At 44.1% G+C, this 72,089-nt stretch overlaps 1 protein-coding gene across 1 annotated transcript; it reads right to left on the bottom strand.

The window, feature by feature from the left end:
* Positions 1-30,142: 30,142 nt before the first annotated feature.
* Positions 30,143-40,164, bottom strand: ATM2 (myosin 2). The gene is made up of 24 exons (XM_048699890.2): positions 38,814-40,164; positions 38,153-38,254; positions 37,930-38,073; positions 37,701-37,851; positions 37,591-37,618; positions 37,323-37,488; positions 37,180-37,243; positions 37,048-37,061; positions 36,883-36,967; positions 36,686-36,789; positions 36,461-36,599; positions 36,139-36,257; positions 35,883-36,035; positions 35,714-35,803; positions 34,319-34,396; positions 33,568-33,726; positions 33,252-33,452; positions 32,865-33,070; positions 32,594-32,729; positions 32,296-32,425; positions 32,023-32,169; positions 31,808-31,932; positions 31,322-31,528; positions 30,143-31,027 (listed from the first exon to the last, which is right to left on the bottom strand). Exons 1-24 carry the CDS (start codon positions 39,381-39,383, stop codon positions 30,554-30,556), a joined length of 3,792 nt encoding a protein of 1,263 aa, XP_048555847.2. The 5' UTR covers positions 39,384-40,164; the 3' UTR covers positions 30,143-30,553.
* Positions 40,165-72,089: the final 31,925 nt, after the last annotated feature.

The raw sequence follows: 72,089 nt of genomic DNA, 5'->3' as shown, positions 1-72,089 counted from the left end.
ATAAAATAAACCGTAACTCGGATGGAAAAACTTTGCACATGAAAGTTGCTCAGAACGATGAGACGAATCCGACTATGCAGTCTGTTCGTCCGTCACGCATCCCTAGCATAGTGAACACGCAACTTTCCCCCTCCGGTTCATCTGTCCGAAAACGCGAAATCTCGGGGAAACTTTCCCGGATGTTATCCCCCTTCGCCAGTATCGTGTAGCACCGCATTAGAACACCCCTAGTACCGCTTGTTGTCTTGGCATGCATCTGTTTGCATTGTATTAATTGTTTCTTCCCCCTCTTCTCTCCGGTAGACTACGAGACTGACGCCGTTGCTACCCAGTACGACTACGGTGTTGACGACCCCTCTCTCTCGCCAGGGCAACCAGGCAAGCCCCCCCCCCCTTGATCACCAGATATCGCCTACTCTTCTCTCTACTTCTTGCATTAGAGTAGTGTAGCATGTTACTGCTTTCCGTTAATCCTATCCTGATGCATAGCCTGTCCTTGTTACTACCATTGTTACCTTTACCTGCAATCCTAATGCTTAGTATAGGATGCTAGTTTATCATCAGTGGCCCTACATTCTTGTCCGTCTGCCATGCTATACTATCGGGCCGTGATCACTCGAGAGGTGATCACGGGTATATACTATATACTTTATACATGATACATGTGATGACTAAAGTCGGGTTGGCTCGAGGAGTACCCGCGGTTGATTCACGAATTGGGGGTTGGAAGGACATACTTTCCCGACGGCCCTCTGTGTTGATCTTTGTGGCGAAGCGACAGGGCAGGTTGAGACCACCTAGGAGAGAGGTGGGCCTGGCCCTGGTCGGCGTTCGCGGTTATTTCAAGATAACACGTTTAACGAGATCTTGGTATTTGATCTGAGTCTGGCCACTGGTCTATACGCACTAACCATCTAGGCGGGGACAGTTATGGGCACTCGACGTCGTGGTATCAGCCGAAGCCTTCGTGACGTCAGCGACTGAGCAGCGCGCGCCGGATTGGACCGTAAGCTTGCTCTTGTATTAAGGGGGCTAGTTCTGCTTCCGGCCGCGTATGCAACGTGCAGGTGTGCAATGGGCGATGGGCCTTGACCCCTGCACCATAGGATTTAGACCGACGTGCTGACCTCTCTGTTGTGCCTAGGTAGGGCTGCGATGTGTTGATCTTCCGAGGCCGGGCATGACCCAGAAAAGTGTGTCCGGACAAAGGGGATCGAGCGTGTTGGGAAATGTGGTGCACCCCTGCAGGGAAGTTGATCTATTCGAATAGCCGTGTCCCTCGGTAAAAGGACGACCCGGAGTTGTACCTTGACCTTATGACAACTAGAACCGGATACTTAATAAAACACACCCTTCCAAGTGCCAGATACAACCGGTGATCGCTCTCTCACAGGGCGACGAGGGGAGGATCATCGGTTAGGATTATGCTATGCGATGCTACTTGGTGAACTTGCCATCTACTCTCTTCTTCTGTTGCAAGATGGAGGTTACCAGAAGCTTAGTCTTCGAAAGGATTAGCTATCCCCCCCTTATTCCGGCATTCTGCAGTTCAGTCCATATATGATACCCTTATTCCATTTGATACCAATGCATACATATGTAGTGTAGCTCCTTGCTTGCGAGTACTTTGGATGAGTACTCACGGTTGCTTTTCTCCCCCCCTTTTCTCCTTTGCTATACCCGATTGCTCCGACCAGTCGATGGAGTCTAGGAGCCAGACGCCACTGTTGATGACGACTACTACTACTCGGGAGGTGCCTACTACTACGTGCAGCCCGCTGACGACGACCAGGAATAGTTTAGGAGGATCCCAGGCAGGAGGTCTGCGCCTCTTTCGATCTGTATCCCAGTTTGTGCTAGCCTTCTTAAGGCAAACTTGTTTAACTTATGTCTGTACTCAGATATTGTTGCTTCCGCTGACTCGTCTATGACCGAGCTCTTGTATTCGAGCCCTCGAGGCCCCTGGCTTGTAATATGATGCTTGTATGACTTATTTTTACTTGTAGAGTTGTGTTGTGGTATCTTCCCGTGAGTCCGTGATCTTGATCGTACACGTTTGCGTGTATGATTAGTGTACGATTGAATCGGGGGCGTCACAAGTTGGTATCAGAGCCAACTGCCTGTAGGAATACCCCTTCCACACTCCTTGGCCGAAGTTGAGTCTAGTCGATGAAAACTGTTTTACTAACATGGTTGTGCGGCCCATGGGCCCACGTCGCCATTGGGTGGTATTAGGATCTTTTATTCCTCGTCTATACTCTGGGACTCTGATCTCTCTTCTATTCGGGTTAAATGATTTGATAAACTCTAACATTAGGATCTCGTAACAACTTTCTCCCGGAGAGCCCCTTATTACAGATGATCGTCTGCTGCACCAGAAGATTCCGAAGATAATATCTGATGTTCTCTCGAGACACTTGTGCCCACCTCCTTTGCAAATTCCCTCTCATCGATATACCCCTACGGATAATTCCTCGCACTTGCCGAGTATCCGCTCATCCCTAGCTATTCATGTGTTTCATAAAAGTACTTGCAATACCATTCAATTTTCTGAAGATCCCTTGATTTCCTTGCCTTCCTGCATTATGGTTAATTCCATACTTCTAGTAATCTCTGTTGACATCCTCTGTCACTATCATTTCAAGTCACTTGATTTGATATGTTGCGAATGCTCGCAATCCTTAATCAAATCCTAGAATTCATCCTTCCGGCTCAGACGTCATTTTAAACATGAGCTGGATCTCGACCAATCAAATTGCCATCGATTGTAACCCTAAGGCTATTCAACTTATCCATCCCTAATTAGAGCATTGCTTCTAATCCCTTGTCTTGGAATTCATAATTCCTTTTGCATTTGAGCCTTGAGTTAGTCAGTTGTTTCTATAATCTGATCTCCTTGCATTCTTTCTTCCTCGGGTTGAATACCGATGCTCAAATTGGATCCCTTGTGGACCACCAGATCCTTTGTCAGATTTTATCCAACAACATCCTTCATATTGAATAACCTTGTGAGCCTTTCCATGGGTATGTAATGCCTTTGGTACATTGTATCCTCTGCTTTGTGAACCATGCCCTACTTTCGAGCTTGTATTATTTACTCCGAAGTTTGTGGTATATGTTCCTAATATGCCCTGATGGGTTGAACCTATGCCTTCCCTAATCCGTGTGAACCCGAAAGATTTCACGGGTCATACTTATCTGGTATTGCACCAGGTAAAAATTTCAACAACTAATGTCATTTTTGAAATATGAGAGGTGAATGAATGGTTATGTGTTGAACAAGTGGGAGTCGACCTTGAACCCTGTGTTCATGCCCATGGACACGATGTATACCTTATCATGGAAGCTGCTCGTAAATATAATTACCCCCTTGTTATAAGTTCATCTTGTATATGTGGTTCAATCATTTATGATCGTGGTTTCTGACCATATTGTTCTTCTTTGATCCCATTTCTCGGACAAGTTTAAGCACTTGTCTTCTGTAGGGCAATACCCTAGTCCAACCTCTACTTTGATCTGTCGTCGAGTATTACCCTCCTGGTATCTCGGGATTATCATAGAATTGTATACTTCTTATGAGTTCTTCATCAAGTGCTACATTCTCACTGATTCCAATTTTTCACGGGCTCTGACTTATTAAACACTCAAAGACACCAATAACTGACTGAAGTCCGCACCGCGATTAAACAAATCTTGGTAACCTTCATGACTTACGAGTTTGAACTCGATCGCGTCATTCCTAGCCTACTTGGCTATATCCTTGTCATGCCAATTTTAACTGTGCTACCTGGTCCTTCTTTCTAGAGCAAAAATTTCGAGGTGAGCTAATCTTACGTCGATCTTCCTCGTCATAACAATTGTCCTTGAATGACAAGCTTGATTTCAAGTTTGTGTCGTACATATGGTTTCAATAACTTCTCGCTTCATCATTCCGTTGACTTGATGTCATCGCCGATCGGTTACATCTTCTTGAAACCTCTCGACAAATGTGTCGTGATCAACATCAACATTTTGAGCCCTTCCAAGATATCAATTGAATTCATGATGAGAAGTACCCTCCTTGCCCTCGATGATTTGTGTTATCATCGACCACTTTATTGCCTTCCGTTCAACACAAACTTGTTCGTGTCTCTAGCAACCCTATTGCTTTCGAGTTAATGGTCGATGTTTCATTCTTAGACTATTGGTTGTTGAATCACCTTTCTAACATTGATCATGCTACCTAAGACCATATTTTGGGTGCACTTTTCAACCAATGCTTAATTGTGTATGTTTTCCTCGAGCGTACATCCTTATATCATTTGATCCGACAAATGTTATCTCCTTGTTCACATAAGTGTGGAAATCCATCTTTTGAAAATCTCAATGAATTGTCGCTGAGTTCATCAGCCACCTCTTCATCCTATCCTTGGTTTTAATGATGAACTCTTGTTTTGGAACTCGCTTCCATAGTACATTTCCTGAGAATCTTACAATGTCGTCTCGTCAATTGTGTTGCACCTTTTCTTCTCAGGCATCCTGAGTCTGAGGCATCCTAGCACCAATCAGATCTGAATCTCGGTCAGATATGATGGTTGGAACATATTTCCAAGAGTTATTACATTGGTCCTTATATATCGGTAAGGTGAGGTCATGCCTATAACACTTGGCCGGAGGACTTGTTATAGATTCCTTTTCAGCAAGGTTATCCCTTCTTCCATGAGGGAATTGTAAGACCTATTCTTCAAGTTAGTCCTGATGGATCCTTTGTGTCTCCAGAGTCTGATCTTCACCTGTTGACCATGTCAATGCTATCTCGAAGCATGTCTATGGTATTTCGATTTTCAACAAGAACATTGAAGCTAATGCTAAATGTTTCCTGCTCAATTATCCAAACACCGTTGTATGGGTAATATCATGAGCTTCCTCTCCCTTACTTAAGTGGTTTTCTACCTTCTATCCGGTCTTGGATATCATACTCTGCTTGTTCTTGGGAACGATATACCCCTCAAATATGTGTTTAAACACATTTTCCTTTCTATTGTTCTGTTTAATCTGATAATCACATTTTCCTTTCCATTGTTCTGTTTAACCTTCTTGAGGTTTATATGATCTAAGCAGTAATACGTCACTGCTTTTATAAGCACCTCGGTGTACAACTCTGTTAGTAAGACCCTGTTACTATTGTTGTTGACATTCTGGTAACCACCGATGGACGAGAACTTTGCCTATTGGCTCGCCTCGTTCAACGAGCAGGAAGATGGTTCTGTTTGTCCCTCACCCTTGGTACTGACGTTGTTGCCGACATAACTGACAGGCTACCCTCTGACATGCCTTCCTATCCTGACCGTGCAAGATGTCACCGTTCCTCCTACTTTTAACCCACATGGTGGGCCCATAACCCACAGGTCCCAGGATCGAAACCTGACTCTCTTGTACACCCTGATGACAAAGTTATTCTCGCACTTGACTTCTTATGTAATTCACGGGCCACCTGCCAAGTGATCTATTCTGGTATCAGACGCAATACTTATTCTCGTTGCTCTGGGCCCCCTTTCACACTTTGTTTAGGCATCGAACGATTGCCTACCCGCTCGAAACTTCTCATGGTACCTCCTTACCTTGCTCTCGGCAATTTCTTAAGTTTCAATTCGAGAGTTACTTTCCGCCACCTTCCCTGATGTTATCTACCCGATAAGCAACCTTGTAGCGCTCAGTTCTTCCCAAGATACCCCTTAACCTTTTCGTAAGTACGAGGGATCTTCCGAAGAAAAGATGACGACTTCATCATGATGGCCTGAAACAGAGGAATGAAGACATCAACGTAATGGATCGAACTCTTCGAGAAGAGCAACCAAGACTGAGAAGATCCGTTAGAATTTCATAACTACAAATTCCCCCTTACACCACTTCTTAAATCTCGGGACGAGATTTCTTGTAGTGGAGGAGAATTGTGACGTCCGGATAATTAAGCTACAGTAAACCTCTGCTAATGATGCCATGTCACCGCGGTTACTGTTCCTAATCTCGCGTTAGTTCGAAACCGATTCAAATTCAAAATCAAGCCAAACCTAAAAGTTTTCAAACATTAAAACTAAAATGTTTGGGTTGTGCCGAATAATGCATAGGTATTTATGGTGGAGAAATCACACTTTTATAAAATGTTTAAAACTCTAAGATGAACAAAACATCAACAAAACAATTCTTTAAACGCTTTGAAAATATTAAAAAAACAAATGAAAACTACTTTATTTAAAGTTCCCAATTTAATGCGGTTGAGGTATAATTAGAACTACCAATTTATGATATAATGCACTAATTAATAAAACTAATTAAACTTAAGAGATAAGTGAAAACAGAAAAGAAATAAATTAAAAGAAAATTAATAGAAAAGTAAAAGAGGAGAAAGACCCCCCAAATGGGCCTCGGCCCAGCAAGCCCACCCCCAGCACTTAACCCAACCACACCCCAAAACCCTAGCCCATCGCCCCCACCCCCTCCACTCGCTCGCTCCCCCACTCCCCCCGGTTTCTGGATCGGGGCAAACCGCCCCGACCCCATCTTCCATGGCGCCGCCGCCCATCGCCCCGCCTCTACCTCGCCGACCGCCGCTGCCCCGACCGCGTCGGGGCCGCCTCCTCGTCCCCTCCCACAACGGCCTACAGCAGGCCTCGCCGCCCCGAACCCAGCATCACTCGTGAGTCGCGCCCCTCTCTTCTTCCCTCTCCTTGCGGTCACCGCGCCGACCCGCCTCGCTCGCGTCGTCGCGCACCGCCGGCCCCGCCCATGTTTCGTTGCTGCTGCTACCTGTGCCGGCCACACCCCCTGCATCCATGGCACGCCTCGTCGATGCGCGCCTGCGCGCCGGCCATGGCCTTGGTCGCCCACCGTGGCCAGCTCCTACTACTACGGCGCGCTGGCCTCGCCCACCCCGTCCCCTCATGCTCCTCGCGCCGCTGCGCCCCACGTCTGGCCGCTCCTGCTGCTGATCTGTGGCCGCTGCCTACCACTGCTGCAGGTACGCACGCATGCCCCGCTAGCTCGTTCGCATCCGTGCTCCATGCCACTGCCTCCTAGTCCAAGCTCAGGCCGCCGCAAACCTCGACGTCGGCGCGCGCTAGAGGTCTCCCCTGCACATACAGCCCCCACCATCCAATGCGCGACAACTCGAGCTGTCCAACGCGCCCTACCGCTTGTCGAACCGTCGCCGGAAGCGGCTGGACGACCAACTCCAGCGCACTCGGCCTCGCCCGCGTTAACCTGCTGGTGTGGCATCGCTAAACCATTAATGAAGCCACTAATTCCACTAACATCGGACCCCACCATCCTAATTAACCTCACTGGAATTAACTAAAGTCTGTTAAAAATAATCACTCAATGACACCTGGGCCCCATTGGGCCCATTGACTAGTCAAACAGCTGACTGGGACTAGCCTAGTCAATGACAGGCGGGTCCTATTGACCTAGTTGACTAGTTAATGGTCAATGGTAGACCAGCTGACTCAGCAGGCTGTCCCCACATGTTAGCCACAATTGCACATCTCTGGGTACATTTTCTGTGTACCCATAGCAATTTGATATTGATTTAAATTCGAATTAATTAATTCCAGGAATTCAAAGAATCATTTAAAACTTTGAAAATTCATATAAAATAAACCGTAACTCGGATGGAAAAACTTTGTACATGAAAGTTGCTCAGAACGATGAGACGAATCCGACTATGCAGCCCGTTCGTCCGCCAAGCATCCCTAACATAGTGAACACGCAACTTTCCCCCTCCGGTTCATCTGTCCGAAAACGTGAAACCCTGGGGAAACTTTCCCGGATGTTATCACCCTTCGCCAGTATCGTGTAGCACCGCATTAGAACACCCCTAGTACCGCTTGTTGTCTTGTCATGCATCTGTTTACATTGTATTAATTGTTTCTTCCCCCTCTTCTCTCCAGTAGACTACGAGACTGACGCCGTTGCTACCCAGTACGACTACGGTGTTGACGACCCCTCTCTCTCGCCAGGGCAACCAGGCAAGCCCCCCTTTGATCACCAGATATCGCCTACTCTTCTCTCTACTTCTTGCATTAGAGTAGTGTAGCATGTTACTGCTTTCCGTTAATCCTATCCTGATGCATAGCCTGTCCTTGTTACTACTATTGTTACCTTTACCTGCAATCCTAATGCTTAGTATAGGATGCTAGTTTATCATCAGTGGCCCTACATTCTTGTCCGTTTGCCATGCTATACTATCGGGCCGTGATCACTCGAGAGGTGATCACGGGTATATACTATATACTTTATACATGATACATGTGATGACTAAAGTCGGGTTGGCTCGAGGAGTACCCGCGGTTGATTCACGAATTGGGGGTTGGAAGGACATACTTTCCCGACGGCCCTCTGTGTTGATCTTTGTGGCGAAGCGACAGGGCAGGTTGAGACCACCTAGGAGAGAGGTGGGCCTGGCCCTGGTCGGCGTTCGCGGTTATTTCAAGATAACACGTTTAACGAGATCTTGGTATTTGATCTGAGTCTGGCCACTGGTCTATACGCACTAACCATCTAGGCGGGGACAGTTATGGGCACTCGACGTCGTGGTATCAGCCGAAGCCTTCGTGACGTCAGCGACTGAGCAGCGCGCGCCGGATTGGACCGTAAGCCTGCTCTTGTATTAAGGGGGCTAGTTCTGCTTCCGGCCGCGTATGCAACGTGCAGGTGTGCAATGGGCGATGGGCCTTGACCCCTGCACCATAGGATTTAGACCGACGTGCTGACCTCTCTGTTGTGCCTAGGTAGGGCTGTGATGTGTTGATCTTCCGAGGCCGGGCATGACCCAGAAAAGTGTGTCCGGACAAAGGGGATCGAGCGTGTTGGGAAATGTGGTGCACCCCTGCAGGGAAGTTGATCTATTCGAATAGCCGTGTCCCTCGGTAAAAGGACGACCCGGAGTTGTACCTTGACCTTATGACAACTAGAACCGGATACTTAATAAAACACACCCTTCCAAGTGCCAGATACAATCGGTGATCGCTCTCTCACAGGGCGACGAGGGGAGGATCATCGGTTAGGATTATGCTATGCGATGCTACTTGGTGAACTTGCCATCTACTCTCTTCTTCTGTTGCAAGATGGAGGTTACCAGAAGCGTAGTCTTCGAAAGGATTAGCTATCCCCCCCCCCCCCCGTATTCCGGCATTCTGCAGTTCAGTCCACATATGATACCCGTATTCCATTTGATACCAATGCATACATATGTAGTGTAGCTCCTTGCTTGCGAGTACTTTGGATGAGTACCGATACGTCTCCAACGTATCTATAATTTTTGATTGCTCCATGCTATATTATCTACTATTTTGGACTATATTGGGCTTTATTTTCCACTTTTATATTATTTTTGGGACTATCCTATTAACCGGAGGCCCAGGCCAGAATTATTGTTTTTTTGCCTATTTCAGTGTTTCGGATAAACAGAATATCAAATGGAGTCCAAACGGAATAAAATCTTCGGGAGCGTGATTTTCTCACCAACGTGATCCAGGAGACTTGGACCCTACTGCAAGGGATCAAAGAGAAGGTCACGAGGGTGGCCCCCCTAGGCGCGCCCCCTGCCTCGTGGGCCCCTCGGTGCTCCACCGACGTACTCCTTCCTCCTATATATACACGTACCCCCAAATGATCAGAACAAGAGCCAAAAACCTAATTCCACCGCCACAACTTTCTGTATCCACGAGATCCCATCTTGGGGCCTGTTCCGGAGCTCCGTCGTAAGAGGGCCGTCATCACGGAGGGCTTCTACATCATCATAGCCCCTCCGATGAAGTGTGAGTAGTTTACCTCAGACCTTCGGGTCCATAGTTAGTAGCTAGATGGCTTCTTCTCTCTCTTTGAATCTCAATACAAAGTTCTCCCCCTCTCTTGTGGAGATCTATTCGATGTAATCTTCTTTTTGCGGTGTGTTTGTTGAGATCGATGAATTGTGGGTTTATGATCAAGTCTATCTATGAATAATATTTGAATCTTCTCTGAATTTTATGTATGATTGGTTATCTTTGCAAGTCTCTTCGAATTATCCGTTTGGTTTGGCCAACTAGATTGGTAGTTCTTGCCATGGGAGAAGTGCTTAGCTTTGGGTTTGATCTTGTGGTGTCCTTACCCAGTGACAGAAGGGGCAGCAAGGCACGTATTGTATCATTGCCATCGAGGATAACAAGATGGGGTTTATTTCATATTGCATGAATTTATCTCTCTACATCATGCCATCTTGCTTAAAGCGTTACTCTGTTTCTAACTTAATACTCTAGATGCATGCTAGATAGCGGTCGATGAGTGGAGTAATAGTAGTAGATGCAGAATTGTTTCGATCTACTTGTCACGGACGTGATGCCTATATACATGATCATGCCTAGATATTCTCATAATTATGCTCAATTCTATCAATTGCTCAACAGTAATTTGTTCACCCACCGTAGAATACTTATGCTCTTGAGAGAAGCCACTAGTGAAACCTATGGCCCCGGCGTCTATTCTCATCATATCAATCTCCATCACTTTAATATTGTTTTGCTTTTTTACTTTGTCTTTACTTTTTACTTTGCATCTTTATATCAAAAATACCAAAAATATTATATCTATCAGATCTCACTCTCGTAAGTGACCATGAAGGGCTTGACAACCCCTAATCGCGTTGGTTGCGAGTAGCTATCGCTTTGTGCAGGTACGAGGGACTTGAGTGTGGGCTCCTACTGGATTGATACCTTGGTTCTCAAAAACTGAGGGAAATACTTACGCTACTCTGCTGAAGGAAATATGCCCTAGAGGCAATAATAAAGTTATTATTTATTTCCTTATATCATGATAAATGTTTATTATTCATGCTAGAATTGTATTAACCGGAAACATAATACATGTGTGAATACATAGACAAACAGAGTGTCACTAGTATGCCTCTACTTGACTAGCTCGTTAATCAAAGATGGTTATGTTTCCTAACCATGAACAAAGAGTTGTTATTTGATTAACGGGATCACATCATTAGGTGAATGATCTGATTGACATGACCCATTCCATTAGCTTAGCACCCGATCATTTAGTATGTTGCTATTGCTTTCTTCATGACTTATACATGTTCCTATGACTATGAGATTATGCAACTCCCGTTTGCTGGAGGAACACTTTGTGTGCTACCAAACGTCACAACGTAAATGGGTGATTATAAAGGTGCTCTACAGGTGTCTCCAAAGGTACATGTTGGGTTGGCGTATTTCGAGATTAGGATTTGTCACTCCGATTGTCGGAGAGGTATCTCTGGGCCCTCTCGGTAATGCACATCACATAAGCCTTGCAAGCATTGCAACTAAAGAGTTAGTTGCGAAATGATGTATTACGGAACGAGTAAAGAGACTTGCTGGTAACGAGATTGAACTAGGTATTGAGATACCGACGATCGAATCTCGGGCAAGTAACATACCGATGACAAAGGGAACAACGTATGTTGTTATGCGGTCTGACCGATAAAGATCTTCGTAGAATATGTAGGAACCAATATGAGCATCCAGGTTCCGCTATTGGTTATTGACCGGAGACGTGTTTCGGTCATGTCTACATTGTTCTCGAACCGTAGGGTCTGCACGCTTAACGTTACGATGATAGTTTCATTATGAGTTTATGTATTTTGATGTACCGAAGGTTGTTCGGAGTCCCGGATGTGATCATGGACATGACAAGGAGTCTCGAAATGGTCGAGACATAAAGATCGATATATTGGAAGCCTATATTTGGATATCGGAATCGTTCCGGGTGAAATCGGGATTTTACCGGAGTACCGGGGGGGTTACCGGAACCCCCCGGGGGGTTATTGGGCCTACATGGGCCTTAAGGGAGAAGAGGAAAGGAGGCAAGAGGTGGCCGCGCACCCCTCCCCTTCCTAGTCCGAATAGGACAAGGGAAGGGGGGCGGCGCCCCCCCTTTCCTTTCCCTCTTCCTCCTCTTTCCCCTTCTCCTTCTCCAACTAGGAAAGAAGGGAGTCCTACTCCCGGTGGGAGTAGGACTCCCCCTTGGCGCGCCCTCCTTGGCCGGCCGCCCCCTCCCCTTGGCTCCTTTATATACGGGGGCAGGGGGCACCCTAGTACACACAAGTTGATCTTCGTGGTCGTTCCTTAGCCGTGTGCGGTGCCCCCCTCCACGATATTACACCTCGGTCATATTGTAGCGGTGCTTAGGCGAAGCCCTACGACGGTTGAACATCAAGATTGTCACCACGCCGTCGTGCTGACGGAACTCTTCCCCGAAGCTTTGCTGGATTAGAGCCCGGGGAGCGTCATCGAGCTAAACGTGTGCCAAGAACTCGGAGGTGCCGGAGTAACGGTGCTTGGATCGGTTGAACCGGGAAGACGTACGACTACTTCCTCTACGTTGCGTCAACGCTTCCGCTTCGGTCTACGAGGGTACGTAGACAACACTCTCCCCTCTTGTTGCTATGCATCACCATGATCTTGCGTGTGCGTAGGAAATTTTTTGAAATTACTACGTTTCCCAACAGTGGCATCCGAGCCTAGGTTTTATGTGTTGATGTTATATGCACGAGTAGAACACAAGTGAGTTGTGGGCAATATAAGTCATACAGCTTACCAACATGTCATACTTTGGTTCGGCGGTATTGTTGGACGAAGCGGCCCAGACCGACATTACGCGTACGCTTACGCGAGACCGGTTCTCCCGACGTGCTTTGCACAAAGGTGGCTAGCGGGTGACAGTTTCTCCAACTTTAGTTGAACCGAGTGTGGCTACGCCCGGTCCTTGAGAAGGTTAAAACAGCACCAACTTGACAAACTATCGTTGTGGTTTTTGATGCGTAGGTAAGATTGGTTCTTACTTAAGCCCGTAGCAGCCACGTAAAACTTGCAACAACAAAGTAGAGGACGTCTAACTTGTTTTTGCAGGGCATGTTGTGATGTGATATGGTCAAGACATGATGCTAAATTTTATTGTATGAGATGATCATGTTTTGTAATCGAGTTATCGGCAACTGGCAGGAGCCATATGGTTGTCGCTTTATTGTATGCAATGCAATCGCGCTGTAATGCTTTACTTTATCACTAAGCGGTAGCGATAGTCGTGGAAGCATAAGATTGGCGAGACGACAACGATGCTATGATGGAGATCAAGGTGTCGCGCCGGTGACGATGGTGATCACGACGGTGCTTCGAAGATGGAGATCACAAGCACAAGATGATGATGGCCATATCATATCACTTATATTGATTGCATGTGATGTTTATCTTTTATGCATCTTATCTTGCTTTGATTGACGGTAGCATTATAAGATGATCTCTCACTAATTATCAAGAAGCGTTCTCCCTGAGTATGCACCGTTGCGAAAGTTCTTCGTGCTGAGACACCACGTGATGATCGGGTGTGATAGGCTCTACGTTCAAATACAATGGGTGCAAAACAGTTGCACATGCGGAATACTCAGGTTATACTTGACGAGCCAAGCATATACAGATATGGCCTCGGAACACGGAGACCGAAAGGTCGAGCGTGAATCATATAGTAGATATGATCAACATAGTGATGTTCACCAATGAAACTACTCCATCTCACGTGATGATCGGACATGGTTTAGTTGATTTGGATCACGTAATCACTTAGAGGATTAGAGGGATGTCTATCTAAGTGGGAGTTCTTTAAGTAAATTAATTGAACCTAAATTTATCATGAAACTTAGTACCTGATAGTATCTTGCTTGTTTATGCTTGATTGTAGATAGATGGCTCGTGCTGTTGTTCCGTTGAATTTTAATGCGTTCCTTGAGAAAGCAAAGTTGAAAGATGATGGTAGCAATTACACGGACTGGGTCCGTAACTTGAGGATTATCCTCATTGCTGCACAAAAAAATTACGTCCTGGAAGCACCGCTGGGTGCCAGGCCTGCTGCTGGAGCAACACCAGATGTTATGAACGTCTGGCAGAGCAAAGCTGATGACTACTCAATAGTTTAGTGTGCCATGCTTTACGGCTTAGAATCGGGACTTCAACGATGTTTTGAACGTCATGGAGCATATGAGATGTTCCAGGAGTTGAAGTTAATATTTCAAGCAAATGCCCGAATTGAGAGATATGAAGTCTCCAATAAGTTCTATAGATGCAAGATGGAGGAGAACAGTTCTGTCAGTGAGCATATACTCAAAATGTCTGGGTATAATAATCACTTGATTCAATTGGGAGTTAATCTTCCAGATGATTGCGTCATTGACAGAATTCTCCAATCACTGCCACCAAGCTACAAGAGCTTCGTGATGAACTATAATATGCAAGGGATGAATAAGACTATTCCTGAGCTCTTCGCAATGCTAAAAGCTGCGGAGGTAGAAATCAAGAAGGAGCATCAAGTGTTGATGGTCAACAAGACCACTAGTTTCAAGAAAAAGGGCAAAGGGAAGAAGAAGGGGAACTTCAAAAAGAACAGCAAGCAAGTTGTTGCTCAAGAGAAGAAACCCAAACCTGGACCTAAGCCTGAAACTGAGTGCTTCTACTGCAAGCAGACTGGTCACTGGAAGCGGAACTGCCCCAAGTATTTGGCGGATAAGAAGGATGGCAAGGTGAACAAAGGTATATGTTATATACATGCTATTGATGTGTACCTTACTAATGCTCGCAGTAGCACCTGGGTATTTGATACTGGTTCTGTTGCTAATATTTGCAACTCGAAACAGGGACTACGGATTAAGCGAAGATTGACTAAGGACGAGGTGACGATGCGCGTGGGAAACAGTTCCAAAGTCGATGTGATCACAGTCGGCACGCTACCTCTACATCTACCTTCGGGATTAATATTAGACCTAAATAATTGTTATTTGGTGCCAGCGTTAAGCATGAACATTATATCTGGATCTTGTTTGATGCGAGACGGTTATTCATTTAAATCTGAGAATAATGGTTGTTCTATTTATATGAGTAATATCTTTTATGGTCATGCACCCTTAAAGAGTGGTCTATTTTTATTGAATCTCGATAGTAGTGACACACATATTCATAGCGTTGAAGCCAAAAGATGCAGAGTTGATAATGATAGTGCAAATTATTTGTGGCACTGCCGTTTAGGTCATATCGGTGTAAAGCGCATGAAGAAACTCCATACTGATGGACTTTTGGAACCACTTGATTATGAATCACTTGGTACTTGCGAACCGTGCCTCATGGGCAAGATGACTAAAACACTGTTCTCTGATACTATGAAGAGAGCAACAGATTTGTTGGAAATCATACATACAGATGTATGTGGTCCGATGAATATTGAGGCTCGTGGCAGATATCGTTATTTTCTCACCTTCACAAATGACTTAAGCAGATATGGGTATATCTACTTAATAAAACATAAGTCTGAAACGTTTGAAAAGTTCAAAGAATTTCAGAGTGAAGTTGAAAATCATCGTAACAAGAAAATAAAGTTTCTACGATCTGATCGTGGAGGAGAATATTTGAGCTACGAGTTTGGTGTACATTTGAAACAATGCGGAATAGTTTCACAACTCACGCCACCCGGAACACCACATCGTAATGGTGTGTCCGAACGTCGTAATCATGCTTTACTAGATATGGTGCGATCTATGATGTCTCTTACTGATTTACCGCTATCGTTTTGGGGTTATGCTTTGGAGACGGCTGCATTCACGTTAAATAGCGCACCATCAAAATCCATTGAGACGACGCCTTATGAACTATGGTTTGGCAAGAAACCAAAGTTGTCGTTTCTGAAAGTTTGGGGTTGCGATGCTTACGTGAAAAAGCTTCAACCTGATAAGCTCGAACCCAAATCGGAGAAATGTGTCTTCATAGGATATCCAAAGGAGACTATTGGATACACCTTCTATCACAGATCCGAAGGCAAGACTTTTGTTGCTAAGATCGGAAACTTTCTGGAGAAGGAGTTTCTCTCGAAAGAAGTGAGTGGGAGGAAAGTAGAACTTGACGAGGTAACTGTACCTGCTCCCTTATTGGAAAGTAGTGCATCACAGAAAACTGTTTCTGTGACACCTATACCAGTTAGTGAGGAAGCTAATGATGATGATCATGAAACTTCAGAACAAGATACTACTGAACCTCGTAGATCAACCAGAGTGAGATCCGCGCCAGAGTGGTACGGTAATCCTGTTCTGGAAGTCATGCTATTAGATCATGATGAACCTACGAACTATGAAGAAGCGATGGTGAGCCCAGATTCCGCAAAATGGCTTGAAGCCATGAAATCTGAGATGGGATCCATGTATGAGAACAAAGTATGGACTTTGGTTGACTTGCCCGATGATCGGCAAGCAATTGATAATAAATGGATCTTCAAGAAGAAGACTGACGCTGACGGTAATATTACTGTCTACAAAGCTCGACTTGTCGCAAAAGGTTTTCGGCAAGTTCAAGGGATTGACTACGATGAGACCTTCTCACCCGTAGCGATGCTTAAGTCTGTCCGAATCATGTTAGCAATTGCCGCATTTTATGATTATGAAATTTTGCAGATGGATGTCAAAACTGCATTCCTGAATGGATTTCTGGAAGAAGAGTTGTATATGATGCAACCAGAAGGTTTTGTCGATCCAAAGGGAGCTAACAAAGTGTGCAAGCTCCAGTGATCCATTTATGGACTGGTGCAAGCCTCTCGGAGTTGGAATAAACGCTTTGATAGTGTGATAAAAGCATTTGGTTTTATACAGACTTTTGGAGAAGCCTGTATTTACAAGAAAGTGAGTGGGAGCTCTGTAGCATTTCTGATATTATATGTGGATGACATATTGCTAATTGGAAATGATATAGAATTTCTGGATAGCATAAAGGGATACTTGAATAAGAGTTTTTCAATGAAAGACCTCGGTGAAGCTGCTTACATATTAGGCATTAAGATCTATAGAGATAGATCAAGACGCTTAATTGGACTTTCACAAAGCACATACCTTGACAAAGTTTTTAAGAAGTTCAAAATGGATCAAGCAAAGAAAGGGTTCTTGCCTGTGTTACAAGGTGTGAAGTTGAGTAAGACTCAATGCCCGACCACTGCAGAAGATAGAGAGAAAATGAAAGATGTTCCCTATGCTTCAGCCATAGGCTCTATCATGTATGCAATGCTGTGTACCAGACCTGATGTGTGCCTTGCTATAAGTCTAGCAGGGAGGTACCAAAGTGATCCAGGAGTGGATCACTGGACAGCGGTCAAGAACATCCTGAAATACCTGAAAAGGACTAAGGATATGTTTCTCATATATGGAGGTGACAAAGAGCTCATCGTAAAAGGATACATTGATGCAAGCTTTGACACTGATCCGGACGATTCTAAATCGCAAACCGGATACGAGTTTACATTAAACGGTGGAGCTCTCAGTTGGTGCAGTTCTAAACAAAGCATTGTGGCGGGATCTACATGTGAAGTGGAGTACATAGCTGCTTCGAAAGCAGCAAATGAAGGAGTCTGGATGAAGGAGTTCATATCCGATCTAGGTGTCATACCTAGTGCATCGGGTCCAATGAAAATCTTTTGTGACAATACTGGTGCAATTGCCTTGGCAAAGGAATCCAGATTTCACAAGAGAACCAAGCACATCAGGAGACGCTTCAATTCCATCCGGGATCTAGTCCAGGTGGGAGACATAGAGATTTGCAAGATACATATGGATCTGAATGTTGCAGACCCGTTGACTAAGCCTCTTCCACGAGCAAAACATGATCAGCACCAAGGCTCCATGGGTGTTAGAATCATTGCTGTGTAATCTAGATTATTGACTCTGGTGCAAGTGGGAGACTGAAGGAAATATGCCCTAGAGGCAATAATAAAGTTATTATTTATTTCCTTATATCATGATAAATGTTTATTATTCATGCTAGAATTGTATTAACCGGAAACATAATACATGTGTGAATACATAGACAAACAGAGTGTCACTAGTATGCCTCTACTTGACTAGCTCGTTAATCAAAGATGGTTATGTTTCCTAACCATGAACAAAGAGTTGTTATTTGATTAACGGGATCACATCATTAGGTGAATGATCTGATTGACATGACCCATTCCATTAGCTTAGCACCCGATCGTTTAGTATGTTGCTATTGCTTTCTTCATGACTTATACATGTTCCTATGACTATGAGATTATGCAACTCCCGTTTGCCGGAGGAACACTTTGTGTGCTACCAAATGTCACAACGTAAATGGGTGATTATAAAGGTGCTCTACAGGTGTCTCCAAAGGTACATGTTGGGTTGGCGTATTTCGAGATTAGGATTTGTCACTCCGATTGTCGGAGAGGTATCTCTGGGCCCTCTCGGTAATGCACATCACATAAGCCTTGCAAGCATTGCAACTAAAGAGTTAGTTGCGAAATGATGTATTACGGAATGAGTAAAGAGACTTGCCGGTAACGAGATTGAACTAGGTATTGAGATACCGACGATCAAATCTCGGGCAAGTAACATACCGATGACAAAGGGAACAACGTATGTTGTTATGCAGTCTGACCGTTAAAGATCTTCGTAGAATATATAGGAACCAATATGAGCATCCAGGTTCCGCTATTGGTTATTGACCAGAGACGTGTCTCGGTCATGTCTACATTGTTCTCGAACCGTAGGGTCCGCACGCTTAACGTTACGATGACAGTTTCATTATGAGTTTATGTATTTTGATGTACCGAAGGTTGTTCGGAGTCCCGGATGTGATCATGGACATGACGAGGAGTCTCGAAATGGTCGAGACATAAAGATCGATATATTGGAAGCCTATATTTGGATATCGGAATCGTTCCGGGTGAAATCGGGATTTTACCGGAGTACCGGGGGGGTTACCGGAACCCCCCGGGGGGTTATTGGGCCTACATGGGCCTTAAGGGAGAAGAGGAAAGGAGGCAAGAGGTGGCCACGCGCCCCTCCCCTTCCTAAGCCGAATAGGACAAGGGAAGGGGGGTGGCGCCCCCCCTTTCCTTTCCCTCTTCCTCCTCTTTCCCCTTCTCCTTCTCCTCCTCTTTCCCCCTTGGCGCGCCCTCCTTGGCCGGCCGCCCCCTCCCCTTGGCTCCTTTATATACGGGGGCAGGGGGAGCCCTAGTACACACAAGTTGATCTTCGTGATCATTCCTTAGCCGTGTGCGGTGCCCCCCTCCACGATATTACACCTCGGTCATATTGTAGCGGTGCTTAGGCGAAGCCCTGCGACGGTTGAACATCAAGATCGTCACCACGCCGTCGTGCTGACGGAACTCTTCCCCGAAGCTTTGCTGGATCAGAGCCCGGGGAGCATCATCGAGCTGAACGTGTGCCAAGAACTCGGAGGTGCCGGAGTAAGGGTGCTTGGATCGGTTGAACCGGGAAGACGTACGACTACTTCCTCTACGTTGCGTCAACGCTTCCGCTTCGGTCTACGAGGGTACGTAGACAACACTCTCCCCTCTCGTTGCTATGCATAACCATGATCTTGCGTGTGCATAGGAATTTTTTTGAAATTACTACGTTTCCCAACATCTGCTACATCATCCCTTCCTCTTCCGGAAAAACCAACGCAAGCTCAAGACGTAGCAAGAAGGATTTTTGGCGCCGTTGCCGGGGAGTCTACCCAAAAAGTCAACATACCAAGTACCCATCACAATCCCTATCTCTCGCATTACATTATTTTCCATTTGCCTCTCATTTTCCTCTCCCCCCCAATTCACCCTTGCCGTTTTATTCTCCCTCTCTCTCTCTCTATCCTTCCTCTCTATTTGCCTCTTTTGCCCGTTTCTTGTTTGCTCGTATGGTTGGAATAGTTGTTTATTTATTACTAAACAGAGAACTTAAGATCTATGGATCCTCATCCGTTGCCAATCTTTTTAAGGGATCCAATTATGATGAACCAATTCCTAGTGATTTGGATGCACTAGATTATCTTTATAAGCTTTTGCCTAAAATCCGTAAATCTAAAAATCGTGATGAAGTATGTTATGAAGTGATTCATGATAGATCTTTGAATAAAAAGCATGATTGCAATGATGTTATTATAAATTCTATTAATTACAATTGTGCTAATAATATGCAAAACCCTAAGCTTGGGGATGCTAGTTTTGTTATGTTCTCTACTTGTTGCAATGATCATGATTGGGGTGATTCTTCTTTTGATCTTGAAAATTTATTTAAACCCCATGATGAATATGAGATTGATTATAATGTTTGCAACAATATTGAAAGTGGTTTTGGAATAATGTCAACTTTAGATCCCACATATTTAGACAATGTTCAATCTTATGAAGTTTTTGATAAAAGTGCGTTTGGGAAGGTCATGACTTTAGTTAATGTTAATCCCACTATTTCGGAAAAGTGCCAACTTTGCATGCATGTGGATCATGTTGAGAATATTTTATGTGATAGCTATATTGTTGAAGTTTCTTATGATCCTACATGTAATTACTATGGGATATGAAAATATGGTTGTAGAAATTTTCATGTTACTAAATTACCTCTCGTTATGTTGAGATTGCTATTGTTTCTTTCCTCTTCCTTGCATATGCTAGTTTTTGCTTGCCTTGATAATTTGTTTGCCTATAAGATGCCTATGCATAGGAAGTATGTTAGACTTAGATGTGTTTGTCACATGTTTTGTGATGCTCTCTTTGTGCTTCAATTCTTGTCTTTCATGTGAGCATCATTGAAATATTATGCCTAGCTATAAGGCTTTAAAGAAAAGCGCTTGTTGGGAGACAACCCAATGTTTATCCTAGCTGTTATTTAATAAATAAATTATTTAGCCTCTGTTTTGGTTGTGTTTTTTGTGTTTAATTAGTGTTTGTGCCAAGTAGAACCGTTGGGAAGACTTGGGGAAAGTCTTGTTGAACTTGCTGTAAAAAACAGAAACTTTAGCGCACACGAAAACTGCTGTCATTTTTATTTGAAGAGTGATATTTAGTTAATTATTTTTGAAGATGATTAATATATAAATTCCTCACGTCCAGAAATTTATTTTAGAATTTTTGACGTTCCAGATTTTGCGCTAGCTACAGATTACTACAGACTGTTCGGTTTTTAACAGATTCTGTTTTTCCTGTGTTGTTTGCTTATTTTGATGAATCTATGGCTAGTAAAATAGTTTATAATCCATAGAGAAGTTGGAATACAGTAGGTTTAACACCAGTATAAATAAATAATGAGTTCATTATAGTACCTTGAAGTGGTCTTTTGTTTTCTTTCGCTAACGGAGCTCACGAGTTTTCTATTTTGAGTTTTGTGTTGTGAAGTTTTCAAGTTTTGGGTGAATTCTTTTGATGGATCATGGAACAAGGAGTGGCAAGAGCCTAAGCTTGGGTATTCCCATGGCACCCCCAAGATAATCCAAGGACACCAAAAAGTCAAAGCTTGGGGATGCCCCGGAAGGCATCCCCTCTTTTCGTCCACTTCCATCGGTAATTTACTTGGAGCTATATTTTTATTCACCATCATGATATGTGTTTTTCTTGGAGCGTCTTGTATTATTTGTGTCTTTGTGTCTTAGTATGACACAATCATCCTTGCTGTACACACCTTTTGAGATAGCCATACATGAATTAAAATTTGATAGAATACTCTATGTGCTTCACTTATATCTTTTGAGCTAGATAATTTTGCTCTATGTGCTTCACTTAGATCTTTTAGAGCATGGTGGTGGATTCGTTTTAAAGAAAATACTGATCTCTCATGCTTCACTTAAATTAATTTGAGAGTCTCTTAATAGCATGGTAATTCGCCTAATAATAATATGCTTGGTATTCAAGATTTGTGAAACTTTCTTTTGAGTGTGTTGAATACTAAGAAAAGATTGAAGCATGATAATTGTTTTAAGATATGGAGGTGATAATATTAAAGTCATGCTGGTTGAGTAGTTGTGAATTTAAAGAATACTTTTGTTGAAGTTTGTGATTCCCGTAGCATGCACGTATGGTGAACCGTTATGTGATGAAGTCGGGGCATGATTTATTTATTGATTGTCTTCCTTATGAGTGGCGGTCGGGGACGAGCGATGGTCTTTTCCTACCAATCTATCCCCCTAGGAGCATGCGCGTAATACTTTGCTTTGATAACTTCTAGATTTTTGCAATAAGTATATGAGTTCTTTATGACTAATGTTGAGTCCATGGATTATACGCACTCCCACCCTTCCACCCTTGCTAGCCTCTCTAATACCGTGCAACTTTTGCCGGTATCATACACCTACCATATACCTTCCTCAAAACAGCCACCATACCTACCTATTATGGCATTTCCATAGCCATTCCGAGATATATTGTCATGCAACTTTCCACCATCTAGTTCATCATGACACATCCATCATTGTCATATTGCTTAGCATGATCATGTAGTTGACATAGTATTTGTGGCAAAGCCACCGTTCATAATTCTTTCATACTTGTCACTCTTGATTCATTGCATATCCCGGTACACCGCCGGAGGCATTCATATATAGTCATACTTTGTTTTAGTATCGAGTTGTAATCATTGAGTTGTAAATAAATAGAAAAGTGATGATCATCATTCAATAGAGCATTGTCCCAAATAAAAAAAAGAGAAAGGCCAAAGAAAAAAAGAAAGGCCCAAAAAAATAAAAAAATAAAAAAGGGGCAATGCTACTATCCTTTTTTCCACACTTGTGCTTCAAAGTAGCACCATGATATAGCGAGTCTCATATATTGTGCTTTAAAGTAGCACCATGTTCTTCATATAGAGAATCTCATATGTTGTCACTTTCATATACTAGTGGGAATTTTACGTTATAGAACTTGGCTTGTATATTCCAATGATGGGCTTCCTCAAATTGCCCTAGGTCTTCGTGAGCAAGCAAGTTGGATGCACACCCACTAGTTTCTTTTGTTGAGCTTTCATATATTTATAGCTCTAGTGCATCCGTTGCATGGCAATCCCTACTCACTTACATTGATATCTATTGATGGGCATCTCCATAGCCCGTTGATACGCCTAGTTGATGTGAGACTATCTTCTCCTTTTTGTCTTCTCCACAACCACCATTCTATTCCACCTATAGTGCTATATCCATGGCTCACGCTCATGTATTGCGTGAAAATTGAAAAGGTTTTGAAAAAGTTAGAGTATGAAACAATTGCTTGGCTTGTCATCAGGGTTGTGCATGATTTAAATACTTTGTGTGGGGAAGATGGAGCATAGCCAGACTATATGATTTTGTAGGGATAACTTTCTTTGGCCATGTTATTTGAGAAGACATAATTGCTTCGTTAGTATGCTTGAAGTATTATTATTTTTCTATGTCAATATAAACTTTTGTCTTGAATCTTTCTAATCTAAATATTCATACCACAATTAAGAAGATTTGGATTGAAATTATGCCAGGTAGCACTCCGCATCAAAAATTCTCTTTTTATCATTTACCTACTCGAGGACGAGCAGGAATTAAGCTTGGGGATGCCTGATACGTCTCCAACGTATCTATAATTTTTGATTGCTCCATGCTATATTATCTACTATTTTGGACTATATTGGGCTTTATTTTCCACTTTTATATTATTTTTGGGACTAACCTATTAACTGGAGGCCCAGCCCAGAATTGATGTTTTTTGCCTATTTCAGTGTTTCGGATAAACAGAATATCAAACGGAGTCCAAACGGAATAAAATCTTCGGGAACGTGATTTTATCACCGAACGTGATCCAGGAGACTTGGACCCTACTGCAAGGGATCAAAGAGGAGGTCACGAGGGTGGCCCCCCTAGGCGCGCCCCCTGCCTCGTGGGCCCCTCGGTGCTCCACCGACGTACTCCTTCCTCCTATATATACACGTACCCCCAAATGATCAGAACAAGAGCAAAAAACCTAATTCCACCGCCACAACTTTCTGTATCCACGAGATCCCATCTTGGGGCCTGTTCCGGAGCTCCGTCGTAAGAGGGCCGTCATCACGGAGGGCTTCTACATCATCATAGCCCCTCCGATGAAGTGTGAGTAGTTTACCTCAGACCTTCGGGTCCATAGTTAGTAGCTAGATGGCTTATTCTCTCTCTTTGAATCTCAATACAAAGTTCTCCCCCTCTCTTGTGGAGATCTATTCGATGTAATCTTCTTTTTGCGGTGTGTTTGTTGAGATCGATGAATTGTGGGTTTATGATCAAGTCTATCTATGAATAATATTTGAATCTTCTCTGAATTATTTTATGTATGATTGGTTATCTTTGCAAGTCTCCTCGAATTATCCGTTTGTTTTGGCCAACTAGATTGGTAGTTCTTGCCATGGGAGAAGTGCTCAGCTTTGGGTTTGATCTTGCGGTGTCCTTACCCAGTGACAGAAGGGGCAGCAAGGCACGTATTGTATCGTTGCCATCGAGGATAACAAGATGGGGTTTGTTTCATATTGCATGAATTTATCTCTCTACATCATGTCATCTTGCTTAAAGCGTTACTCTGTTTCTAACTTAATACTCTAGATGCATGCTGGATAGCGGTCGATGAGTGGAGTAATAGTAGTAGATGCAGAATCGTTTCGATCTACTTGTCACGGACGTGATGCCTATATACATGATCATGCCTAGATATTCTCATAATTATGCTCAATTCTATCAATTGCTCAACAGTAATTTGTTCACCCACCGTAGAATACTTATGCTCTTGAGAGAAGCCACTAGTGAAACCTATGGCCCCGGGGTCTATTCTCATCATATCAATCTCCATCACTTCAATATTGTTTTGCTTTTTTACTTTGTCTTTACTTTTTACTTTGCATCTTTATATCAAAAATACCAAAAATATTATATCTATCAGATCTCACTCTCGTAAGTGACCGTGAAGGGCTTGACAACCCCTAATCGCGTTGGTTGCGAGTAGCTATCGCTTTGTGCAGGTACGAGGGACTTGAGCGTGGGCTCCTACTGGATTGATACCTTGGTTCTCAAAAACTGAGGAAAATACTTACGCTACTCTGCTGCATCATCCCTTCCTCTTCGGGGAAAACCAACGCAAGCTCAAGACGTAGCAAGTACTCACGGTTGCTTTTCTCCCCCCTTTTCCCCTTTGCTACACCCGATTGATGCGACCAGTCGATGGAGTCCAGGAGCCAGACGCCACTGTCGATGACAACTACTACTACTCGGGAGGTGCCTACTACTACGTGCAGCCCGCTGACGATGACCAGGAGTAGTTTAGGAGGATCCCAGGCAGGAGGCCTGCGCCTCTTTCGATCTGTATCCCAGTTTGTGCTAGCCTTCTTAAGGCAAACTTGTTTAACTTATGTCTGTACTCAGATATTGTTGCTTCCGCTGACTCGTCTATGATCGAGCTCTTGTATTCGAGCCCTCGAGGCCCCTGGCTTGTAATATGATGCTTGTATGACTTATTTTTACTTGTAGAGTTGTGTTGTGATATCTTCCCGTGAGTCCCTGATCTTGATCGTACATGTTCGCGTGTATGATTAGTGTACGATTGAATCGGGGGCGTCATGTGGAGTATGGAGAGGAGGGAGAGGCCTACCTGGCTGGTGTCGCTCTTCCAGGGCACGGACCGGCGAAAGAAGACGGCAGCGCAAAATCCTTCCTGGGGTTGCGCACCGGAGGTGGGGCTCGATTGGCTGGCCATGGACGTTCTCATCCCATCTCCATGGCCTGTCTCTCTCCTTCCTTCTCTCCTGCAGGGACGGATCCATGGGGTCGCTCTCTGCCTGGAGGTTCCCGCCGCCGCCGGAGAACCTCGCCTCCGTGCCTGCACGCCTCGTATCCGTCGAGATGGGTGAGATGCGGGAGGATGGAGGAGGAAGTGAGCCTGGAGGCGGCTTGGGGACCGGAGCGCTGCAGCTTCGACCCTGATGCCCCTTGCCCCTATTGTCGGCGTCTCCCCAACCCCGTGGGGCATGCGCCGACTGTATCTCCAGCCTCACTGCTCCCCCACGTCCGGAGGAGCTCGTCGTCACCTCACATCGATCGATCCACCATTGGGGCGCCCGGATCTCCTCTTCCTCATCCGGATCCTGGTCTGCTGCTTCGCACCATGGAGGGGCGTGCCTCCTGAAGAGGCCATGGCGGCAGCGGGGAGGCGGTATAGCAGGTGGAGGCGGCCGGTGCGTTGGGGGAGGAAGAGAGGGAGAGTGGAGGCGGATGCATCGATTTGGGAGTGCTGGAAAGGGTAGGGTTTGTGTGGGGCGGTGACCAATGGGTGTGGCTCTCGCACGATCTCCCGCAAATGGCGCGACGTGCACGTGACATGCAGGGACAGGGTGCACACGCACCACGAAACGGTTGACCCAGCCAACCAGCACATCGCATGAGCCCACATGTCATTGGCCAGTGCGAGGTTACCACGCGGTGAAAACGAGCAGCGCAACCATCCGACGTTCCAGATCACGCAGAAGACTATTTTGACCACCATCCAACGGCCAACGAAGCAAGAAATCGAGGGAGCCACCTGGGAGCGAGTTGGCCAGCCTCTGTATTGTTTAAAATTATTTTTCTTAAAATTACGGTAGCATTATAAGATGATCCCTTCACTTAATTTCCAGAAAAAGTGCTCTCCCCGAGTATGCACCGTTGCTAAAGTTCGTCGTTTCGAAGCACCTCGTGATGATCAGGTGTGATAGACTCTGCATTCACATACAACGGGTGTAAGCCATTTTTGCACAAGCATATTACTTGCGTTAAAATTGATGAGCCTAGCATGTATAGACATGGTCTCGGAACACTGGAGACCGAGAGGTCAAACATGAGTCATATAGTAGATATAATCAACATGGAGATGTTCACTATTGAAGACTACCCCATCTCACATGATGATCGGACATGGGTTAGTTGATTTGGATCGTGTATCACTTAGACAACTTGAGGGATGTTGATTTGAGTGGGATCTCATTAGTAATTTGATTAATTGAACATAATTTATCATGAACTTAGTCCTGATAGTATTTGCAAATCTATGTTGTAGATAAATGGCCCGTGCTACCGTTCCCTTGAATTTTATTGCGTTCCTAGAGAAAGCTAAGTTGAAAGATGATGGTAGCAATTACACGGACTGGGTCCGTAACTTGAGGATTATCCTCATTGCTACACAGAAGAATTATGTCCTTGATGCACCGCTAGGTGACAGACCTACTGCAGGAGCTGCTGCAGATGTTATGAACGTCTGGCATGCTCAATCTGATGACTACTCAATAGTTCAGTGTGCCATGCTTTACGGCCTGGAACCGGGACTTCAAAGACGTTTTGAACGCCACGAAGCATATGAGATGTTCCAAGAACTAAAGTTGATATTTCAAGCAAATACCCGGGTTGAGAGATATGAAGTCTCCAACAAGTTCTATAGCTATAAGATGGAGAAGAACAGTTATGTCAGTGAACACATACTCAAAATGTTTGGGTATCATAACCACTCGACTCAGCTGGGAATTGATCTTCCAGTTGAGAGTGTTATTGATATAGTTCTTCAATCACTGCCACCAAGCTACAAAGGCTTCGTGATGAACTAAAATATGCAAGGGATGACGAAAACGATTCTCGAGCTCTTCGCGATACTGAAATCGGCGGAGGTAGAAATCAAGAAGGAGCGTCAAGTGTTGATGGTTAACAAGACCACTAGTTTCAAGAAAAAGGGCAAGGGAAAGAAAGGAAACTTCAAGAAGAATGACAAGCAAGGACCCAAGCCTGAAACTGAGTGCTTCTACTGCAAGGTAAATGGTCACTGGAAGTGGAACTGCCCCCAAATACTTGGCAGATAAGAAGGATGACAAAATGAACAAAGGTATATTTGATATACATGTTATTGGTGTGTACCTTACTGATGCTCGTAGTAGCGATGGGTATTTGATACTGGTTCGGTTGCTCATATAACAGGAGCTACGAAATAAACGAAGATTGGCTAAGGACAAGGTGATGATGCGCGTCGAGAATGGTTCCAAGGTCGATGTGATCATCGTCGACACGCTACCCCTACATCTACCTTCTGGATTAGTTTTAGACCTCATATCTAGATCTTGTTTAATGTGAGATGGTTATTCATTTAAGTTAGAGAATAATGGTTGTTCTATTTATATGAATAATACTTCCTCCGTTCCAAATTACTCGTCGCAGAAATGGATGTATCTAGAACTAAAATACATCTAGATACATCCATACCCGCGACAAGTAATTCGGAACGGAGTGAGTATCTTTTATGGTAATGCGCCTTTGTTGAATCTCGATCGTAGTAATACACATATACATAATATTGATGCCAAAAGATGCAAAATTGATAATGATAGTGCAACATACTTGTGGCACTGCCGTTTAGGTCATATTGGTGTAAAGAGCATGAAGAAACTCCATGTGGATGGACTTTTGAAATCACTTGATTATGAATCATTTGATACTTGTGAACCATACCTCATGGATAAGATGACTAAAACTTCGTTCTCCAGAACAATGGAGCGAGCTAATGACTTATTGGAAATAATATATACTGATGTATGCGGTCCAATGAGTGTTGAGGCACATAGCGGGTATCGTTATTTTCTAATCTTCACCGATGATTTGAGTAGGTATGGTTATATCTGCTTGATGAAACACAAGTCTGAAATATTTGAAAAGTTTAAAGAATTTCAGAGTGACGTGGAGAATCATCGCACAGGGCAGGAAGCCCTTTTTTCTTTACCTCTTTCTAGTTTTCTTTTTATTTCAATATGGTTTCTATTTATTTTGAAACTAAATAGTTTTATAAAATATAAAATTGCGCCTAAACTAGTAATTTAAATTAGGCTACTACCACAAAAAGCTTGGCACTTAAATAAAATAGTTTGCAGTTTTTTATAATTTAAAAAGCATTTAAATTATTTTTTGGCCATTGTTTTAATTGTTTTAGGGCATTAAACCATCTTATAAATGTTGGTTTCACCATGAAAATTATCCAGGGATTATTTGCAACAATTTGAACACTTCTGTTTTCATGTTTGTGAATTTTTTTATTTCACGTATTATTTGAAATTGAATTCAAAGTGGAATTTGAAATGAGATATGAGACAAAGATGATCAAGCACTGTTTTAGCAAAATGATTTAGCTTAATCAGAGGAGTTACTGTAGCTCAAACTACATGGGTGTTACAGTGGCTCAGAAGATCTGACGCCACAAGACCGTGGCAGGGACTGAAGCCAACGGCAGACAAGCAGGTAATGGAGTCGTTTGCAAGCCTCGTTCAGTGGCAGATTGGAGATGGAAAAAATGCTCTGTTTTGGAGAGACAGGTGGATCCGAGGATATAGGATTGAGGAGATTGCCCCAATGGTGGCTACCAAGGTGAGGACCCAAGTTGCTAACAGGAGGTCCGTCCAGGATGGCTTAGCTTTACATGCATGGACCACTGACATCGTGGGTGACATGGACATGGATGGCCTCGTGCAGTTCATACAGTTATGGGAGGTACTAACGGAGGTTCGGCTAAATTTGGGTGCCGAGGATAAGCCAATCTGGGCATGGATAGAGCATGGAGATTACTCTGCTGCGTCGGCATATAGAATGCTCTGCGAAGGGGGGGGGGTTCATATTCCAGCTATCTTCTGCCATCTGGAAGAATGAAGCGCCACTAGCTTGCAAGATCTTCATGTGGCTAGCCGTGCAATATAGGTTTGGGACTTCAGATCGAAGATTCAGGCATGGGCTGCAAGACCGAACATCGCCTTGCTTCTTGTGTGACCAAGAGAAGGACACGGTGAACCACATCATACTACAATATGTGTTCGCCAAGCAAGTATGGTTCCAGTGCTTCTCCAAGGCAGGTATCAATCTGACACTGCTACCCATGAGGCAGGCAAGCCTGGTGGAATGGTGGGCAACGGTGAGAAAGTGAGCTCCGAAGACAAGGAGGAAAGGATTTGACACATTCATAGCCCTCATATGTTAGAGTGTTTTGTGGAAGCAAAGGAATGGTACAGTGTTTTGTGGAGCCGGGATCCTCAACGAGTGGGGCACGACTGATTTAGTCTTCCAAGAACTAAAGCTTTGGGTTAAGGCAGGAGCCTCAAGACTTAAACAATTTATTGAGTAATCGTGTTAGGAGTAGGAGTAGGAGAATGGTGGGGCACATGGCGTACTCTAAAAAAAATCAAAAGGAAAAATGATGACTGAGCGCCAATGGCTGTGAGAGCAGCTCTTACTCAGAAACTTGGCAAACTCAGTCAGGTACAGTGCAAAAACGAAGCTCACGCGGACAAGGGAGGAAACAATGGATTCAAACGCCTTGCACATTCCAACGATTTCTTTGCTGTACACATTACAATCCTGCTGCTCATCTCTATTCGCTCTCGGCGGATAATCTGTATTTAATTACCCTTTCATATTTCCGGTTCATCGCTCTACATACACGACAACATACACATACATACACTGAGAACTCAGAACTAACATACATGTACAGATCTCTTGCTGTGCCTCTTGCAACTCTTTCAGACACTCCTGAAAAACTGGACGCGCAGGTATCGGCGATGGAGTTCGCCGTCGCCGCCATCTCACCAGGCTTGCTTGCGATACAGAGAATCACGAAACCGCCTTCTCTCCCTCCATTTCTTGATCTCTCTTCCTTTGATGCAATGGCACTCAAAATGTGAGGAAATGCTCTGACCTTGTAACTTCCACGTTCACTTGGAGCTCTTCTTCCCCCACCATCTTTTCCGGGATTTCTCGTCATGACTGCTGACCTTTTGAAGGTTTACCTTCGTCTCCTTCAACCGAGATTTGTAGTCTTTCTTCCATGTAGCAAACCGGTCCTTCAGCTTCCTGAGTTCGTCGTCCGGATTCATATTCGAACCAATCTGTCCGGATTTCACGGCAACAAGGAAGCCAGCATCATCATCGAACACCTGCCGCCTATCCTCAAACTCCTTTGCTAGGTGATTCACAGCATTTATTCGCCTATCTGAGTTTCCTGTCACCACTCTAGGTTCAGGGTTGTGGTTTTGGTATTTCAACTCTGTCCCTTCTGGGATATGGGTCCCTGTGGACATTGTATCTTCAGAGTCGTATTGAGCATGTGTTGGAGTGGTATCAGTCCGAGCTGCTCGGGTGACCATGTCATCAGCAGCTAGGCTCTTCTTAGCAGCCACAAGACTCAACTGAAAGGAAAACAAGAGGATCGCATCATCTCAAGGGTAATGCAAAAAAACACTACTGAATGCCATGGAATTATGAGACACTCTTCTCTAACATTCAAATATTCAAACTCTACATGCATCTAGTCTTTAGTTCAAGGCATGCTTGACACAACATTCATGAATACTTCAGATTTCATCACACAAGGCATGCAGAAGTAGTATATGTTGTCATTATCTTGTCAGATGAATTTCATGTTTTAGAAGATGTTGACCGAGTGCCTTAAATGAAAACAAAAGCTACTAGAAATGATTTACCTGCAGAGAAGAGAGCTGTTTCTTCCATGCCTCTTCCATAACTTTCATCTTAGTCTCATATTCTGACCATTTATTCTCATACTGTTCCAATTGTTGCTTCAGCATCGCATTTTCTTCCTCTTTGTCTCGTAATAAAGCCTCAGCTTTTGAAACGCGTCCCTCGAGTTCTGTGACAACTGGTTGGCGAGGATACTCTCCATTCATTTCCTGACATGGGATGCAAATCATTAAAATACTAACAAACCTCTGACGCCTCTGCCATTAGGCAGTTAAACCAAGTGCAGGGAAACCTTATATTAATAAAACAAACATTTTCAATAGCTCTTTGTTGATGATTAGGCACATAGTTATAGAGTAGTTCCCATCCAGTGCTGGATTCAATAGTAAATTATTACCCATCCGATGCTGCATAAAAGTGGTATGCAGCAGCAGCCAGGGTCTTGCTATAACGGATAAAATATAGAGATATGGTGACCTAGAACTCACATGGCATAACCTCGGTTGTGAAATATTATTCCTTACATCCCTTTTAACTTTGCTGTTAATGACTTTATATTCCTTTTCTTCCTGCAAGCACTTGAATTTCTTCCTAGCCAGGCACCCACGCATCACTGTAGAAATATATGGAAGCAGATGATTAGATGAAGTGATGATCGCAATAATCTACTGCAATATTGTGATGCTACGCCTTCATAAATTACCAGACTGTAGAACAACAATATTTTTTAGCTGATCAGTAAACATGGTGGCTGCAAGTCGACGCCTAGTGTACTTCTGTATGAGAACAGCTGCCCTCCATCTCTTGGAAAGGGAATCAAATCGAAATCTTGCCTTTTCACCTCTTACAACTGTACATTGGCAAATGTAAAAAGGTAAGTGAAATAACCAAGATTTTGTTGATTAACAGAGCAAGGAGGATTATTTCAATTTCGAGGTCTGCACGTCCTAGAAAGGCAATTTGTTTAAAATATTACATGACTGCAAAGCCGTTGCTCCTTTCTTCAGTGTGTGATATTCTCGTCGAGTATGCAACCCACGGAAGTTTCTCTGAATCCGAAGAGCTCCATGGAACATCCGATTTTTAGCATTTTCCAGTGAAGCAGCCTACAAAATTATCAATAAGAATGACAAGCAACATACATAATTCCACATGCACGAATAGAAAATCATTACGAAGTAAATTTGATTACGGTGTACCAAAATATTATTGATCTTGCAAATTAAACTGGATAGTTGAGTGTACGATGAAAACTATTAGAATGCTTGTTATACCTGTCCCGTACGAAGAAACAATTTTGTGTAGCCAACTTGATACATTTCTGGGGGTATACTGAATTGCTGTAATACAGCAACTGAAATACTAAGTGGGTTCTGAGATGCGACAGAATGAGAGAGAAGAAATCCATATCTGCAGATTATTATAAAAAGATGGAACCTGGAAGTCAGCTCGTGTGCTAGTATTGAACAAAATAAAGAAGTGTGCTCATTAAATCTAGCTCTGCATTTCAAGCAAAAAAATAGTGTAGCTCGGTAAAGTAGCAACCTTTCAGCAAACTGTTGGTGTGTCATCCGAGTTGGATAGCCTGCTCTTGATATCCGCACAACTTCAAACACCCCACAGCACTTAAGCTGGTGCAAGACAAGGTCATGTTCGAATTGCCTCGGGCGCTGTTTGTTATTTGGCTGGATGCATCGAATGAAATGAGGACTTGTATTCTCTAATTGCTGCATTAGCTTGAATAGTTGAGCCTGGGTATTAAAGAGAGTATCGAGATCGTTATATGTAAAGCCATCTTGATAATAATGCAAGCAACATCATGCATTGAGATGTTACTAGAAAAATACATGCAAATTATAAAACTGAAAGAAAATAATCAGAGAGCTTGAGAACATGCTCAAACGATCAATCAAATGAATAGATGATGAATACCTTAAATTTGTTCACAACGCTTTGTTTTTGTGTATCAACTAATAAGTGACGTGACAAACTTGATTTATTCTGAGAATCAGCAATCATGACAGACGCAAAATCTTTTGGAAGATCACTTTTGCACGAAGAGAGTAATTGAATTGACTCGGTGTGCAGTGGATCTCTATTCTTCTCCAAGAACCCAGTTGTATCATATGAAACCTAGAATTACAGTGTGCACAATTATCAATTAGCATACAGAGAGCTTCCACACAAATAATGATGGTCTATCGAACAAGCTCACAAATGGAGAAATATGTATTTGAGGACCACCAACCTCTCCAGCATAATGACAAATCTTAAAAGCACCATCTTGTTCACCCTTAAATCCAGGGTTTCCACTCAAATGCTGCTTAAGTTTGTTAGCAAAGGAAAGATCTGTTGCCTTTGGGAACGTAGACTCTTCATCCAGCAAAGACAATAGCCCTAGAGGCTTCTGTAACACAAAAATATTAGTAAGGACGTCTGAGGCCTAACTAATGCACATACAATTATAGAACATGTAAACAGTGAAACTAATATCAAAAGGTATTAATATGTCATCACCATCAAGGACTTCACAATTCTTTAACAATTGCAGCCAAACAATAATGTGTGCATTTATGATTTTTAGTGTTCTCTTTTAGGAAAGCATAGGGGCACTCCTCTTAAAGATATTTAAATCTATTAAAAAATCACTTTATCATGGATGATGTCATTTATGCTGGAGTAGTTTGATGTGAAGTACTTAAGTAACTCAGAGAGTCTCAGACATCAGTGAGCCCAAGGAGATTTGGTGACAGGAATGATAAATTTCTGCACTGCAAGACATTCGCATGGCAGAACTAATAACAAGAAAAATCGAATGACCACGGAAAGGAAATTTGACTAAAAGCACGTCCAGTTACAGGTTGCACATGTCAGGTCAGTAATTATAAAAGAAATGCATAAAAATATATCAAATTGCAACATTACTCCAACTGGCAATGTAGATAGCTCGAGGATATGGTCCATAAGTAAAGTTGGTCCATGAAAAATATACTTCATACCTTCTCAAAGAGAGATAAACAGTCAGCGTTGTCCACAAACTCCACACTGGCCCAGTCAATTCCATCATCCAGGTACTCCTGAAAGAATAGAATTAGCATGCCTACGTAGATGCAGAGGAAAATGCATAAAACAAAACTGGAAACACATGAATGCATGAGCAGATAAATGAAAACAGCAAGAATCACCTTTATAATTTTACAACACAGAAACTAAAACAAGCTGCATAAATCCTAAAACAACTAAGCAATTCGCAAAGTTGGGCTCGATCATTGGTAAGATGCAACTTCCAACCAGTGTTTTAACAATACTGGAAATGGTATTAGGTGCATTAGTTAGGTCTCAGACGTCCTTACTCCCTAGCTACCCCAAAAAAGGATGATATCCCAGTCAGTTAGGCAAGGAGGATTAGAAACCATTGCATCATTTGAATTGGAAACAGAATCTTTCTTCCCTTCATATATAAGGGGATAGATGTATCCATTATGAATGTTAATCAAGTTAATAAAAATAGTTTATCAATCGAGTCCATCCACGTTCTTCATCTCACCTATGTTCTATCCCTCAATCCTTGTGATGTCGTGCCATCCTCATGGTGGTAGTTACCCAGTTTACGATATATCCAGAAGGCCAGAACTTCCAAGCTAAACAGAAATCTACCGCGTCCTGTGGTTTATTATCTTTTCGTGTTTCCTGAAACATATCGAGTTTTTCTGTTTCCCACATCATAGACAATAATCAAATTTACCATTTCCTCAAAATACCATAAATCCAGGTTTGGTGTTTGCTAATCGCAGTATAGGGGTGAAAAAGCTCAGTGACCAACCAAGGCCTGCTATTGTTGAGGAAAGCACAGACGCACTCAGAATCTCAGAAGACAAGACATAAAACAGGTAGCATTGGATATTGTATGTCCGGATTTGGATGGCATGCCAGTGATAGACTTCTTAGTTTGTAGAGTAGTCTTGCGTGGTAGGCTAATAGCTCTTGATTGTGTTTTAACTGGGTGTTATGGTTTCTTCTGTTTTAGTCAAGACCACTTTTCTTGATGATGTAATAAGCTCTGTAATAAGTATGGCTGCATGCATCTATGACGCAGAGGCCGGGGTTAATAAAAGCTTCCATTATCTATAAAAAATCAGACATTGTGATTGCATCAGAGCATGCATATATAACTTGGGCTTTGTAAAATCAACTTCAGTATCCGATTAGTGCCCGAGTTATGAAAAATTCAGGAAATTTCGTCCTTCACATCTTTAGTACACAAGCACTGAGAGCACAATGTACCCTAAACCCTGGTTTGCAAGGAAGAACATGTATGTAATGATACGACTTATAACTGTTTACACCTATTACATTAAACAAACAAATAATCCAGAGAAGTGTCAGAATCTTACCTCCTGTTCTAGTTTGAATAGATGTCGGTTAAAATGCTGTTGCAGCCTTTCATTGGCATAATTTATACAGAACTGTTCAAAGCCATTTTTCTGCAATGGTATAACTTAATGTCATCTATAGAGCACTCAAGCAAAAATTGTATTCGATAAAATGCAATGAACTCCATACATTGAAAGACTCGAAGCCATAAATATCCAAAATACTTATGGATCTTCGTGTACGTTGTCTCCCCGTTCCAAGCGAGTGGTTAATTTGCTCAACAATCCAGTCAAACAGATGAGCATAGATTGACTTCGCTAGAGCATCCCTTGCATCAAGTGCCTAGAGGAAGCAGAAATTATAAGTAAAAACCAAGAGTAGAAAATCAATAAGCAAGAGCTGACAGATAGCCCCAGATGGATAAATTTTCCAGGTAATTTCAAACCTGGGTTAATGTCAGTCTTTGAACAATATTTTCCTTTCCAGCTTGGATTTTACGAGTTGAGAGAGCAATCACCAATTGAGGAACACTGCAGCCTAACAGCTTTGCTGCATTAGCCAACCCTGTGAAGAAATTAAACAATGGGAAACAATAGTCATTCAGCGAATTCCATGAAAATCAAATGACACCAATATAAACTTTTTGGTATAAATGTAGAATACAGTTTACACTTTGGGATATTTCTACGGTGTATATCAAAACAGAAAAATATGATAGGGAAAAGGGGTTTTTTGTACAAAGAGATTCGCCAATGGGTAATTGGTACCTTCATTTGAATCAACTTCCACATGGTTTTCATTGTCTATCACAGAGAATGAAATGTTTCCCAGCCACAAGACAACTGCAAGCATAGAAAATAATTCCATCTGGTTTTCCCCAGATATCTGAACAATATCCAATGCACCCTGCAAATGAAAAAAATGGATGAGTAACAAGTAACGATAATAGCCAAAGTTACATCGGAAATGTGGTTGATTTGTAGAAACATTACCAATAACGATGAAAATCTTTTCGCATCATCAACACCATCAATTCTCAAGCAAGCACTCTGCTTCAAGTAATTATAGTAATTGGCGTCTCTCAGTAACAATTTTTCTGCAACAGCACACGCATATAACAGACCAAAAAATGAGAAGCGATGCAATGAAATGTAGATATATTAATTCCTTGATAGAAATGTGCGGTTACTTCTGTGAAGAGGAGAAGCTCCAGAGCACAGCTGATAGAAAATATGATATGATCTCTCTCCTGGTGCCCTCCGAACCACCCTCGACTGCACAAGCAAGATAAGATATTAAAGCTTTCACAAATACTAAAATATGGAGTTTTGGATAAAGTCTACAAATATTGTACCTTCTCAAGCAAGACTGTTCCATGAGATTCAGTTAGAGGAACACGTCATACATGCCCAGAGAAACAAGTTATCAGGAAGTTCAACAATATTATCACTAGCTATGTCAACAATATATGGTGCAGAAAGCTTACATGTTTGTATTTTAGCGCCACAAATCTTTCCGGTTTCAGAAAAGTGCATTTCAATAAGCTTACCCTGTATCAATATCATCAAGCTGTCATAAGAATTACTTAAGAATGATGAATTGACAACATGTCACTAAAGATAAACTCACAAATCGGCTCGAGTTATCATTTCTTGATGTTTTTGCATTCCCTAATGCTTCCAGAATAACATTGGTCTGTAGAACTTCAGACTCCATTCCGTTAGCTCCCCCTAGAGCAGCCAAATACTGCATCACAATTTTAGCTGTTTCTGTTTTTCCTGCTCCACTTTCACCACTGAAATAAGACAAACATCATAGAGACCATGTTAAAGATTGGGCAACCCAAAGCTTTTAAGATACTGTGATTACTATAAAGGGCAAAGTAGATCATTCTGACCTTATTATTATAGATTGGTTTATACCATCTGCAAGTTATCATAATTTGCATTAGAAGATAAATCTTGCAAAACAATCCTATAAAACTGCCTACTCCTTTTAAACACCTACCTCTTAGCATTTCATTAAAAGCTATATCAGCAATTGCATACACATGTGGATCATTTGTGAGCTTCTGTCTGTATTTTCTGATGAGATCTTTCCCATAGAGTGGAACCTCTTTTAGTGGGTTGATAGCAATCAGAACAGGTCCTGCTTTTGTCTGCAAGGATAAGAGAACACAAATGAAGAGACATTGACTCGACCATGAACAATCTAGAGCTTGGTGGATAGTGCGTACGTAGATATGATCACGAGAGTATCGGTATTGCAGATTGTAAAGGACGGAAGGTTCATTTAAGTAGCTCATCTGGATCAAATCATCCACTCCATCTAGAATATCAGGGTTGGCAGGCAAAAGTCTTTCTGATGGCAGCGTCAAAACCTGCGCAAACAAAATATAAGTAACAATGTTACCAAAGTTTACCCAAATAGCTATACCATCACAGCAACATGAGACTCACTTCTCCATTAACAAGGTGTATTTCAACGTCATCTCCAGAAATTGATTGAATCTGTCCAAGTTCCCACTTCTCATCTGATGCAGAACACCAAACCCGTAGCTTCTGAAAAACAATTAAAATATTATTACTTTGCCTCATTTTTTCTACCATAACATCAGACTCAAATCATCAAAGGAAAGGGTTAATATCAGAACTAATTCCAAGCACATGCAAAATTGTTACGTTTGTCATATCCATAGTGTGAGGATCACAGCAATATGCCAAGTTACTTGACACACAGGCCAAAGCAAGTATGAAATATGCTTTCCTGACCGTGAACAAGCATTAAAAAACACTGGCTTCATCTAGTTCTAAATGGTGCAGGATAAGAAGTTCTGGATACTTATAGAAAAAACAATAAATTCTTTTGTAGATACAGAAGGGAGTTGTGAGTAAATATGTCTATAAATTCAGCATACAAATAAACATATGCGAGTGGTAATTTGATTTACATTTCTTGGTGTTGAATACTGAGCGTGTTTTGCCATCATATCAGAGAAAGTATTCAGCCTAAGTCTATGCTATAGAGACAAAGTGAACTTGTTGAAACAAATTGTCTGTTACCTTGTTCACATGATAATAGGATAAATCTCATGAATTTCACAATGAGCGAGACTCTCACCTTCTGGAGGACATAGTCCATGGAATCAGTAAACACTGGCTTCCCATTTCTCTTTGCTCTTGCTGAGGAAAAATAAGGAGAGGGGGGCTCCTTACAGGCCGTTGCATCCTTCCTCTCCTCGTGGAGATTCTCAACATATGGAGACTCGTCCACTGGTTCCACACTGCATAGCTTTCTCTTGGCCCCAAAGATGCGACCATTTACAGCCTTCCCCTCCTTGGCCTCCTGCCCACCAATCTCCTTCTTGACCTCTGGCGTATTCTCCTTCTCCATCTCTGGCTTATTCTCATTCACAGCTTCCGGCTTCTTGTCAGTATCCGCTACAGCTTCCGGCTTCTCGTCAGTATCCGCTGCAGCACCCTCTGCCACTCCATCCTCAAGATGAACCCTAGGAGGCGTCGGCGACCGTCTTGCCCTGGGCAGCCGGCCACGGCACGTCGGGCGGGCCGGCAATGCCGGCGGCTCATCCTTGGGCCGCTCGTCGCGCTTCTTTATGGTCTCGAGCAAGGCCTCGAGGGAGCTCTTGGGAGCGGCCGGGACTGGCGCCATCACGGCGGCTGCAGAGAGCATCACCGCCGAGAAATCAACAGGCCACCGGACCAAACCAGTGAGCGCACGCAAGGGCTCACACGGCAATACGCCAAATCTTACAGCAGAGCGCCGTGGAGGCCAGGGACTTCTCCATTTCTCATCAAATCAGCGCCAACTCCAGGCGCATGAACCCCCCTGGCTCGGGAAGGGCCCGAAAGCGACACCCACCCAAACCCCGAATTACGCGACCAGGCACCAGGAGACGGACCTCGAAATCCCCCCAAGAAAACTCTCGAAATCTCACGCTCCCTGCCCCGAAAACAGCGCCAATCTCAGGCGCCAAGGACAGATTTTGGCGGTGCCGCACCGAGGGACGGGGGGTGGAAAAGAACCCAGACTCCCCGCGATTTTTCAAGGGAGGAGGGGACGACGCGGCCAAGAAGCCTGGGCAGCGGCAAAAGCCGGCGACCTCTGGCGAAAGGAAAGGCGAAAAAACCCGAAACCAAAGCAAAGCCTGCTCCGAATCAAGGCACTAGCAGCGGCAGCGGCAGCAGAAATCGGCCAAGAAACGCATCAAAAGCGAGCAGCACCGGAGAGACAGGATGATTTCTCCCCCCACTCTCCTCCCACTCCCGGATCAGGAGGAAAACCCCAACAAAAAACGCAATTACTCCGCTCTCTCGCTATCTCCCTCTCTCCCCCCGCTCCCCTCGGGGCTTTTGTTTCGCTTCTCCCTCACAATTTCAAACCTCCGTCCCCTGCCTCTACCATGCCTCTCGTGTCTTTTTCCCCTTTGCTCTTGATCCGTTACTTAGGCCGCCGGCGAAAATATTTAGAGCGGAGAAAAGCGAATTACTGATGTGCCCCTGCGGGCAGCGCCGGACTGCGCCGGCCGGACGGTGGCACTCTCGTGGATACTGCGGGGACGGAGGGGCGGGGTGCGCGTGAGCTGTCTGTGGATTGGAGGCTCCGGTTTGGACCGTTGGATGCGGGCGGCTGCGCCCTCCGCTCCACGACTTCAGTTCGGGGTGGCGAAGTTACCCAACTGCCCCTGCAGATTAGTGGTCTCGCACCACCAACACAGGTCTGACTGCTTGTTTCCATTCCTGTGTTGACGACTTCTTTTGTGTTCTCATTAAAATACAAATACTATGATAAAGAAGTCCCCATTTAATTGTTTCCGATTTTGTTCGTGTTCATTAAAATGCAAGAAATCAATAAATGGATAAGTAGCTTCCATTTGGCCGGCCTTCTTTGTTTATACTCCAGGTTTTTTATTGAAGCATTTAGTTGTGGTATTTGTGTAGTATTGTATGTTCCATGGAAAGAATCAAGGCAGCATTCTTTTATCATAAAAAAATTGATTGCGTTATGGTCAATAGGAGGTCGTGCATTACAATAAGCGGATACATTTTCTATCGGGCTCTCGCGTTTCCATGAACCTAGGTGGGTGCGCTTACTGGTGTAGTCTATGGATAACAATAATAATAAGTGGCTAGGCCTTAAGGTTTGTTGTCGATCGTCGCCTCAGCTCACTCATTTGCGTCGAGATCCATGAAGATTCGTTTTCTTTACTGAAAGCAACGATTTCGACGAACCGCACTCGAGTAAAAAGGGACAAATACGCTTCAACCGGGACAATGTGGGGCTGCACGAGCCCTGTGCAAGTATTTGGACCCAAGATAAGTAAAAGTGCCCGTGAATTGTTTGAGCCGTCGTGTATACTAGTACGATTTTTAAGAAAACTAGGAACTGTTCAATTGCTAAGAGAAAACTGTGCTACTAGAAGAGAGAGAAAAAAAATACTAGTAGGTGCGAGTACTTGATCCTGAGTTTATTTGACAGAGAATGTCCTGTGGCCCGTCCGTCCGGCGGCGATATTAATCGAGGCACGAGCGCCGGTCGTTTGCAACGAAATTCTATGGCCATCCAAGGACGCCTTCTTCGTCACATCACAAGTCCAACATTTACAGGGCGAGATCGCAAGTACTGCGTACGTACGTACGGTTTTACCTGCAACGCGAAAAGGAAACAGATCGATGGGAGGACTTGATCACACTGCAAAGTCGCGAGTTCCTCGTTAGTTATCCGGAAGCTTATCTGGGCTTTTATGGCCACCAAACGTAGGGGCGGCAGGACGACCCCCAAACATCCCATCCTTGCAGTAACATGAAATTCCTGTGATTGAGTTGGTTAGGTGAACAGTGATATCTTCAACCCATCAGGGTTCAAATGCTAGTGCTCGCATTATTTCTGAATTTATTTCAGGATTTCCGGCGATGCGCTTTCAGTGGGAGAAGATATTCCCGTTGACGACGAGGCGCCTACGGTGACTTCGTAAATTTCAAGATGATATGTTGGCTCAGTCTCTCGGAGGTGCTCATAGGGGTAGGGTGTGCGTGTGTGCGTTCATATGGGTGAGTATATGCGCGTGTATATGAACGCTTGTGTCTGTACTGATGCTAAAAAAAAGTAACGTGAAATTCCTGTCAGTCACAGTACCGCGGGCCCCACCCACAGCACGGCACGGGGTTGTCGATCCTGCCCTCTCATGGTGACAGCGGAATTAGTTACTGTACCGCCCATAGCTAAACAGAACGTGGCCTACAGAGGACACAGATCATGGTACTGTGTACTCGGATGCGAAAGCCGATCCTAGGTGTATGGAACACGCCTGGCGGCTGTCACTGCGGGCTGGGCCCGTGTAGCGGCACACGGTCGTGGGGCCCGGGGGCAGCGAGATGGACGAGCACCGCCGCGCGCGGCAGACATGCAGCGTGACAGCTAACAGCAGGCGCACGCACGCCGCACGCTGTTTCAGTCAGAGGCGGTTAAACGAGGTTGGAGACCGTGACTGATTACTACGGCCGGTGGTGACCCGCTTTGTTTTTGTGGTGCGCCTGCTTTGCTTTGCTTCGAGTAAAAAGAAGAAAACGTAAAAAAGAAATGTGCTGTTCCTCATGGTAATTCTGCGCCATCCTCCTTTGGGCTTGGGCTTTGGGCTTTGCCTTTGCATGATGATGAAGGGCGGTGGTGCGGCTGGGGGCAGAGGCTGCGGGGTTTCGGTTGGGTGCACCGCGGCGGGGAAACACAGGAGCGCGGATCTCCTGGCGGTTGCTGCGACGGGCGCCAACATCCCACTCCCAGTGCGGGTTACCACGATCATGATGCCCTGGCGTGATCCACCTGCAACTGCAAGCCGCGTGTGGGGCGGTCTCCTTTCTTTCTTCTTCTGGTTCCAGATCTCGCCCAGACCCCGGGCACGCGAGCGAACCGTCGCCGGGAAAGGAAAAGGCCAGGTGGGGCTCTGCTGCTTGTTCCCCCGTCTTGGTGAGCTCGTTACTTTCCGGGCATCACTGCTACCACGGCATGGAGGAAGAATTTTGGTGAATAGCGCCCTGGTTCGTTGCACCCAGAAGTGGATCGTCGAGACGTCGACGCACTCTGGATGATATTGTGTGGTGGTCCACGCATTTCGTCGGGATGATGGGTGATCGTACGTGCAGCAACGTTCCTAGCTAGCTAGCCATGCTTTCTAGCCTAGCCAAAACGTTTGGCGACATGACCAACTCGTTCTCAGACGAATCTCGGTACTGCTCCGAGCCCTTTTCCGCATCCTCATTCCATTCTAGTAGTAGGCCTTTAGCCTTTTCTTTTAAATAGGACGTCTTTAAATAGGCAACCGAACAAAAGAGAGAAAACTCACTTGCTCCATCCATTATCAGCACATCATCGTACCAGCACTAGCATAGTGGATATGACGATGACTTTGCGCCAAGCACTACGTGCCCCGCGGTGCACGCGCCGTCCCGCGTTGCATGGGCAATCAACGTGCCGTCTTAACGAATGATTAGGTGTAGCAAAGCTCGGTCAAGATCACGGGGGACGCGCCATCATTGCGGGCCTTGCTTGCAAGCGAGGGTGCACTAGGACGCCAGGGCCAGGAGACAAGCAACCAACCGGGCAATGTCCTCGGCCACTCTCAGCTGACGGATCCTACACATTGAATGGAGAATTATTTTCGGGGACCGGCTTTATCTCTGTAGCATCAAAGCTATCGCAGCCTGTGTGTATGGTTCTGCTATGTCATTTCAACTTCAGTTCGTGAGCTGTGATTTCTACACAAATGCTTAGTTCTTACTTGACTTGAAATGAAGGATTTACGTAAATTGGTGCCTGGATTGTATCAGCAGCAAGCGTGTGTCGTTTAAGCAATAATATCATTGTCGTGTTTCGTAAAATTAAGAATAGAGATGAAACTGGGGAAGAAAGCAGCCTTGTTACAACTGAAATCATTTCATCTCTCTCTGAACCATATTAACTCACGTTGCTTTAGTACAACTTTGTAGTGAAGTCGGTTCGTATACTCCCTCATATCCATATTAATTGACGTTTCTTTAGTATAACTTTGTACCGAAGTCATTTTCATATTAATTCATATTCATATCAATTGGCGTCGCTTTATTACAACTTTGTAAAAGTTGTCTAAAACAATGTCAATTAATATGGATCAGAGGGATTTCTCTTTTAATGAAAAAAATAGTATGTTTTGGCTCATCACATGAAATATGTTGGTTCTGCGGAATATCATGGCCATAAGAAAAGTATTGTTTTGTTATTTGTCAAGAGGCTGGGAGATAATTATGTATGTATAAGTTATTGCGAAAAACCGTTCAATCTGAATACAAGATTCAGGCAAGGTTGATATGATTCTGAACAAACAACTACAAATATCGATTCAATACATACTCATTTAAGCCAGATGATATATATGGTTACTTCCAAAAATCCAAAAGTTGGTTGGTGAGATAACCTATGTATACATGGTATCATAAGGGTCCACCAGGGCAATGCTACTCTGGTACCATTCTGAGGATACATAGTAGTTCTAAAGTCTATCACATGTGACATGATTAGATGCAATCAACAAGGTATCTCGATTGTGTTTTTTTTACTTACGGTTATAAAGACATGTTTTATTTGATTTGTCGATCGCGCCATTGTTGATCGTATCAATGTATGTCGCTTAGGTTGTGGATCAACGGACGAAGCTTCTAGTCCAGGCATCAGCGCTGATAGTTGTGTTTCAAGCATGGATCATGTTGGTCCATAAGCGAGAGTTGTTTGTCGGATGACAAACCTTTCATCCGGTATGATCCGATGTTAATCCAGGATCAAGAGAGGGTAGCGAATCTGAACTACATCTACAACTGCAACGACACAAAGGCTTTGTGGATGCTTCAAATCAAAAGAGGACCTTTCACTAGGCTTGTGGAGATGTTCAGAAGCAGGGGGGTGCTAGAAGATAGCATCCACACCACTATGGAAGAGAAAGTAGTCATGTTCCTCCATGTTGTTGTTCATAACCAGAGGTTCAGGTTTGTACATAACACCTGAAGGAGATCATCTCCAGGTACTTCAAGCAAGTGTTGTATGATTTTGGGAAACTCGGAGGAGAGATGATCATGTCACCAACCGGCCGGACTCCTACCAAGATTCGTACTAGCCCAAGATGGTATCCATACTTCAAGATGAGCACTTATAGTATGTTGTTACCGTTCTGTTGTAGCCATAACACCATCTTGTAATGCCATTCCAGGATTGCATCTGGGGAAGAGATGGAACTCATGTCACTACCAGAATGCAGAGGTCACAAGCTGCAGCATATATAGGGAGAAAGCACTACATAAACCAGAATGTGCTTTGCTGCTGTTGAAACGAAGGGTTTGCGTAAACTGGTGCCCCAATTGTATCAGCAGCAAGCGTGTGCCGTTTAAGCAATAATATCATTGTCGTGTTTCATAAAATTCAGAACATAGATGAAGCTAGGTAAGAAAGCAGCCTTGTCACAACTGAAGTCATTTCATATACTCTCTCCGAACCATATTAACTAAGTTGCTTCGGTATAATTTTGTAGTGAAGTCATTTCATGTACCCCCTCATATCCATATTAATTGACGTTGCTTTAGTATAAATTTGTATTGAAGTCATTTTCATATTAATTAACACTGCTTTAGTATAACTTTGTAAAAGTTGTTCTAAACAACGTCAAATAATATGGATCAGAGGGAGTACTTTTTAATGAAAAAATAGCACGTTTTGACTCACCACGTGAAACATGTTGGTTGTGTGGAATATAATATCAATAAGAAAAATACTCCCTCCATTCCCACTATCAAAAATACATTTTGCATCAATACAAGGCCACCAACAGTAATCGAGGTAAAAATTAATGATGTTTTCTCGTACTAACATTTTTTTAATACTTACATGAATGTAGTCATAATGACACTCAACCACTTTCTTCCCATCCATTCGTTGCAAGCTTGTTGTGTATTAATAATCCCGATTAACGAAAAGAAAAGTTTGAAGGAAATATGCCCTAGAGGCAATAATAAAGTTGTTATGTATATTTCCTTATATCATGATAAATGTATATTATTCATGCTAGAATTGTATTAACTGAAAACTTAGTACATGTGTGAATACATAGACAAACAGAGTGTCCCTAGTATGCCTCTACTTGACTAGCTCGTTAGTCAAAGATGGTTAAGTTTCCTAGCCATGGACAAGTGTTGTCATTTGATGAACGGGATCACATCATTATAGAATGATATGATGGACAAGACCTATCCGTTAGCTTAGCACTTTGATCGTTTAGTTTACTGCAATTGCTTTCTCCATAACTTATACATGTTCCTATGACTATGAGATTATGCAACTCCCGAATACCGGAGAAACACTTAGTGTGCTATCAAACGTCACAACGTAACTGGGTGACTATAAAGATGCTCTGCAGGTGTCTCCAATGGTGTTTGTTGAGTTGGCATAGATCGAGATTAGGATTTGTCACTCCGTGTATCGGAGAGGTATCTCTGGGCCTCTCGGTAATGCACATCACTATAAGCCTTGCGAGCAATGTGACTAATGAGTTAGTTGCGGGATGTTGCATTACGGAACGAGTAAAGAGACTTGCCGGTAACAAGATTGAACTAGGTATTAAGATACCGACGATAGAATCTCGGTCAAGTAACATACCAATGACAAAGGGAACAACGTATGTTGTTATGCGGTTTGACCGATAAAGATCTTCGTAGAATATGTAGGAACCAATATGAGCATCCAGGTTCCGCTATTGGTTATTGACCGGAGATGAGTCTCGGTCATGTCTACGTAGTTCTCGAACCCGTAGGGTCCGCACGCTTAACGTTCGGTGACGATCGGTATTATGAATTTATGTGTTTTGATGTACCAAAGATGGTTAGGAGTCCTGGATGTGATCACGGACATGACGAGGAGTCTCGAAATGGCCAAGAGATAAATATTGATATATTGGACGGCTATATTCGGACACCGGAAGTGTTCCGGGTGGTTTCGGATAAAACCGGAGTGCGGGAGGGTTACCGGAACCCCCCCCCCCGGGGGGGACTAATGGGCCTAGATGGGCCTTAGTGGAGAGAGAGAGAGGGGCAGCCAGGGCAGGCCGCGCGCTCCCTCCCCCTTGAGTCCGAATTGGACTAGGATGGGGGGGGCGCCCCCCCTTTTCCTTCCCCTCTCCCACTCCTTCCTTCCCCTTACTAGTAGGACGAGGAAAGGATGAATCCTACTCCTACTAGGAGGAGGATTCCTCCCCTCCATGGGCGCCCCAAGGGTCGTCCGGCCTCCCGCTTGCTCCTTTATATACGGGGGCAGGGGGCACCCTAGAACACACAAGTTGACATTGTTTAGCCGTGTGCGGTGCCCCCCTCTACCATAATCCACCTCGATCATATCGTTGCAGTGCTTAGGCGAAGCCCTGCGCCGGTAGCTTCATCATCACCGTCATCACGCCGTTGTGCTGAAGAAACTCTCCCTCGACACGCAGCTGGATCTAGAGTTCGCGGGACGTCACCGAGCTAAACGTGTGCAAATCGCGAAGGTGTCGTATCTTCGGTGCTAGGATCGGTCCGATCGTGAAGACGTTCGACTATATCAACCACGTTGTCATAACGCTTCCGCTTACGGTCTACGAGGGTACGTGGACAACACTCTTCCCCTCTCGTTGCTATGCATCACCATGATAGATCTTGCGTGTGCGTAGGAATATTTTTGAACGGGAAAATTGCATTTTTGCCCCTAGTTGGAACCTACCCACGGGTTTTGCCCTTACTTTTCGACTCTGCTCAATTTTGCCCTTAGATTTGCCCCCGAGGTCGCACGAATGCCCTTTGACCATTTGACCAGTACTTTGAAAATTCATAGCAAATTCATATGAACTCGGAAAAAATGCAAATAAGATATCGAAATGTTCAGAAGAACATTACCTTTATGTGCATCTCATTTGCATTAAGGACAAATGTATCATTTAAACTACCTGAGGTTATTAATGTTATTAACATTATTAAAAATAAAAAGGTATAAAAATACTTTTTTTAACAATAAAAATTACATGCAAATGTAGGTGATGTTTTCTGAACATCCTGATATCTTTTTTTTTGCATTTCTCTGAGTTCATATCAACTTGTTATGAAGTTTCAAACGACTTTGACCATTATTTTGAAACTTCATAACAAGTTGATATGAAATCAGAAAAATGCAAACAAGATATCAGGATGTTCAGAAAATGTCACCTACATTTGCATGTAATTTTTATTCTTGAAAAAGTATTGTTTATACCTTTTTGTTTTTAATAATGTTAAAAACATTAATAACCTTTGGTAGTTTAAACAGTACTTTTGTCCTAAATGCAAATGACATATACATAAAGGTAATGTTTATCTGAACATTTTGATATCTTATTTACATTTTTCTGAGTTCATATCAATTTGTTATGAATTTTCAAAGTATTGGTCAAACGGTCAAAGGGCATTCGGGTGACCTCGGAGAAAAATCTAAGGGCAAAACTGAGCAGAGTCGAAAAGTAAGGGCAAAACCCGTGGGTATGTTCCAACTAGGGGCAAAAATGCATTTTTCCCTTTTTGAAATTACTACTTTCCCCAACAGTGGCATCCGAGCCAGGTCTATGCGTAGATGTTATAGTTGGGGATCGTAGCAGAATTTAAAATTTTCTACGCATCACCAAGATCAATCTATGGAGTCATCTAGCAACGAGGGAGAGAGGAGTGCATCTACATACCCTTGTAGATCACGAGCGGAAGCGTTCAGAGAACGGGGATGATGGAGTCGTACTCGCCGTGATCCAAATCACCGATGACCAAGTGCCGAACGGACGGCACCTCTGCGTTCAACACACGTACGGAGCGGATGACGTCTCCTCCTTCTTGATCCAGCAAGGGGGAAGGAGAGGTTGATGAAGATCCAGTAGCACGACGGCGTGGTGGTGGATGCAGCAGTGATCGCAGCAGGGCTTCGCCGAGCTTCTGCGAGAGGGAGAGGTGTAGCAGGGGAGAGGGAGGCGCCAAGACTTGAGGTGCGGCTGCCCTCCCTCCCCCCCTTTATATAGGCCCCCTGGGGGGTGCCGGCCCTGGATATGGGATCTCCCAAGGAGGCGGCGGCCAAGGGGGGTGGAGTGCCCCCCAAGGCAAGTGGAGGCGCCCCCACCCTAGGGTTTCCAACCCTAGGCGCGGGGGGGCCCAAGGGGGGGGTGCACCAGCCCACTATGGGCTGGTTCCCCTCCCCACTTCAGCCCATGGGGCCCTCCGGGATGGGTGGCCCCACCCGGTGGACCCCCGGGACCCATCCGGTGGTCCCGGTACAATACCGGTGACCCCGAATATTTCCCGATGGCCGAAACTACACTTCCTATATATAATTCTTCACCTCCGGGCCATTCCGGAACTCCTCGTGACGTCCAGGATCTCATCCGGGACTCTGAAAAACTTTCAGATTACTGCATACTCATATCTCTACAACCCTAGCATCACCGAACCTTAAGTGTGTAGACCCTACGGGTTCGGGAGACACGTAGACATGACCGAGACGGCTCTCCGGCCAATAACCAACAGCGGGATCTGGATACCCATGTTGGCTCCCACATGCTCCTCGATGATCTCATCGGATGAACCACGATGTCGAGGATTCAAGCAACCCCGTATACAATTCCCTTTGTCAATCGGTATGTTACTTGCCCGAGACTCGATCGTCGGTATCCCAATACCTTGTTCAGTCTCGTTACCGGCAAGTCACTTTACTCGTACCGTAATGCATGATCCCGTGATCAACCACTTGATCACATTGATCTCATTATGATGATGCATTACCGAGTGGGCCCAGAGATACCTCTCCGTCATACGGAGTGACAAATCCCAGTCTCGATTCGTGCCAACCCAACAGACACTTTCGGAGACACCTGTAATGTACCTTTATAGTCACCCAGTTACGTTGTGACGTTTGGCACACCCAAAGCACTCATACGGTATCCGGGAGTTGCACAATCTCATGGTCTAAGGAAATGATACTTGACATTCAGAAAAGCTACAACAAACGAACTACACGATCTTTGAGCTAAGCTTAGGATTGGGTCTTGTCCATCACATCATTCTCCTAATGATGTAATCCCGTTATCAATGGCATCCCCATGTCCATAGCCAGGAAACCATGACTATCGGTTGATCAATGAGCTAGTCAACTAGAGGCTCACTAGGGACACATTGTGGTCTATGTATTCACACATGTATCATGATTTCCGGATAATACAATTATAGCATGAATAATAGACAATTATCATGAATAAGGAAATATAATAATCATTTTATTATTGCCTCTAGGGCATATTTCCAACAGTCTCCCACTTGCACTAGAGTCAATCTTCTAGTTACATTGTGATGAATCGAACACCCATGGAATTCTGGTGTTGATCATGTTTTGATCTAGGGAGAGGTTTAGTCAATGGATCTGCGACATTTAGATTCGTATGTACTTTACAAATCTCTATGTCTCCACTTTGAACACTTTCACGAATGGAGTTGAAGCTACGCTTGATATGCCTGGTCTTCCTGTGAAACCTGGGCTCCTTGGCAAGGGCAATAGCTCCAGTGTTGTCACAGAAGAGAGTCATTGGGCCCGATGCATTGGGTATGACTCCTAGGTCGGTAATGAACTCCTTCACCCAGACTGCTTCTTGTGCTGCCTCCGAGGCTGCCATGTACTCCGCTTCACATGTAGATCCCGCCACAACGCTTTGCTTGCAATTGCATCAGCTTACTGCCCCACCATTCAAAATATACACGTATCCGGTTTGTGACTTAGAGTCATCCAGATCTGTGTCAAAGCTAGCATCGACGTAACCCTTTACGACGAGCTCTTCGTCACCTCCATAAACGAGAAACATTTCCTTAGTCCTTTTCAGGTACTTCAGGATATTCTTGACCGCTGTCCAGTGTTCCATGCCGGGATTACTTTGGTACCTTCCTACCAAACTCACGGCAAGGTTTACATCAGGTCTGGTACACAACATAGCATACATGATAGACCCTATGGCCGAGGCATAGGGGACGACACTCACCTTTTCTCTATCTTCTGCCGTGGTCGGGCATTGAGCCATGCTCAATCTCGTACCTTGCAATACAGGCAAGAACCCCTTCTTTGACTGGTCCATTTTGAACTTCTTCAATATCTTGTCAAGGTACGTACTCTGTGAAAGACCAATGAGGCGTCTCGATCTATCTCTATAGATCTTGATGCCTAATATATAAGCAGCTTCTCCAAGGTCCTTCATTGAAAAACACTTGTTCAAGTAGGCCTTTATGCTTTCCAAGAATTCTATATCATTTCCCATCAACAGTATGTCATCCACATACAATATGAGAAATGCTACAGAGCTCCCACTCACTTTCTTGTAAACGCAGGCTTCTCCATAAGTCTGCATAAACCCAAACGCTTTGATAATCTCATCAAAGCGAATGTTCCAACTCCGAGATGCTTGCACCAGCCCATAAATCGAGCGTTGGAGCTTGCACACCTTGTCAGCATTCTTAGGATCGACAAAACCTTCCGGCTGCATCATATACAATTCTTCCTTAAGGAAACCATTAAGGAATGCCGTTTTGACGTCCATTTTCCATATCTCATAATCATAGAATGCGGCAATTGCTAACATGATTCGGACGGACTTCAGCTTCGCTACAGGTGAGAAAGTCTCATCGTAGTCAACCCCTTGAACTTGTCGATAACCCTTAGCGACAAGCCGAGCTTTATAGATGGTCACATTACCATTCGCATCTGTCTTCTTCTTAAAGATCCATTTATTTTCTATGGCTCGCCGATCATCGGGCAAGTCAGTCAAAGTCCATACTTCGTTTTCATACATGGATCCTATCTCGGATTTCATGGCTTCCAGCCATTTGTCGGAATCCGGGCCCGCCATCGCTTCTTCATAATTCGAAGGTTCACCGTTGTCTAACAACATGATTTCCAAGACAGGGTTGCCGTACCACTCTGGTGCGGAACGTGTCCTTGTGGACCTACGAAGTTCAGTAGCAACTTGATCTGAAGTTTCATGATCATCATCATCAACTTCCTCTCTAGTCGGTGCAGGCACCTCAGGAACATTTTCTTGAGCTGCGCCACTTATCGGTTCAAGAGGTAATACTTCATCAAGTTCTACCTTCCTCCCACTTATTTCTTTCGAGAGAAACTCTTTCTCTAGAAAGGACCCATTCTTGGCAACAAAGATCTTGCCTTCGGATCTGAGGTAGAAGGTATACCCAACAGTTTCTTTAGGGTATCCGATGAAGACACATTTTTCCGACTTGGGTTCAAGCTTTTCGGGTTGAAGTTTCTTAACATAAGCATCGCATCCCCAAACTTTTAGAAATGACAGCTTAGGTTTCTTCCCAAACCATAATTCATATGGTGTCGTCTCAACGGATTTCGACGGAGCCCTATTTAAAGTGAATGCGGTAGTCTCTAAAGCATAGCCCCAAAATGATAGCGGTAAATCGGTAAGAGACATCATAGATCGCACCATATCCAATAGAGTGCGATTACGACGTTCGGACACACCATTACGCTGAGGTGTTCCAGGCGGCGTGAGTTGTGAAACTATTCAACATTTTCTTAAGTGTGTGCCAAATTCGTGACTCAAGTATTCTCCCCCACAATCTGATCGCAAGAACTTGATTTTCCTGTCACGTTGATTCTCAACCTCACTCTGAAATTCCTTGAACTTTTCAAAGGTCTCAGACTTGTGTTTCATTAAGTAGACATACCCATATCTACTCAAGTCATCAGTGAGGGTGAGAACATAACGATAGCCACCGCGAGCCTCAACACTCATTGGACCGCACACATCAGTATGTATGATTTCCAGTAAGTTGGTTGCTCGCTCCATTGTTCCTGAGAATGGAGTCTTGGTCATCTTACCCATGAGGCATGGTTCGCACGTGTCAAATGATTCGTAATCAAGAGACTCTAAAAGTCCATCTACATGGAGCTTCTTCATGCGTTTGACACCTATGTGACCAAGGCGGCAGTGCCACAAGTATGTGGGACTATCATTATCAACCTTACATCTTTTGGTATTCACACTATGAATATGTGTAGCATTACGCTCGAGATTCATTAAGAATAAACCATTCACCATCGGAGCATGACCATAAAACATATCTCTCATATAAATAGAACAACCATTATTCTCGGATTTAAATGAGTAGCCATCTCGTATTAAACGAGATCCTGATACAATGTTCATGCTCAAAGCTGGCACTAAATAACAATTATTGAGGTTTAAAACTAATCCTGTAGGTAAATGTAGAGGTAGCGTGCCGACGGTGATCACATCGACCTTGGAACCATTCCCGACGCGCATCGTCACCTCGTCCTTCGCCAGTCTCCGCTTATTCCGCAGCTCCTGCTTTGAGTTACAAATGTGAGCAACCGCACCGGTATCAAATACCCAGGAGCTACTACGAGTACTGGTAAGGTACACATCAATTACATGTATATCACATATACCTTTTGTGATGCCGGCCTTCTTGTCCGCTAAGTATTTGGGGCAGTTCCGCTTCCAGTGACCACTTCCCTTGCAATAAAAGCACTCAGTCTCGGGCTTGGGTCCATTCTTTGGCTTCTTCCCGGCAGCTTGCTTACCGGGCGCGGCAACTCCCTTGCCGTCCTTCTTGAAGTTCTTCTTACCCTTGCCTTTCTTGAACTTAGTGGTTTTATTCACCATCAACACTTGATGTTCCTTTTTGACTTCTACCTCTGCTGATTTCAGCATTGCAAATACTTCAGGAATGGTCTTTTCCATCCCCTGCATATTGAAGTTCATCACAAAGCTCTTGTAGCTTGGTGGAAGCGACTGAAGGATTCTGTCAATGACTGCGTCATCCGGGAGATTAACTCCCAGCTGAGTCAAGCGGTTATGCAACCCAGACATTTTGAGTATGTGCTCACTGACAGAACTATTTTCCTCCATCTTACAGCTGAAGAACTTGTCGGAGATTTCATATCTCTCGACCCGGGCATGAGCTTGGAAAACCATTTTCAGCTCTTCGAACATCTCATATGCTCCGTGTCGCTCATAACGCTTTTGGAGCCCCAGTTCTAAGCTGTAAAGCATGCCGCACTGAACGAGGGAGTAATCATCAGCACGTGTTTGCCAAGCGTTCATAATGTCTTGGTTCTGTGGGACGGGTGCGTCACCTAGCGGTGTTTCTAGGACATAATCTTTCTTGGCAGCTATGAGGATGATCCTCAGGTTCCGGACCCAGTCCGTATAGTTGCTGCCATCATCTTTCAGCTTGGTTTTCTCTAGGAACGCGTTGAAGTTGAGGACAACGTTGACCATTTGATCTACAAGACATATTGTAAAGATTTTATACTAAGTTCATGATAATTAAGTTCATCTAATCAAATTATTCAATGAACTCCCACTTAGATAGACATCCCTCCAGTCATCTAAGTATAACATGATCCGAGTTGACTAGGCCGTGTCCGATCATCACATGAGACGAACTAGTCAACATCGGTGAACATCTTCATGTTGATCGTATCTTCTATACGACTCATGCTCGACCTTTCAGTCTTCTGTGTTCCGAGGCCATGTCTGTACATGCTAGGCTCGTCAAGTCAACCTAAGTGTATTGTGTGTGTAAATCTGTCTTACACCCGTTGTATGTGAACGTTGGAATCTATCACACCCGATCATCACGTGGTGCTTCGAAACAACGAACTATCGCAACGGCGCACAGTTAGGGGGAACACTTTCTTGAAATTATTATGAGGGATCATCTTATTTACTACTGTCATTCTAAGTAAACAAGATGCAAAAAACATGATAAACATCACATGCAATCAAATAATAGTGACATGATATGGCCAATATCATATAGCTCCTTTGATCTCCATCTTGGGGCTCCATGATCATCTTGTCACCGGCATGACACCATGATCTCCATCATCATGATCTCCATCATCGTGTCTCCATGAAGTTGCTCGCCAACTATTACTTCTACTACTATGGCTAACACGTTTAGCAATAAAGTAAAGTAATTTACATGGCGTTTCTCAATGACACGCAGGTCATACAAAAAATAAAGACAACTCCTATGGCTCCTGCCGGTTGTCATACTCATCGACATGCAAGTCGTGATTCCTATTACAAGAACATGATCAATCTCATACATCACATATATCATTCATCATTCATCACAACCTTTGGCCATATCACATCACAAAACACTTGCTGCAAAAACAAGTTAGACGTCCTCTAATTGTTGTTGCAAGTTTTTACGTGGCTGCTATAGGTTTCTAGCAAGAACGTTTCTTACCTACGCCAAAACCACAACGTGAATTTCCAATTTCTATTTACCCTTCATAAGGACCCTGTTCATCAAATCCAATCCGACTAAAGTGGGAGAGACAGACACCCGCCAGCCACCTTATGCAACTAGTGCATGTCAGTCGGTGGAACTGGTCTCACATAAGCGTACGTGTAAGGTTGGTCCGGGCCGCTTCATCCCACGATGCCGCCGAATCAAGATAAGACTAGTAACGACAAGCAAATTGACAATATCGACGCCCACAACTACTTTGTGTTCTACTCGTGCATAGTAACTACGCATAGACCTAGCTCATGATGCCACTGTTGGGGATCGTAGCAGAATTTAAAATTTTCTACGCATCACCAAGATCAATCTATGGAGTCATCTAGAAACTAGGGAGAGAGGAGTGCATCTACATACCCTTGTAGATCACGAGCGGAAGCGTTCAGAGAACGGGGATGATGGAGTCGTACTCGCCGTGATCCAAATCACCGATGACCAAGTGCCGAACGGACGGCACCTCCGGGTTCAACACACGTACGGAGCGGATGACGTCTCCTCCTTCTTGATCCAGCAAGGGGGAAGGAGAGGTTGATGAAGATCTAGCAGCACGACGGCGTGGTGGTGGATGCAGCAGTGATCGCAGCAGGGCTTTGCCGAGCTTCTGCGAGAGGGAGAGGTGTAGCAGGGGAGAGGGAGGCGCCAAGACTTGAGGTGCGGATGCCCTCCCTCCCCCCTTTATATAGGCCCCCTGGGGGGGCGCCGTCCCTGGAGATGGGATCTCCCAAGGGGGCGGCGGCCAAGGGGGGTGGAGTGCCCCCCAAGGCAAGTGGAGGCGCCCCCACCCTAGGGTTTCCAACCCTAGGTGCAGGGGGCCCAAGGGGGGGCGCACCAGCCCACTATGGGCTGGTTCCCCTCCCCACTTCAGCCCATGGGGCCCTTCGGGATGGGTGGCCCCACCCGGTGGACCCCCGGGACCCATCCGGTGGTCCCGGTACAATACCGGTGACCCCGAATCTTTCCCGATGGCCGAAACTACACTTCCTATATATAATTCTTCACCTCTGGACCATTCTGGAACTCCTTGTGACGTCCAGGATCTCATCCGGGACTCCGAACAACTTTCGGATTACTGCATACTCATATCTCTACAACCCTAGCGTCACCGAACCTTAAGTGTGTAGACCCTACGGGTTCGGGAGACACGTAGACATGACCGAGACGGCTCTCCGGCCAATAACCAATAGTGGGATCTGGATACCCATGTTGGCTCCCACATGCTCCTCGATGATCTCATCGGATGAACCACGATGTCGAGGATTCATGCAACCCCGTATACAATTCCCTTTGTCAATCGGTACGTTACTTGCCCAAGACTTGATCGTCGGTATCCCAATACCTTGTTCAGTCTCGTTACCGGCAAGTCACTTTACTCGTACCATAATGCATGATCCCGTGATCAACCACTTAATCACATTGAGCTCATTATGATGATGCATTACCGAGTGAGCCCAGAGATACCTCTCCGTCATACGGAGTGACAAATCCCAGTCTCGATTCGTGCCAACCCAACAGACACTTTCGGAGACACCTGTAATGTACCTTTATAGTCACCCAGTTACGTTGTGACGTTTGGCACACCCAAAGCACTCCTACGGTATCCGGGAGTAGCACAATCTCATGGTCTAAGGAAATGATACTTGACATTCAGAAAAGCTACAACAAACGAACTACACGGTCTTTGAGCTAAGCTTAGGATTGGGTCTTGTCCATCACATCATTCTCCTAATGATGTGATCCCGTTATCAATGACATCCCCATGTCCATAGCCAGGAAACCATGACTATCTGTTGATCTATGTATTCACACATGTATCACGATTTCCGGATAATACAATTATAGCATGAATAATAGACAATTATCATGAACAAGGAAATATAATAATCATTTTATTATTGCCTCTAGGGCATATTTCCAATAGTTATATGCACGAGTAGAACACAAAAGGAGTTATGGGCGTAGGTATATACATATTGCTTGCCGTCACTAGTTGATTCTTGATTCAGCGGTATTGTTAGATGAAGCGGACCAGACCGACATTATGTGTACGCTTACGCGAGACTGGTGTCGTGGATCTAAGACTGACAGTAGGATGGGGGTAGGTATGAGGAGGCAAGATCCTAACTATGGCGAAGTTGTACACACGAGTTTTACGAGTTCAGGACCTTCACGGAGGAAGTAACAGCCCTACGGCTCGGTGCCCGGAGGCGGTCGACTGGATTATGTATGTGTGTGTTTACAGGGGGTGCGAACCCTTGTGCCAGTGGAGGGGGTGTCTTATATAGAGTGCGCTAGGACCCTAGCCAGCCCACATTACAAGGGGTTTAAGGTACATTAAGAGGGGCGTTACTGGTAACGCTAATAATTAAGTGACATAAATGCCTATTAAGTCTATGAAGTAAATGTCCGACTGTTGTCGTGCAGAGTGACTTTAGGTCTTCTGTATGTCGAGTGATAATTGTTGTGGTCGAGTGACCTTGAAACTTCCGAGTGGAATGACTTGTGGTCGAGTGGATGATGCTATCCCTTCAATGCTTCTGGTTTTAAGATGGTGTCCTAGGGGAGGGTGTCTAGGTCAGGCCTATGACTCTATCCTAGACACACAGCTTCATCATTAGCCCCTGAATGGTTCAGGGTTTGAGTGGAGAAGGAGTTGAGAACACCTCCGATTCAATTTTCGCTCTTCAGAAGCGTCTTATTGGGACCAAATGGGCAATCATGATGACTTCAACTTCTTTTTCAGTCGCCTTGATCCATTCTTGGTTTTGCCGAGTGAACTTTTACTGCGATGCTTTGAGTACTGATATGGGGAAAATCTTTCGTCTGACAGGTTGCCATGCTGCTCGCGGATGTTGTGGGATTCGAATTTTAGGGAAGCGCGCAGGGTGGAGGAAGCCACAGTAATCGGAAGGGATTAGGCAAGGCCGCCTCGACCACTGCGCCACCTTTTTTGCCACGTATCTCGCGTGCGACTATTGCGGGATTTGATAGGATCATCCGGACCCATAGGTCAGCCACTCGGAAGTGGCCTCATATAAGGTGCCAGATTGGGGCTTTTCTGCACAGTGCGTTCTCATTCTTCTTCTTTCTCCTCCGCTTTCTCCGCCACATCCACCTCTGCTCCCGGTGCCGCTGCTCTGTTCGGGCCCGCTGCCATGGGGAAGGAGAAGACGGTGGCTCTGGAGCGCGCGAAGAAGGCGACGGCGAAGGCAAAGGGGAAGAAGTCCAGCCGGGGCGGATCTTCGTCGAGGTCCGGCCTGCCGCACAGCTGGATCCAGGGCGACTGGATTCATTTGACAATTAGTCAGGACGACATCGACGATCTAGTCGAGGGGGGACTGATTCCCCATGAATCGACGTGGTTCTCGGAGGGCGAGACCAAACCGCATCCGCGGGAGGGTGAGTGCGTTCTCCTCGCCACCCATGTGGACCGCGGATTTTCTTTGCCTCCCCATCCTTTTTTCCGAGGCTTCTTGAACTTCTTTGGAGCACAACTCCACCGCTTTTCTCCCAACACCATCGTATGCCTCGCTGCCTACGTGTCCATGTGCGAGAACTTCTTAGGTTGTAGGCCACACTGGGGCCTTTTCAAGCACATTTTCACGTGTCATTCCCAGTCGGTCAAGAAGGCCAACCCGAGTGATGAGAGGACGCACGTGATCCAGATGTGCGGGGTCTTGGGATTCAAATGAGAGGTAAAAGCACTTTCCCAGCCATGATCCTTCCTGAGTCAGTCCGAGGATGGCAGTCGACCTGATTTTATTGCAAAGACCAGCCGACTCCAGGTCAGTCGACCGGACTTCCTCCCTTCTCCATGGCTCGGGTCGAGAAGCCCTCCGCCTTGAAAGTGATCCCAGAGGAGAAAGCGCAGGTGAAGGTGTTGGTCGAGCGGGTGGTCCAACTCGTCCGTGATGGCGTGACCGATATGGATCCGTTGGAGGTCTTCCTTAAATGACGCATCCAACGGCTTCAAGCCCGTGACCATCCGATGTGGATGTACTCGGGTGTTGAGGATTCCACTCGGATCCACCCAGAAAAGGTCGACGAGGACACGGTGGAGAAGTGGCTGAAAAGCATCACTGGCAACAAGGATAACCTCAGGGGGTCCAGGAGAGTCCCTCCACTCGACAACTCGCGCCAACCAGACAAGGTCTGAATCTAAATTGCTGAGTGTTCTCTTGATTCATCATGTAATTGCTTGTTGACAGCCGACTGATTTTTTCTTTGCTTGTTATCTTTCAGGCCCTTATTGAGATGTACTCGATGCCCAACGGGGAGCAGGAGCAGGATCCGGAGGGGGGGGGGCGAGCGGAGGCGAGAGCGGCGAGTGGCGCTCTGATGAAGAGGAGGATGAGGAGAGTGACGACCCGATGATGAAGAAGAGGTCGACTCACCTCCCCATAGGGAAAACGATCCAAGTACGCTCACGACCCGGCAAGCATCCACGACAAAGCGACCACACCGACTAGACAGTCATCGAAGCTTCCTCGGACGTCTTCTCCAGTGCCGACTGAGAGGGCACCAGAGCAACCGAAAGCTGCACTGTCTCCAGTGCCGACTGATAAGGCGCCAAAACAACTGAAAGCTGCATCGTCAAAACCGCCGAAGGCTTTGCCCAAGATCAAAGTGGTCATTCCTACTGTTTCTGGGTAATAATCAGACCTGATTCCTTGGTTTAGTATGAGTCAAATTTTGGTCGACCATCGTGATAGGCTTGACCGACTGAATCTTGAAATTTGCAGTGCTGCTACCTCCGGGACTTCCACCCACAAGTATGAAGATGAAGAAATGGAAGACGCAGTCACCTCCAACCCGGGTACAACTTCTCATAATCCTGTCTTCAGTTGCTCGGTCGATTAAATTCTGACGATTAATCTGGAGTCGACTGATCTTTTTGCAGCTCCTCCCAATGTCATTGAGCTTCTAGATGACGACGAGGACGTGCCGCTGAGGGCCAGGAGGAACAAAAAGGCATCATCTGGCAAGACATCCCAATCGGTGCCAGGGCAGAGCCGGCGGTTCAATAGCCCGAAGATGTGACTCGGGCTTTTATTAGTTTTGTTGATCCAGTATCGAGTGAACGCCCCACATTGTCGGATGTGCCAGTGCTTGCTTCCACCATCCAGCTTCATGCCTCAGAACTTCTAGCTGTTGCGAAAGGACCGTCAATCCCATTCTTCACTACCCATCATGTTCCGGAAAGCCAGGCGGACGCCGCTGCAGAAGCCATTCACCAAGCTGGCCTAATGATGGAGCGAGTGAAGGTGGTGCACGAAAACAGTCAGGCTGCTTACGATGCCAACGCGACCCTTCGAGCCAATTTCCAAGTAAGTTGGCTTCCGACTGAACTTGCTATGTTAGGATATGCTACCTGAAGACTTTTCTCCGTGCAATCTCTTGTTATCCTGCACTTCGCATCTGCGCACCCACTGGGTGTTTTGACATATTTGTTGTTTTCACTCTTCCACTCGGTCTGGGCAGACCATGTCGAGTGGAATTTGAACCAATGGGGGCACGCTAAGTGCACCCACTGGGTGTAGTCCCCGAGACCGCAGTCGACTGCTGGCAGTCAGTTGGATCTGAGTATTTCTTTCTCTTTTTTTACTCTTCCACTCGGTCTGGGCGGACCATGTCGAGTGGAATCTGAACCAGTGGGGGCACGCTAAGTGCACGCACTGGGTGTAGTCCCCGAGACTACTATAGAATGTTTGATTCTGCAGTAGTCTTAAAGTTTTATTCACTCGGAAGTAAAAAATCTTTGATTTTGTCCATTGACATGTCTTTTGCTCATTGTAGAAATCATGTGCGCTTATCTCCAAGTTTGCTAAATTCGGGGAAAAACAGAGGCAACTCAACCTTGACTTGGAGCTGGCCCATCAGAACTTGAAAAAGGCTAAAGATGAAGTGGCTGGTACAGAAGGTAACGACCCGTCGACTGTTTATTTTGACTTCGGTTATCTCTTCGTTCTTCTGTCTGACCCGAGTGTGTATCTTGCAGAGAAAATGAGGCTGGCTCTAGCAAAGAAGGACCTTGATCTTGTAGCTACGCAAAAGGAGGCTCGGGAGAAAACTGCACTTGCTGACAAAAAGCTGGCTTCGGTCGGTGCGCTAGAGGAGGAAATCACCAAGCTGAAGACGTCTCTTACCGAGTCCAACCGAGAGGCGACTCGTCTAAAGAAGGATAAAGTGACCCTGAACGAGCAATTGGAAAGCATGCTCGCCGGAGAAACGACCTGGAAGCTTATCTGAAAGCACTCGCCAAGAGGCTCTTCCTTATGCTCGAAGGTACTTCTCTTTATCCAGATGATTCATTGTTTGCAAGTCATCATGAACCGGTCGACTCATTAACTCCTTGAATCTGCAGAATTCTAGCAAAACTTTGAAGAGGAAACCGGGCAGATCGAGACAGGCTTGGATCCTATCCTTTTTCCAGACGGCGATGAGGCTGCCATGAACGTGCTCCGACTGGAATCTCGTGTTGCCAGCATTACAAGCTATCTTGCTCGCCTGAAGGTGGCGGTGTCGCGCATTGATACATCACTCTGGCCCAGGGCAACGTTTCAAAATGACCTCGAGTCTCTGATGGCTCGAGTCAATGAAGTTCCTGGTCGAGTGCAGGAATGGAAGAAGTCTTCTGCCCGATGCGGTGTTGACGTGGCACTGTCGCTGGTTAGGGTCCACTGCAAAGAATCTCGAGAAGAGAAGCTGGCGGCGATCAAGGTTGCCAATACAAAAAAGCATGACTTACAATCCTTTATGGAAACCTTCATTGCTGCTGCCACTCGAATCGCTGACAGAATTGACCTGGACGAGTTCGTCGAGCCTGCAAGCCCTCCTCCTGAGGAGTGAAAAAACTTTATACCTCGCCTTAAATTTGACTCGGAATGCCGAGTGATTTTGTAACCGTTAAACTCCTTCGGGCCTGGTGCCCGAGTACTTTTATCTTTGTTCTGGAACTTTAAGATTTATTCAAACTTGGTTTATCTTCTGAATGTGCTTGCGTTTGCCTTCGAGTGAAACTTGTTCTTCACTCAGAATATTCTTTGTACTTGAGATGCAATTCTGAGGAGGATGTCCCAGTCGACCTACACCTCATCGTCCTTGCGGATGAGGATGGAGCGCACATCATACCTATGACGCAGCTCCGAGGAGAGGATTGCAGTCGACCTGCACCTCGTCGTCCTTGCGGATAGGGATGGAGCGCACATTGTAGTTGTGGCGCAGCTCCGAGGAGAGGATTGCAGTCGACCTGCACCTCGCCGTCCTTGTGGATAGGGATGGAGCACACTTTATACTTGTGGTGCAGCTCTGAGGAGAGGGTTGCAGTCGACCTGCACCTCGTCGTCCTTGCGGATAGGGGTGTTTTTCAAACTTAGGCGAGTACTGGACTGCAGCTAAGCCCCCGAGTGTGAGGGTTTCTCTCACTCAATAGGATTTTTTAAACTTAGGCGAGTACTGGACTGTAGCTAAGCCTCCGAGTGTGAGGGTTGCTCTCACTCGGTAGGATTTTTAAACTTAGGCGAGTACTGGACTGCAGCTAAGCCCCCGAGTGTGAGGGTTGCTCACACTCGGTAGGATTTTTTAAACTTAAGCGAGTACTGGACTGCAGCTAAGCCCCCGAGTGTGAGGGTTGCTCACACTCGGTAGGATTTTTTTAAACTTAGGCGAGTACTGGACTGCAGCTAAGCCCCCGAGTGTGAGGGTTGCTCTCATTCGGTAGGATTTTTCAAACTTAGGCGAGTACTGGACTGCAGCTAAGCCCCCGAGTGAAAGGCTTACTCACCACTCGGTAGGAATTTTCAAACTTAGGCGAGTACTGGACTGCAGCTAAGCCCCCGAGTGAGAGGCTTACTCACCACTCTGTAGGATTTTTCAAACTTAGGCGAGTACTGGACTACAGCTAAGCCCCCGAGTGAGAGGCTTACTCACCACTCGGTAGGATTTTTCAAACTTAGGCGAGTACTGGACTGCAGCTAAGCCCCCAAGTGAGAGGTTTGCTCACCACTCGGTAGGATTTTTCAAACTTAGGCGAGTACTGGACTGCAGCTAAGCCCCTGAGCGAGAGGCTTGCTCACCACTCGGTAGGATTTTTCAAACTTAGGCGAGTACTGGACTGCAGCTAAGCCCCCGAGTGTGAGGGTTGCTCACACTCGGTAGGATTTTTTAAACTTAGGCGAGTACTGGACTGCAGCTAAGCCCTCGAGTGTGAGGGTTGCTCACACTCGGGAGGATTTTTTAAACTTAGGAGAGTACTGTACTGCAGCTAAGCCCTCGAGTGTGAGGGTTGCTCACACTCGGTAGGATTTTTTAAACTTAGGCGAAACAGATTCGCAGCTAAGCTCCCGAGTGAGAGCCTTGCTCACCACTCGGTAGGATTTTTTAAACTTAGGCGAAACGGATTCGCATCTAAGGCACCCACTAGGGGATTTAGAACATATAAAAAAGGAACAACAATCATTTAAGAGACTGTAAAACTGTGTCTTTGATAATCAAACTAAAGGGTATTTCTTATTACATCTCAACAGTCTGAATGCTTAAGTGTAAAAGGGGCGGAGCAGCTCCGCATTCCAAGCGCGTGTCTCGTCTTTCTTATGCTCGACGTTGTATAAGTGGTATGCTCTATTGTGGAGCACTCTGGTGATAATGAAGGGGCCTTCCCAAGTAGGAGCGAGCTTGTGTGGTTTCTGCTGATCCACTCGAAGAACCAAGTCTCCTTCTTGAAATGCTCGACCCCTCACGTTTCTGGCATGGAATCGACGCAGGTCTTGCTGACAAATGGTCGACCGGATCAGGGCCATCTCTCTTTCCTCTTCCAGGAGATCAACTGCGTCTTGTCGAGCCTGTTCTGCGTCATCTTCTGAAAAAAGCTCGACTCTGGGTGCGTTGTGAAGCAAATCACTCAGAAGAACAGCTTTAACTCCATAAACCAGGAAGAATGGAGTTCGGCCAGTCGACCGATTAGGAGTCGGCTGCTACGTCTTGAGCTTGCGTTGGTTTTCCCCGAAGAGGAAGGGACGATGCAGCAGAGTAGCGTAAGTATTTCCCTCAGTTTTTGAGAACCAAGGTATCAATCTAGTAGGAGCCCACGCTCAAGTCCCTCGTACCTGCACAAAGCGATAGCTACTCGCAACCAACGCGATTAGGGGTTGTCAATCCCTTCACGGTCACTTACGAGAGTGAGATCTGATAGATATAATATTTTTGGTATTTTTGGTATAAAGATGCAAAGCAAAAAGTAAAAGCAAAGCAAGATTAAAGTGATGGAGACTGATATAATGAGAATAGACCCGGGGGCCATAGGTTTCACTAGTGGCTTCTCTCAAGAGCATAAGTATTCTACGGTGGGTGAACAAATTACTGTTGAGCAATTGACAGAATTGAGCATAGTTATGAGAATATCTAGGCATGATCATGTATATAGGCATCACGTCCGTGACAAGTAGATCGAAACGATTCTGCATCTACTACTATTACTCCACTCATCGACCGCTATCCAGCATGCATCTAGAGTATTAAGTTAAAAAACAGAGTAACGCCTTAAGCAAGATGACATGATGTAGAGAGATAAATTCATGCAATATGAAATAAACCCCATCTTGTTATCCTCGATGGCAACGATACAATACGTGCCTTGCCACCCCTCCTGTCACTAGGTAAGGACACCGCAAGATCGAACCCAAAGCTAAGCACTTCTCCCATGGCAAGAACTACCAATCTAGTTGGCCAAACCAAACGGATAATTCGAAGAGACTTGCAAAGATAACCAATCATACATAAAAGAATTCAGAGAAGATTCAAATATTATTCATAGATAGACTTGATCATAAACCCACAATTCATCGGTCTCAACAAACACACCGCAAAAAGAAGATTATATCGAATAGATCTCCACAAGAGAGGGGGAGAACTTTTATTGAGATTCAAAGAGAGAGAAGAAGCCATCTAGCTACTAACTATGGACCCGAAGGTCTGAGGTAAACTACTCACACTTCATCGGAGAGGCTATGATGATGTAGAAGCCCTCTGTGATGACGTCCCTCTTCCGGCGGAGCTCCGGAACAGGCCCCAAGATGGGATCTCGTGGATACAGAAAGTTGCGGTGGTGGAATTAGGTTTTTGGCTCCTGTTCTGATCGTTTGGGGGTGTGTGTGTATATATAGGAGGAAGAAGTACGCCGGAGGAGCAACGAGGGGCCCACGAGGCAGGGGCGCACCCTAGGGGGGCGCCCCCACCCTCGTGACCGCCTCTTTTGTTCCTTGGAGCAGGGTCCAAGTCTTCTGGATCACGTTCGTTGAGAAAATCACGTTCCCGAAGATTTTATTCCGTTTGGACTCCGTTTGATATTCCGTTTCTTCGAAACACTGAAATAGGCAAAAAACAGCAATTCTGGGATGGGCCTCCGGTTAATAGGTTAGCCCCAAAAATAATATAAAAGTGGAAAATAAAGCCCAATATAGTCCAAAATAGTAGATAATATAGCATGGAGCAATTAAAAATTATAGATACGTTGGAGACGTATTAGGCATCCCCAAGCTTAATTCTTGCTCGTCCTCGAGTAGGTAAATGATAAAAAGAGAATTTTTGATGCCGAGTGCTACTTGGCATAATTTCAATGCAAATCTTTTTAATTGTGGTATGAATATTCAGATTAGAAAGATTCAAGACAAAAGTTTATATTGACATAAAATAATAATACTTCAAGCATACTAACAAGGCAATTATGTCTTCTCAAAATAACATGGCCAAAGAAAGTTATCCCTACAAAATCATATAGTCTGGCTATGCTCCATCTTCACCACACAAAGTATTTAAATCATGCACAACCCCGATGACAAGCCAAGCAATTGTTTCATACTCTAACTTTTTCAAAACTTTTTCAATCTTCACGCAATACATGAGCGTGAGCCATGGATATAGCACTATAGGTGGAATAGAATGGTGGTTGTGGAGAAGACAAAAAGGAGGGGAAGATAGTCTCACATCAACTAGGCGTATCAACGGGCTATGGAGATGCCCATCAATAGATATCAATGTGAGTGAGTAGGGATTGCCATGCCACGGATGCACTAGATCTATAAGTATATGAAAGCTCAAAAAGAAACTAAGTGGGTGTGCATCCAACTTGCTTGCTCATGAAGACCTAGGGCAATTTGAGGAAGCCCATCATTGGAATATACAAGCCAAGTTCTATAATGAAAAATTCCCAGTAGTATATGAAAGTGATAACATGAGAGACTCTCTACTATGAAGATCATGGTGCTACTTTGAAGCACAAGTGTGGTAAAAGGATAGTAACATTGTCCCTTCTCTCCTTTTCTCTCATCATTTTTTATATATATTTTTTTGTTTGGGCCTTTTCTATTTTTTTATGGCCTCTTTTTATTTGGGCTTCTTTGGCCTCTTTTTATTTTTATTTTATTTTTTGTCTGGAGTCTCATCCCGACTTATGGGGGAATCATAGTCTCCATCATTCTTTCCTCACTGGGACAATGCTCTAATAATGATGATCATCACACTTCTATTTTTCTTACAACTCAATACTTAGAACAAAATATGACTCTATATGAATGCATCCGGCGGTGTACCGGGATATGCAATATGACAATGATGGAGTGTGTCATGATGAACTAGATGGTGGAAAGTTGCATGGCAATATATCTCGGAATGGCTATGAAAATGCCATAATAGGTAGGTATGGTGGCTGTTTTGAGGAAGGTATATGGTAGGTGTATGATACCGGCGAAAGGTGCGCGGTATTAGAGAGGCTAGCAAAGGTGGAAGGGTGAGAGTGCGTACAATCCATGGACTCAACATTAGTCCTAAAGAACTCATATACTTATTGCAAAAATCTAGAAGTTATCAAAGCAAAGTATTACGCGCATGCTCCTAGGGGGATAGATTGGTAGGAAAAGACCATCGCTCATCCCCGACCGCCACTCATAAGGAAGACAATCAATAAACAAATCATGCTCCGACTTCGTTACATAATGGTTCACCATACGTGCATGCTACAGGAATCACAAACTCGAACACAAGTATTCTTTAAATTCACAACTACTCAACTAGCGTGACTTTAATATTATTACCTCCATATCTCAAAACAATTATCATGATTCAATCTTTTCTTAGTATTCAGCACACTCAAAAGAAGGTTTCGCAAATCTTAAATACCAAGCATATTATTATTAAGCAAATTACCATGCTATTAAGAGACTCTCAAAATAATTTAAGTGAAGCATGAGAGATCAATAGTTTCTTTAAAACGAATCCACCACCGTGCTCTAAAAGATCTAAGTGAAGCACATAGAGCAAAATTATAACACTCAAAAGATATAAGTGAAGAACATAGAGCAAAATTATCTAGCTCAAAAGATATAAGTGAAGCACATAGAGCAAAACTACTTAGCTCAAAAGATATAAGTGAAGCACATAGAGCAAAACTACTTAGCTCAAAAGATATAAGTGAAGCACATAGAGTATTCTATCAAATTTTAATTCATGTATGGCTCTCTCAAAAGATGTGTACAACAAGGATGATTGCGGCATACTAAGACACAAAGACACAAATAATACAAGACGCTCCAAGCAAAACACATATCATGTTGGTGAATAAAAATATAGCTCCAAGTAAATTATCGATGGAAGTGGACGAAAGAGGGGATGCCTTCCGGGTAGGGCTGAACCAAAATCTCATAACTCGTGAGCTTAATGAGCGCTTGATAGTTCGGCTCGTTAAACTCGTAGCTCGCTTCTTAATGGACAGAGCCAATCATTGATTTCAGCTCGTTAATCTTAACGAGCTTAATGAGCGAGCTCATGAGTTTCACGAGTAGCTCATTAAGCTCGTTAGTAACAACACAATACATATTCTTATCTTTCGTGACAAACTTTTGTAGAACCTTAGCCCATCTATTCAATCTAATCGATATATGAGGCAACAAACTACTGCATTTCTTTTTGTAGTCACCATATTTCATCTTGAAAACCACACCTACACATTCGTCATGTATATCATCACACTTATAATTTGTTAACGAGTGCTCACGAGCTTAACGAGCTTCAAACCAGCCGAGCCAAGCAGGTTTTTCTGCTCGTTAATCTTAACGAGCTTAACGAGCCGAGCCTTAACGAGCACGAGCTTAACGAGTACGAGCTTAACGAGCCAAGCTGCTCGTTAGTCCACCCCTACTTCCGAGGCATCCCCAAGCTTTGACTTTTTGGTGTCCTTGGATTATCTTGGAGGTGCCATGGGAATCCCCAAGCTTAGGCTCTTGCCACTCCTTGTTCCATGATCCATCAAAAGAATTCACCCAAAACTTGAAAACTTCACAACACAAAACTCAAAATAGAAAACTCGTGAGCTCCGTTAGCGAAAGAAAACAAAAGACCAATTCAAGGTACTGTAATGAACTCATTCTTTATTTATATTGGTGTTAAACCTACTTTATTACAACTTCTCTATGGATTATAAACTATTTTACTAGCCATAGATTCATCAAAATAAGCAATCAACACACGAAAAACAGAATCTGTCAAAAACAGAATAGTCTGTAGTAATCTGTAGCTAGCGCAATATCTGGAACCCCAAAAATTCTAAAATAAATTGATGGACGTGAGGAATTTATCTATTAATCATCTGAAAAAAGAATTAACTAAATAGCACTCTTCAAATAAAAATTACAGCAGTTCTCGTGAGCGCTAAAGTTTCTGTTTTTTACAGCAAGTTCAACAAGACTTTCCCCAAGTCTTCCCAACGGTTCTACTTGGCACAAACACTAATTAAACACAAAAAACACAACCAAAACAGAGGCTAAATAATTTATTTATTACTAAACAGGAGCTAAAATCAAGGAATAAAAATAAAATTGGGTTGCCTCCCAACAAGCGCTATCGTTTAACGCCCCTAGCTAGGCATAAAAGCGAGGATAGATCTAGGTATTGCCATCTTTGGTAGGCAATCCATAGGTGGCTCTCATGATAGTTTCATATGATAATTTTATTTTCTTTCTTGGAAAGTGTTCCATGCCCTTTTTTAATGGAAATTGAAATCTAATATTCCCTTCCTTTATATCAATAATCGCACCAACCGTTCTAAGGAAAGGTCTACCAAGAATAATAGAGCAAGAAGGATTGCAATCTATATCAAGAACAATGAAATCTATGGGCACATAATTCCTATTTGCAACAATAAGAACATCATTAATCCTTCCCATAGGTTTCTTAATAGTGGAATCCACAAGATACAAGTTCAGAGAGCAATCATCAAAATTACGGAGATCTAGCAAATCACACAAAGTCTTGGGAATAGTAGAGACACTAGCACCCAAATCACACAAAGCATAAAACTCATGATCTTTAATTTTAATTTTAATAGTTGGTTACCACTCATCATAGAGTTTTCTAGGGATAGAAACTTTCAACTCAAGTTTTTCTTCATAAGATTGCATCAAGGCATCAACAATATGTTCGGTGAAGGCTTTATTTTGACTATAAGCATGTGGAGAATTTAGCACGGATTGAAACAAGGAAATACAATCAATTAAAGAGCAAATTTCATAATTAAATTCCTTGAAATCCAATATAGTGGGTTTAGCAACATCTAGATTTTTATTTCTTTCAATCCCACTTTCGTCAATTTCATCATTAAGATCTAAATACTCCGAATTTTTAGAAAGCCTTCTAGGTAAAGGAAGATCATATTAAGTTTAATCAAGATTAATATTGCAAAATAAATATTTAATAGGGGACACATCAATAACTTTTAGATCTTCATCTTGATTTTCATAGGAATTGGAGGAACACACTTTAATAAAGGCATCTTTGGAAGCACGCATCCTAGCGGTTCTTTCTTTGCACTCATCAATGGAAATTCTCATGGCTTTGAGAGACTCATTGATATCATGCTTAGGAGGAATATATCTAATCTTTAAAGAATCAACCTCAAGAGAAATTCTATCAACGTTTCTAGCCAAATCATCAACTTTAAGCAATTTCTCCTCAAGCAAAGCATTAAAATTCTTTTGTGAATTCATGAACTCTTTAACACTATTCTCAAATTTAGAGGGCATCTTATTATAATTTCCATAAGAGTTGTTGTAGGAATTACCATAATTATTAGAAGGATTACTGGGATATGGCCTAGGATTAAAATTCCCTCTATAAGCATTGTTACCAAAATTATTCCTACCAACAAAATTCACATCCATAGATTCATTGTTATTCTCAATCAAAGTAGACAAAGGCATATCATTAGGATCAGAAGAAACACTCTTAGTAGCAAATAATTTCATAAGTTCATCCATCTTTCCACTCAACACATTGATTTCTTCTATCGCTTGCACTTTTTTATTAGAAGATCTTTCAGTATGCCATTGAGAATAATTAACCATAATATTATCTAGGAGTTTAGTAGCATCTCCTAAAGTGATTTCCATAAAAGTGCCTCCCGCGGCCGAATCTAAAAGATTTCTAGAAGCAAAATTCAATCCGGCATAAAATTTTTGTATAATCATCCACAAATTCAAACCACGAGTAGGGCAATTACGTATCATTAATTTCATTCTCTACCAAGCTTGTGCAACATGTTCATGATCAAGTTGTTTAAAGTTCATAATATAATTTCTAAGAGAGATGATCTTAGCGGGAGGAAAATACTTAGAGATAAAAGCATCTTTGCACTTGTTCCATGAATCAATACTATTCTTAGGCAAAGACAAAAACCAAGCTTTAGCATGATTTCTAAGCGAAAAAGGAAATAGCTTCAATTTAATGACATCATTATTGACATCTTTTTTCTTTTGCATATCACATAAATCAACGAAGCTATTCAGATGAGTAGCGGCATCTTCACTAGGAAGGCCGGTGAATTGATCTTTCATAACAAGATTCAACAAAGCAGTACTAATTTCACAAGATTCAGCATCGGTAAGAGGAGCAATCGGAGTGCTAAGGAAATCATTATTATTGGTATTGGTGAAGTCACACAATTTGGTAGTATCTTGAGCCATCGCGACAAGCAAGCAATCTAACACACGAGCAAACAAAAGCAACGGGCAAAAAGAGGCAAATAGAGAGGGAGGATAGAGAGAGAGAGAGAGCGAATAAAACGGCAAGGGTGAATTGGGGGGAGAGGAAAACGAGAGGCAAATGGAAAATAATGTAATGCGAGAGATAGGGATTATGATGGGTACTTGGTATGTTGACTTTTTGCGTAGACTCCCTGGCAACAGCGCCAGAAATGGCTCGTTGTCAGGAGTCAAATCTTCACTTGTGCGAACCTCCCCGGCAACGGTGCCAGAAATCCTTCTTGCTACATCTTGAGCTTGCTGGTTTTCCCCGAAGAGGAAGGGATGATGCAGCAGAGTAGCGTAAGTATTTCCCTCAGTTTTTGAGAACCAAGGTATCAATCCAGTAGGAGCCCACGCTCAAGTCCCTCGTACCTGCACAAAGCAATAGTTACTCGCAACCAACGCGATTAGGGGTTGTCAATCCCTTCATGGTCACTTACGAGAGTGAGATCTGATAGATATAATATTTTTGGTATTTTTGGTATAAAGATGCAAAGTAAAAAGTAAAAGCAAAGTAAAAAGCAAAGCAAGATTAAAGTGATGGAGATTGATATAATGAGAATAGACCCCGGGGCCATAGGTTTCACTAGTGGCTTCTCTCAAGAGCATAAGTATTCTATGGTGGGTGAACAAATTACTATTGAGCAATTGACAGAATTGAGCATAGTTATGAGAATATCTAGGCATGGTCATGTACATAGGCATCACGTCCGTGACAAGTAGATCGAAATGATTCTGCATCTACTACTATTACTCCACTCATCGACCGCTATCCAACATGCATCTAGAGTATTAAGTTAAAAACAGAGTAACGCCTTAAGCAAGATGACATGATGTAGAGAGATAAATTCATGCAATGTGAAATAAACCCCATCTTGTTATCCTCTATGGCAACGATACAATACGTGCCTTGC

This window comes from Triticum urartu, chromosome 2A (assembly GCF_056163025.1).
Source record: "Triticum urartu cultivar PI428250 chromosome 2A, HENAU_Tu73, whole genome shotgun sequence".
In the NCBI taxonomy this organism is placed as follows: domain Eukaryota; kingdom Viridiplantae; phylum Streptophyta; class Magnoliopsida; order Poales; family Poaceae; genus Triticum; species Triticum urartu.
Note: the sequence above shows the minus strand (reverse complement) of the source record. Positions and strands in the feature narration are given on the sequence as shown.

Excerpts from the sequence above, each read along its gene's own strand:
- ATM2 (XM_048699890.2), bottom strand. The coding sequence starts at position 39,383 with ATGCTCTCTGCAGCCGCCGTGATGGCGCCAGTCCCGGCCGCTCCCAAG. Across the intron at positions 37,244-37,322 it reads ATGATAACTCGAGCCGATTT|GGTAAGCTTATTGAAATGCA; the intron begins GTGAGTTTATCT and ends ATATTGATACAG. Across the intron at positions 36,036-36,138 it reads AAAGACTGACATTAACCCAG|GCACTTGATGCAAGGGATGC; the intron begins GTTTGAAATTAC and ends TGCTTCCTCTAG.